Raw genomic sequence first — 57,852 nt, forward strand, 5'->3', positions numbered from 1 at the left:
AAAAAAAATCGATTTGTGCGTATGGGTACTGTTGAATTTTTTTAAAAGATGGGAAAATGTAAAAATAAGTATTCATACTAATCTTTGTCAAAACGATAAAAAAAGATATTAAAAAAACACATTAAAAACAAATCTTTTTTTTTTTAATATTATACATATAATTTTTTTAAATTATTTGTTCAAAATATCTGGCAGAACTATCAAAACCGGACCAGCCCATTTCTGAGTTGAATCGGCCTAAGTTTGCGAACATTGGTTTGTCAAGAAAACCGGATAAGCTGACTTACCTTTTTCTACTGATTTATCCAAAAAAAAATCCTGCTCTTCACACTTGCATTCAACGTTGAGATTTCTCTCCAGAATGTGAAAGACTAAAAACAATCCCCACAGAATGACTTTGTGTTCATGGTGTGCATTGTGTGGCATACGTCACCTTAAAAACTATAAAGATTTTCTCACATAGGTCACCTTAAAAACTATAAAGATTTTCTCACATAGGTCACCTTAAAAACTATAAAGATTTTCTCACATACTTGATCAAAAAAAAAAAAAAAAAGATTTTCTCTCACATAAATAATTAAAGGAAGAGAAATTTTTGGGGATAAAATACCGAGCTTTCCTTGGAAGAAATAAATGAAAGATACAGATATTGGGGATTTTAGTTATAAAAGAAAATTTCTGAATTTTATCACTGACATTTAACCAATCCATGGTACTCAACACGTGGTCCCTCACACTTGCTTTAGTAAATAAACTCAAAACATCACTGAGTAATTGATAAAGGTGTTTAGAGGGTGATTAATGTGACCCGCAACATGAGGGTGATTAATGTGACCCGCAACATGAAATTTGGGGATAACAGATGGCTTAATTAAGGCATCTACTTTAAATTATCAAAGTAAGGTTCACCTCAACATTCTTCCAGAAGTTACAATTTCAGTGGCAGGAACCTATAGATCGGCCTGATAAGTTTAAAAAAATGGTGCAGGCTGAATAGATCTATAAACATTTAAAAATCTTCAAAAAATATTACAAGGTACATTTTATTAGATTTTATTTATTTATTTTTTCATATTCTCGAGGTTAAAATGACGAATAAAAGATTCTAGCATCGAAATAACCTTCTCTTGTGAATTTTTGAGATTCACTTTTACTCGACACTGTGAAGATCAATGCCTTATATAAACCTTTTCCTTTTCCTGTAAGAAATCTTTTAGAGTGCCAAAATTGGAGTAATTATAAGGTAGCTGGACAAGATTATAGACTAATGACATTATTGTCTGGATTATATCATGAAAAATCCTGAAAAATCTCTGAAATCCACTAATTTTAGAGCTTTGTTTTTGTTTTTTTTTGGACAAAAAAAAGTCCCTAGTTTTTAAAAAGAAAAATGCTTATATAAAGTTGCAACCTTATACTATAGACAAAAGATGCACCTCTAAAATCTAGTAAAAGCGGGTGTTCTTAATGTTGAAATCCTTCCAGTTGATCATCTCGACCTTGAGATATGTGGATATAAAAAAAACAAATAAATTTCAAATCCTAAAAATAGTACATCTTGTAGGTTTAAGAAGGGTGATGACCTTAAACTTTCTCTTAACTTGTCCTAAGCCCGATAAAGGAGGTGGATCGTATTAGGTAGGTAGCTAACACTTACTTCATCAAAACTTTTTATAAATTCTGAATCTACGTTATAACTTGATCCCAAATAGTTAGGAAAAGGCTTTGATGATGACGATGAAAAATAGTACATATTGTAACATGTTATTTGATCATATATTTTCATGATATTTAAGTGTTTATAGATCTTCTGGATCTGTACCATTTTTAAAATTTTAATTTTCATAATTAGAGTTGAACATGGATTCTCAAGTCATCGCAGGGTTTCCAAAACTGGAACTTTATAATTCGATAAAATTTAGAGGTGCGCCTTACACGTATAGTATAAGGTGGGTACCTAATGCAAGCCCCACCCTTTTTGAAAAAAAAGAAAAGAAAGAAAAAAAAAAAGGTCTTGTTTGTTTTCTTCCAAACAAAACCACCCCGGTCTTTTGGAAAGATAGAAAGCATGCTCCCATTATTCAGAATAACTGTCTCCTACCATCTCCATGGTTAGGTTTTTTACTTTGAAATGTGAAGCCAACAAACATGGATCTTAGAGCTTTAGTCAGCTTTTCGCACGAGTGAAATGAAAACTTGTTATTTAGTTAATATTCTATGGGTGTGGTTTGTATAGAGCCGAGGTTCTAAACAATTAAATTACATGCCAACTTCAAATAGTATCCAGAATTATGGTTTCAATACTGAAAAGTTTTATGATAAAACTTTAAATTATATTTTCATCTTTAGTCATAAAATTTAAAGCTTCACAAATAATAATGTAGATCGAGCATATCTATGAAATCTTGAAAATCTTAGAAATTAACGGTTCAAAAATGCGTTACAAGATGCACTATTTTCAAAACTCAAAATCTATTTTTTTCTCATGTCTATACATCTTGATGTCGAGATGATCAATTTGATGATATTTGAATCTCAAAACAACACCTTCTAGTAAAAGTTTTGAAGCAGGCTTTATGTAAACTTTTCCAGTATTCTATTAATATATTAAACTGCCAGTGTCACAATTTCAATATAAGCAGAAGTCATTATATGACGTGGCTGATTGCCTAGGTTAGCCCCTTTCATAGGCTTGTCGCGAGGTGTAGGTTACAACCTCCTCATCGACTTGTAACCCGAAATGTAGGTTACGCCCCCCTCATTGGCTTGTCACCCGATATTTCATTTTCAATGCTACTTTTCGGGAAATGTCAAAATGTTATACAGTTGACCAGGCTCCTCACACTGGCAAACTGTTGGGCCTGGGCTCGGGCTGGTTTGAGCCTAGCTTGGAAGATAGAGGTTTCGTAGGGCGTGGCGGGGCCTGGGTTTAAGGGGCCTGGGCCCTGTTATTGGGAGCCGGCCCAATCCTATTGGTTGGATTTGGCCACTAAATACGATAGTTTTTACTGGGGTAGTGCCCACCTTGTATCGTAGAAGCAAGGCATGCCTCTAAATTTTTTAACGAGACATAACTTCTATGTAGTATATTTGATGAAGGCTTCAATATTTATTATTATTTTTAGTAATAAAATTTAAATTTTGAAAAATAATTCAGATCGAATAGATCTATAAACATTTAAAATTATTAAAATTAGATAGTTTAAATAACTTGTTACAAGATATAGTACTTTTAAGACATGGGATTCGCTTTTTCTATGTATCCATATCCCTTTGATGTCGGGTGATCGATTTGGGGGGGGGGGGGGGGGGGGTTTCTAACATCACAACACTATATTCTAGAGGATTTTATGGTGCACCATACTTCAATAGTACATGGTTGACACTTCATATAATTTTCTTATGTTTTAAAAGATCATAAATAAAATACAGAACATGATTAGTCTGGGCCATGCAGGTCAGCTTACACTTGGAGACCGTGCCTAGATTTCTGGACCCAGCCCGAAACTTGAGTTGATATTATTGGCTTCAGCTTAGTCGATGGAGGTTGGGCTGCCTATTGCAGGTTGGGTCTAATTCGAAAAACAAGCTTGGGGTTCATATTTCTCTGCCCCAATCTGTGATGGTTTTAGTGTTACAATTAGTTTTTCATCATTTACCTTATGTGGGTATCTCAATGTGGCAAATAGTTAGAGGGGTTACTCTTTGGGAACTTCGGAAAGAAATAAATTGGCAGACTTTTGAAGGGGAGAGTTTATCTTTTGATAGATTGCTAAGTAAAAAACTTGTCTATTTAGTCTTGGTTCTCGGTTACTAAAGAAGGTTGAGGGATTTCATACTCAGATGTTCTGTTGAATTTGTCAAATTTGTTTTTGATGAGAAGAGTAAAAATGAGACCAAGAAGTATTTGGGTGGCACCACAGAGTGGTGGGTTTAAGTTGAACTTTGATGGGAGCTCTTAGGGTAATCCAGGTTTGGCTGGTATTGGGGGTGTGGTGTGCGATTGTTTTTGAGTCCCAACAATAATGTATCTCGCAACACATTATATAGACCATCCATTTTCAATATTTTCATACGCTTATAGATCTACTTGATTTTAACTATTTTTAGAGTTTAAATTTTATAGTTAGATATGAAAAAAGATTTTCAGATAATCTTAAGAATTTTTTACACCAAAATTAGATGTTACAATAAAATTTAGAAATACGCCTTAATTCGATTGTTTAAAGATACAACCTCATAGAAACCGCACTCTTAAAAAACACCTCCATATTCTTGCATATGTCCATGACTTAGAACGAAGTCCATCTCAAGCCCCAATGTGGTTAACACTCCTTATTGCATCAATTGATAACATGAACACAATCCCCTCCTCTACACAAAGTCCTCTGATCTGCTGTTCCAGTGGGAGCTAAAGTCCTTGTAAGCGAGCATTAAATTCTACCTCATTTGGTGTGGTACATCCACACGGATCATGATAACAAAAAACCCACAATACCACCATAATTTCTAACCCTCATATTTCCCTTGTTCTTGAGTTTTTAAATGAACTTCTATCAAAATTTAATTTTATATATCCAAAAATGGAGAAGCCCACCTCTTTTTTTTGGCTTAAATTAAGAGTTGCATCCACTTTGCCCCCAACCCACAACCGATAACCAGCTCTATAAAATATGTAGTATTTTGTTTTTAATGCTTATGGTCAGTGTTCAATCCTGATGACAATGGATTTACGCAAAAATTGATCAACATGTTTCTCCCTCTACAGCCTGAGTACAGAAAGAGGTAGTGCTTTCTCTCTCTACTTTTATCACTTTCTATCTCTAGCCTGAATTCCAAAGCACGAAACAGGGTGAAAAAACACAATAACGCCTGTTTTTATGTCTTTGTTTTTACTTGTGCACGACTGTGAACATCAAAAAGTAGAGAGAGAGGAATGTGTGTCCAAAAAGTAATGGAACATGGATACAAGCATAATGAATATTCTACCGTTGTGAAGAAATGGTAGGAGTAGAGAGAGAGAGAGAGAGAGAGAGCATTAAAGTTCATTCAAGCATCCTATGCTAATTAACAAGGTTTGTATTCGTGCAAGGACGAGAGTAGCCCAATATTCAAAAGGGAAGAGAGAGAGAGAGAGAAAAAGCTTAGTAAGGAGTGATGCATAAATGCAAAGGAAAAGATGAGAGCATGGACACGTAAGTATCGTTTTCTTACTGTAAATGCAGGAGAGTTGCCTACAAATGGAAGTATAGATGAGAGAGAATACAAGTATCCTCAACTCTTGTTGGGATTGATGGGGAAAGACAGACAGACAGAAGGGTTTTAGAGAGAGGTTCTATGCCAACTGGCGCGTTGTATGCTAATACTTGTAGAGAGAGAGAGAGAGGGGAAGTGAGTTCTAGAGAGAGAAATTAAGTGATTTTTGTGGAATGTAGAGGAAAAGGGAAAGTGATTTTTTAGGGAGAGAAATGTACGCGTGTACCGTCCTTTACATACCAACCATGAAGCTTTCTTTTTCATGCCGTATTTCTCACTCTAAAATCTCGAAACCCAAAACCGAATAGACAAACATGAACTGTCTTTGCATGTTTCTGCCGCAACCCACTTCTTTATTTCATCCATTCAATGACAAATTTGGAAGCGCTATTCTTTTTTTGTCTTTTTGCTCTCTATTATTTCACTTATTTATTTCCTCCTCTCTCTCTCTCTACTCCCACGTCGCTCACCCTCCTGTATTTCACTTTTACATTCTCACCTTTTTTTTTTTTGTTCTTTTCTTTTTTTTTTTCTGGTTAATTTAGCGGGAAAGACAGCCCCAAACCTGGTTTTTGCAGTAGATTAGTAGGTTACATTTTGAATGTGTTAATTTGTTAATGGGGGGTGTCAAGACTAGGAATGGATATCACGAGGTCTCTCTCATGTGTATAACATGCTCTTCGGTGAGCATAATGTACAAAAACTCCTGCGGCATAATAGCCATTTGGGAGGAATTTTTTATCAGAATTTATTTAAGGATCATGAATTCATGATGATTATTTTCGAACCATTAGTTTGGATATTGAATTATTAAACATGGATATCTTTCCTTTTGTAAATTGAGCGGTTCTTGTACACTCTTGGGGCCCTTTTTTAGAAACATAGAGAGTATATTTTATTTTACTAAAATTTGTTATACTTATCTACCCAAATATGTTTTTTGCACATCCCCATCTTCCACCCGTCTCATCTAAATGGATGGTTAGGATGGCTTCAGCCATAATGTCAATCCACTAACCGTTTCATTTTATTTCTAACATCTCATAGTATTTAATTTTTTGAATTTTTTTACAAATCATATGAATATAAAATTGATACACATCATCATTTCAGTAGAGTGCACGATAAAATATTTAAAAAATAAATGATCAAAATATCTTTAAAACTTACAAAGTTATTATGGGCATTTAATGGGCGATCCTTTGAGGTCTTACACACATGGGTATGGGAAGGTTTCGTATGATCATTACTCTTAATTTTGTCACGAATATTTTTTATATTTTTTTCAAGTCTAAAAGAGGAATGGACAATTGGTTGTCAAAATGTTTTGTAAAAAAAAAAATTGAAAATAAAATAATGTATATGTGTGAAAGTGTGATTGGGGCTATCTCAACCTTGGAGATGGGGGATGTAAGAATAAGATATATCCGTGGGGAAGTATAATAAGTTTTACCCTTTAGTTTTCTTTTGGTCATTGGGTTCTATAGATTACAGCTCCAAATTTTTTAATCCAAAAACTTGAGTTTTGCCCGAGAGAGCAAATGGGCAGTACGCCCATGCAAGAACAGAAAATCTCTTTCAGTTCTTTCTACTTTGTCCCTTTAGATTTTATTTTCACATTCTCACCTTTTTACCCTGTTGTTCTAGTTTCCTATTCTCTCTTGTTTTACTTAATTTATTCCCCCTCTCTTTTACCCAATGTTTTGGTAGATTCGTTTGAGAGTTTTTTTTTTGGGTTCGGTGAGAAACATGAAGCAATTAGGTGCTTCAGTCGATTCGGTGGAAGATTTTTGAATTTTTTTTTAATTTAGTATAAATAAATTAGATATTTATATATACAATACATACAAATAATAAAAGAAATTTCAAATCAAAAAAATTTTGAAAATACATTTATAGAGCTATTTCTTTATTGACCGAAACGGCAGTACCAAGCATCGCTTCTCTTCAGTTTATGCTTAAAATCCGGAGGCTTCGACCGAAGCGGTAGCACCAAGGTTCACTTCTCTATCCAAGATAGAATTTAAATACTCTAGGTTTTTGTCATTTAAATTTTGCATTCTCACTTTGTTTCTCCTCTCTCATTTAGCTTATTTGCTCCTTCCCCCCAAATTGTTCTATTTTTTACTTATATATTCTCACTTTCTTTCTTCTCTATCACATTTTGCTTATATATTCCTCTCTTTCATCCCTATTTTTTCACTTTTTACTTTTACTATCTATTTTTTTTTTCTTTTATTTTGCTTATGCTTCTCTTTCATTCCCTCTCTCTCTCTTTTCTCTTTCCCTTACTTTGAGAAAGGTTTTTATATAGCATTGAAGATATATACTTCGCCCATTCAGCTGTCAAATTTAGATCAAGTTCAATTTTTTTCTACAAATTACATGAGTATTAAAGTTGGTACGTGTTCTCAATAGAGAACACCTAAAATAAATATTAAATATAATTTTTTTTATAGAATATAATAACCAAAATACCCCTCGAAACTTTTAGAGGTATTTTGATCAATTTATTTTAATTAAAATATTTTTTATATATTTTTAAAATCACGAGTTTAAGGGAGGAGTGGGCGCTCAAAATTTGATGGAAAAATATTTTTTTAAAAAAATTAAAAATAAAATAGTAGAGAGGCTGACATTGTGATTAGGACCATCTCAATCGTTCATTTTGAATGGATGTGATTAGGGCCATTTCAGCCGTCTATTCTATTATGAATGAATGGATTGTTGGATAGGAAAAGTATATAAGCATGGAAAGTTTGCCCGCTTACTTTTACATTTAAACTATTTTTCTTGTCTCTTATTTTGCTCATTCTTCTCTCTTTTTCATTTTTTTTCCGAAAGGCCACTTCAGACCATAACCGACACCACAAGAACAAATTTATGCAAACTAAAAATGGAGGGATGACATGGGGAAAATAAAGACTAAAATTTCTCTTATAAATTGCAAAAGCTACCAAAAATACATAAGAAAATAACGGAATCCGATTGGAAAAAGTGATTTTCCTATTTTGAATGGAGTTTAAGCCTTAGAGAGACCCGTACGCCTTCTGCTTCGCCTTAACGGGAAGTATCCTTATTCTCTTCGCCACACGAACAAAATCCCTGTAAATTTCATAATAAAATAATAAACGATCTTAAAAAAACGCAATCTTAATTTAACACGTCTCACTAAAACTTTTGCTTAGGGTAAATTAATCTCTTTATACTTTTTATTTTAAGAGTTTAAATAAAAATCTTATTTTATGTATAAAATTTTAAAATAATTCCTAAAATTTCACATTTTAGGCTAAAATCCTACCAATAATGTATTTTAATTTTATTTTTTCTATATAGGGGCTTAAACTAAAAATTGGGACACGCACATTTTGCTGCCCCTGTAAAAAGATTTTAAATTTTATTTTAAAAGAAATACTATAATACCCTAAGGGCAATATGGTTATATTTTATTTATGACTGAACTATTTTTAGGGTTAATTCTTAAAATCGTCTTAAGGTTTAGGTGATTTTTAACAGTGTTTTACCGGTCTAGGTTTTCTATGTTTTTTGACTGCCATGGACATGCTATATGGATAATAGGAGTACGCCATGGACATGCTATATTGGGGTACCGCCTATAGGCAAAAACACTGATAATTCGTGGTGGCTCCCATTTTTAGAGAGATTGTCAGTCTAGAATAATAACGTGGTAAAAATACTGTACATTCTTTCCAATAGACATTTTGCAATTCTCATGTTTTAGAGAAAGATATTAGTTTAGGATAATGATGTTTTTTTTTAAAAAAGACATTATGCAGTAGCTCGTATTTTTAGAGAGAGTTATTAGTTTAGGCTAATAATGTTTTTTTTTTAACGGCAAGGAAAATATATGCCATATGCATTTGAAGAGGGAGAGATCTTACTTCCAGTTGAGATCACCAGCCAATAGAAGATCATCTTCCATATCCTCATAAGCAATAAAATAGCCGGGAATGGCGTTCGACAGATCGCAGTCATTTTCAGGTGACTTTTCCAGCGAATAATCGCCAGAAATATCAAGAAACATCTGACGCAAAGCTTTGGCCAAGCTCTGATAGCTGCCGTGCTTTTGAAGGCTTATCCTTTGGCATATGGCTCGACCTTCCAAAACCACCGTCACAGAAGGCATCATGTTCGCTGAAATTTCCGCGTTCTGCGAAATAGTTGGGGAGTTTCGGGAGCCCGAAATGTCGGGATTTGCTGCCAGAATTCTTGCGTAGAAGGTGGAGTTGGCGTTGCTATTTTCGGGCCATGGCCGAGTGCAGCTTTGCTGGTGGGCGTTGAAGTCCGCCATAAGAGAGAGAGGAGAGAGAAAGTTGGGTTGCTAAGAAATGGAGAGAGAGATGAATGAGAAGATGGGGCGCTTGGAAATGGAGAGAGAGAGAGACAGAGAGATGTGGGATATGGAGTGGTAGTGGTAGGCAATAGAGGGAGAGAGATTTGCAGAGGGTTTAGAGGAAGTGTAGAGAGAGTGGGGAGGGAGAGATGGGGTGCTAGTAAATGTAGAGAGAGAAATCGGTTGCTAAAAAATGTGGAGAGAGAGAGAACTAGACTGTTAGAAAGTGTAGAGAGAGAGATATCCTGCTGGGAATTGTAGAGAGAGAGAGATGGGCTGCTGAGAATTACCAGGAAGAGAGGGATGGGCCAGTAAGAAAATCTAGAGAGAGAAAGATTGTTTCTGTGGAAACCTAGAGAGAGAAATGAATAGGTTGGTCAGAAGTCTACACAGAGAGAGATATGAGCTTCTAAGCCATCAAGATGGAGATGATGGGCTGCAGAGAAATTTCGAGAGAGAGAAAGACAGGGACAAGAGGTAGAGAGAGGGAGAGAGTTTCATGAAGAGGGTGGGTGCAATCCAGGGAAATCCAAAAAGGGAGTTATAAATGCAGAAGCACAAATGTTGGGAAGCGGTCAGAGCTGTGTATGTTGTTTGTTGGCGTCCTCCCTCCCTTCTCTGACATCACATTCACTCATCTCCTTGCTCTTTCTCTCTCTATCTCTACCTCACTACTCTCTCTCTCTCTCATGACTCTTTCTCTCTCTATCTCATTGCAGACTCTATTTCATGGCTCTTTCTCTCTCTATCAGCCTCTCTACCTTGTGGCTCTCTCTCCCTATCTCTATATAGGGCTTTGGCTTGGCTTCGTGTTATCCTTTTCCGCCATTAATGGCGATTAAAGGCAAAGAAGGGACACAGGGCAATCGCTCTTTGTTGTTGAAGGCTGAGGAGTCTTCTCTTTTGGATTCTTCCCAAAACCGTAAGACACGAGGCATGAGGACATGTATATATATATATATATATATACAAAGCCAAAATTACATGCCAGTCCCAACCTTTTTGTTTATGACAAAAGAACTTAGGTCTTTTCTACCATGACACTAAAACCCATCCTTTTTTTTAAATCTACAGTTAACTATTGTAATGACTTTCTTGATTCACCATGATTTCCATTCCATGTTAAATTGCTAAAATTGATGTTTTAAAACCTTGTGAGCTGGATCTGGAAACGACCATTTGGACCGATAATTGATCAGGATTAAAGAAAAGTGTAGGTCCTGGCCTGCTCCCCTTCCTAAAGTTTTCCCCCCTCCCTCTCTCTTTCTCTCCTTAAAAGTTAATGTTCTCTATGTCCTAAATACCCACCTCATAAAACTTATTTTTAAATTTAAATTTTATTTATTTTATTTTTTAATGCTTTCTAAATCATTGATTCGATCCCGACCAATCCATCATTTTGACACAGATCTATGGGATGAACGATCCATCTAATCATTCCAATTTTAAAAAAAGAACTACTCAAACTTTGATGGTTTTAGATAAAAAATTAATTGGTGGATTTTACAAAGTAATGATTAAAAGATTTCTAGTTTGACTTATGGTTAACACAGTCAGATAGGACATCATAAGTTAGGCAAGTTAGGCAATTATCACGGAACCAATTTGGAATCACCCCAACCAGTCAAATGGGGACTACTCTAGTTTCACAGAATTTCCCTGATTCAGTCTTTAGTTTGCTCCAATTTCCAGATTTTTATAACTAATTTCTTTGTTAAATAGAGACTGATTAGGCCATTGGATTAGGGTCGTTGAACCGAAATCGGGTCCTTATGAATCGGGCTCCATTACGATTTTTTCAATCGTTGTTCCAATCCCTTTTGGGTTTCCACGCAAAACCAAAAATTTGTTTTCAATCGTTGTTCCACTATATCCCTTTTGGTTTCCACGCAAAACCAAAAAATGGGCAGATTTTTGTCCACTTTTCAGTTTTTAAAGTCATTGGAGTTTCTCTAACTAGGCTACAAACAAGACAACAAAATAATTGCCTTTAACTATTTTGGGAGAAAATTTAATTTTGAATGTGGGACTATTTTGTCATTTTACTTTTAAATTTCTCTTGATAAAATGGTTAAGAAATAAGAAAAATTTTATGTAAGGGTAAGGCCCTAAACAATCAAGTTTAGTCACACCTCAAAAATTCATTAGATAAGGATATTTCAATACTAAAAAACCCTCGATTCGATTATCTCAACCTCAACACACATGGACAAGAGAAGAAATAGATTTCAAATCTTGAAAATAGTGCATCTTGTAATGTATTATCTAGACCGTCAATTTTCAAATATTTATAGATATGCTCGATCTACATTATTTTTAACTTTAATTTTATAATTAGAGATGCAAATAAAATTTCAGGCCATTATAAAAATTTCTGATATTAAAACAACATATTTCGACACCATTTGAAGATACGTCCCACTTTGACTGTTTAGGGCCTCAGCCTTATACAAAAGACACCCTAAAAAATAAGATACTCAATGGGATTTCAAAATTTTAGATGGGAAGACTTTGTCTTTTATTCATTTATTCATACTTTTCTTAACAAATGAGAAAAGTAGAAAACTAATTTTCCGGATTTTCAAATTTTAGCTCTATTAAGAAAGCCAGCGTGGCCTTCTAATTGATTTTCCACATAAGGGCAAAGTTAGTTAACTAAAAATATTTTTCAAAGATTTTGAAAACGAACTGCGACAAAAATGTCATTCTAAAAATGTATTGGTTAGGAGAGGAAAAGGTCTCCAGGTGATTTGTTATAAATTTATAATTTCCTCCCTGCTATTTTTCAGTTAGTCAATTGATGAGATATTTGAATTAAATAAAGAATCACATAAAATAGAATTATATAAAATGTTAAATAGTTCATGTTTTTGGTACATTTGATAACTTAATTTTTTTTTTAGATACTTGTAATCGGAGAATGTAGACAGACAGATGTTTCTTTCTTTTATAATACGTGGGGGAGAAAGAGAAATGTGTGTTGATATATTAATCATGAATGTTTGATTTTGTTTTCATGGAATTCATGAGAGAAGGAGCAAAAAGAAAAGAAGAAAAAAAAAGAACAAAGAAAAAAAGATAAAGTTCGCCAATTAGGGTTTTCTATTAGGTGAGGTTGGGCTCAGGTCACTTCAGACTCGTATAAAGTCAGGTTATTGGAGCCATAAGTGACCTATCTCTGGGTCTAGATAAAAGGAAAATCATTTTTATTATAAATATTTTATAATATATAAATATTCACAACTTTAATCTAGAACTAAACCTACTCTCATATTCAATTATTAGGTCTTGATCAAGACATCACCTCTGATCTAAACTCGAACCTAACCCAGATCCCATTATTAGGTTTAGACTGACACACTACCTTTGACCTTGACCTGAACCTAACCCAGATCCAATTTTTTAGGTCTAGACTGAAAAACTACTTTTGAGCCAAGCCTGAACCTAACCCAGATCCAATTATTTAGGTCTAGATTGAGATGAGATCGCGCAATTGGGTCGATGGACCCAGTTGTCATCCCTATGGTGAAGGGAGATTGAGTTGCGACCCCTATGATCAAGGGAGATATTTGGGGAGAGGTTTTGAGATAATGTTTGTTGGGGTTATATTGAGGAGAGAGAAAATGTGTTATGGGGGGTGGTTTGGAGAGAAATGCTCAATTTACTTGGAGACGGTTGTTTCATGGTGGAGTGTGAGAGAGATGCTTGTTTTGTGTTACAGCGTTGGGGTGAGAAAGAAAGAGCGTTGGGGTGAGAGAAAGATGTTTGCTTATGTTTAGGGGTAGAGAGAGAGAGAGAGAGACGACGAGAAAAGTGGGAGAGAGAAAGAGTGTGAATAAAGGGAGAGGGCAAGTGATTGCGTCTTGTAATCCGTGAGGAGCAGAGAGAGGGGGTGGTGTTTTGTGGGCGCTGCGGGCGCCGAACGGCTCGGCGCTTTTGTTTGACCCACACCACCATGGTCGGCGCCCTACGTCTCAATTTACAGCGTTGTTTACTCCCTAATCTTTTTTTTTGTTTTTTAAGAAAATTACGAGCAGCACCATTTCCTCTTGTCGAATTTTTTTTTTCTTAAGTCGTCAAACACTGGGGCTATTCTTTTTTAGTTTTTTGTTGCCCTATTTTCAAAATACTAAACACCTGCTAGAACTCCGGACATCTATCTCCTATCCCCAAAACCTGGGAGCTATCTTGATGTGGCTTGTTCTTTTCTAGTTCTTTGTTGTTCCATGTTCAAAATACTAAACAACTATTCAAAATTTTGAACTCCGGACAGCTATCTACTATCTCCAAAACCGGCAAGCTCTCTTTGAATGTAGCATGCTCATCCACGGGGCCTCCCCAATAATTCCTCTCTCTCAACCAAAACCAAACCGAACCAAACGCAAATATCTCTCTAAGCTTTGTACAATATTCCTCTGTTTCAGTATTTTCATTTAATACGTCAGAATCGGTAGTATTTAACTTTCTATTTGTTTCACCTCAATTTCTCTATTATTTTGTATTCAAGTCTTTTTCCCTGCATATTATTACTACTCGAGTTTTTCTGTTAAATCTGAACTTTTTCAATGGCGAGGGGTGGATTATTTGATTTAGTGTTCTATGGGGCTTATCACAGTAACCCAATTAATATTAGGAAAATTGTTTGATTCAGGCTGGATCGTATGACAACATATGCCGTACAAAAAGTCTCCTACTTTTATATGTGCATAAATAAATGGGTGAGGTTTGCAAAATCTCATTAAAAGATGGGTGAGGTTTGCAAAATCTCATTAAAAGATGTATTTTTGGTGCCAAAACTCTTATCATAGCCTAAAAGTTTATTTTTACCCTCATAATGACATTGAAAGCTCAAAATGGTACAAATTTAGCGCATATGTAAGCACTAAAAAATCTTGAAAATGAACCGTCTAGATAATATGTTTAAGATGTATTATTTTTAAGATTTGAAATTCATTTATTCTTTCATGTCCATATATATCGAGGTCAAGATGATCAATTGGAGAATTTTATAGTGACGGAACAACCTTTTTTAATGGTTATTTGAGGTGTTTCTTACCTCTACAGTATAAGGTCAACACCTTATATAAACTTTTTCCTAAATTAGATTTTGATTAGGCGTTCAAAGCAAAAAGTGTGGATATGACCATGGAAAAGTATCCAAACCATTTAGTTTTCACAATTATGCTTTGGTAGAATGTATCGATTTATATATGAGGAATCGAACGGTTAAGGATGTGTTATTGACAAAGCTGAAGGTCCAATAATCGTTTTCTTCAACTTTGTGAGACAACCATAGCATCTTGATTCGAAATTTGACATCTAAGAATAATTGTGACTTTCTTGTATGATAAGTAACAATCCCCAAGATATTCAACTTTGTGACACAAACATAGTATCTTGATTTGAAATTTGACATCTAGGAATAATTGTGATTTTTTTGTATGATAAGTACAATCCCCAAGTTATTCGGAGCTGAAAATAAGTAGTTTAATTTTAAAGAAATTTATGAAAATGCCCAACTATTTAACACTTCATCTCTTTTTCTCCATTTAATTTAAGACAATCACTTTAAAATATACAATAATCATAATTGGAATAGTTGAAAATGGGTGAAATGTCAAATAATTGATCGATTATCGTATTTAAATAAAATCCCATTTTGGAATAAGATTTTAGAAGAACTAGTGTTTCAAAACCGACTGATCTTGTTGGGAATAGGCAGGCACCCTCATTAACCCTTATTTTATTTTTTATTCTTTAATATTTTTTGGGCGCAGATTTGGACTTTACCAAACTGATCCTAAGATCCAGTTATTTGACATGCCTCTGTTCTACCCGATTCAGGTTTTGAGAAGAACTATTTTCTCGGTGATGGTTTATAAATATTTCCAATTTAAAAAAGGATTCTAATTAACAAGTGCTCGAAAAACATGGCTTCCCCCAAAAGATCCAAAAATGATTTCTGCTGGTAGAGTCCTCTTTCTTTCAAACCGTTCGGACACAAAAGTGATACAAGTGAAAGTTCAATTCGAAGTTTGATGCAAAAGTCATGGTGCATGTTATCTCCATAAGAGAAAGCTCTAACTTCAATACCCCCTTCGTGAAAACTCAGAAGTCATCATTAAATAGAGAGAAAATAGTTGCACCCACCTATGCAACTACATGAATAATACAAGGTTGCGGTTTGTATCAAGTGCCTATTTTAAGAAATCTCTATGATGACTCTAAAATAAATTTCCATTACAATCAATTAATATAGCTAATTTTTTTTTTTTTTTTTTTTACAGATCTTATGGATAGGTGAACACTTGAAAGTAGACTGGTGTAGGTAGTGTGTTATAATTAAGTAATGTGTTATAATTTTAAAATCTTTATTCTTGGTCAAGATCGAAAAGATTGATTTGAAAGTTACCGTAATGTTTTGAGATGAGGGTTGGTGCCCTCCCAAAACATTTACCATACCTTTCTACCCACTACCAAAGACATAAAAAACCAATATTTGCTGTGGGAATTGGGAAATAGTTACCCATTTGCCAAGGCTTATTACTTGGTTGGTGCAACGAGGGTGTTTTTCAATAACAGTTTGAAAAGGCAGAGAGACAGAGAGAGAAGTTTTTTGTTCCATAAATTATTGTTGTTGGCATTTGCGTTATGTGGCCGCTGTTTGGCAACACATTTCGGTAAAATTCAGAGAGGGAGAGAGAAGATAGAGACCAGTGCATGAAAGAGCATTTCGGTCCTCCTTTTTTTAGGGTAGTTTGCAAGAGGAAGCTCATTCCTAGTTGGGTTTTATTTTTAACTGTTTTTTATTTGAAGCAACAAAACAGAACAAGTGTGATGCCACATTCAAAGAGTGTTAATGCAATGACTTAGGCCGGCAAAAACATGGCAAAAGCCCTGCTTTTCTGGCTATTGTCCGCATTCAACACCATCCATATAAACTTTCAAAGGAAGTACTCACAAACAATGCATCATTCAGAAGAAAAAAAAAAAAAGAGACTCAATAAACAATTTAATGAAAAGGAGACAGCACAACATTGGAATGAGAGCAATTTCATGGGATTGGTGTGTATTGGCAATGGCAAGTAAGCATGCTTGTCATATACGCGAGAAATTTCAAAATGTTCAACCCTAAAATACTCAAGAGCAAATTTTCAAAACCTGGATCGGCATAGCAGATTGTTGATCAACAAATCTGTGTTTGATCGCTGGATTGGTTTGAATCGATGTTCTAAAAAATATTGAAAATAAAAAAAATTGAAATGGGGGTTTAAGAGGCTGAGAATTAAGGTGTTTAATAAAATATTAAATAAACTTAAAAAACAAGAAAAAAATATATAAGAGGGGTTTGATGGAGGCGTCGATTCAAAAACATACCATCTCAGAACCGGTTCGGTCTTAAACAATTCCCTTCCAAATTGACGATTCAAATAAGAAATTGCTAGGTTCTAAAAATACTGCTCGAGGATATAGTTTCTACACCTAAATAAAATTTCCGAACAATTCAATGGGTCGGACGGTGATAAAGGAGGGATCGGGACCTCCAAGGCATAACATGGCTTCAATAATGGTCCTACGCATTATATAAATCACAATAGACTCATTGATTGGATGATGATGATTGTGATGACCACATACGTTCCCTTAGGAGCATAGTTTATTTCTACTCCCTTCATCACAAGATCTACTTGAGAGGATTTTTTCGACCTAAATTTTGGTAACCACTTAAGATTTTTTATATTATTATTTTGACTAAGAAAAAATTGAAATTTGAGTTTTTTAACATTTAAATCTAACTATTTACAAAAAGTATACTCTATTCAATCTTGAGACATTAATTTTTAAGTTCATATAAGGTATAATTAGAAAATATTTTTTAATGAGCCATTAATTCATATAAGGTATAATTAGAAAATATTTTTTAACGAGACATTAATTTTTTAAGTTCATATAAGGTATAATTAAAAAATATTTTTTAATGAGGTTAATCTTTGGGATGAAGAGGTCACATCCCCAAAATTAGGATCCTATAACTAATTCTAGTTAGGATTTTTCTCGAGGGAGAAAATACAGAGTGTACGCGGCAGTAGAATACTTATCGCATCAATAAAAGGACCCCTATTATCTAACCACCTCAAAACATTAAAAAACATCATTGTGGTGTTTTTGGGTAGTTATTATTGTGGTGGTTAAATCAAAAAATTTACCAGCAAAATTATTATTTTACGAGTTAACTCTTGACTAGAACAAGCAAAGATTAGTTCCAGGTTTGGAACCGCATTTAAAAAGAAAAAAAAAAAAAAAAAAAATCTCTCATTTCTTCACCAAAATTCATGACTCTTATGTCAAAATCCTCACTTTTAGGGCCTCGTTCATCTCTATGTAACTATTTGTTCGATTAAACACCGAAATTGAAGAGATTCGAGAGTGGAAAGTTCTGACAAATATTGAAAATATGAGCACAAATAATTGGATTTATCAGTTTAATCCGCAATGTCCATAGGGATTTCTCTTCAAAACGTGATAGCTTCAATCTATAATTGGTATTTCATGATTTTTTGTGAAAGACCCTCGAATTGTTTAAATTAATTCCATATTTTGTGCATGTTATGCAAGATTCAGTTGGGCTTCTGGGTTTGAAGAGTGTTAGACATAATTTCAAATACTTTTTATTACTTGTTGATTTCTATAGGTTTCAATTTTCCACGTTATTTTTATATCTTTTACACGTTTTTTTTTTTCAAATTTCTAGTAAAATCCTAATCTGGTTGTATATATAGAATTTTAATGCTAGATTTAATTGTTATATGATGATCTTGAATTGGAATGGGTACAAAAGGGTAGAATGTTAAATAGTTTATCCCTTATAAGTATTTTGATAAATTTCTCTTCTTCTTTTTTTTCTTTGATTCATGAATTTGTGGTTACATTACCAGCATGTTAAATTTTAAAATTCAATCTCGAAGATGTATTTTGGAAGGAGATTGTAGTTGAATAGAGTGCATCGATTAACACACCAAACCCCATCCGTATAGAAAACAGTTCAAGAAGACTTCGGATAGAAACTGGGAGAGACTAGACCTGTTCCCAATGGAAGAGGCAAGTTTCATAGTGTGAGTACTTTGGTCAGTATTTGGGGAGAGATGACTTTCAGCGTATTTATCTAGTGGTTTGCCGAAGGTTGCAATATTAAATAACACGCACTTCCAAACTTAGTCATGAGATGTAATTTTGATATTGGAAACTCTTCCGATGACTTGAGAATCTAGGGTCCAAATCAAGCAGATCTATAAACATATGAAAACCTTGAAAATGGATGGCCCTGATAATATGTTGCAAGATTTTTTTTTTTTTTTTGGGACTTGAAATCTTTTTTTTCCGCATTTTGTACATCTCGATGTAAGGATGATCAAGTAGATATTTTTCCAACATCAAAACAACTTTTTTGGAGGGATTTTTGAGGCGCACCTCTATTCTGCATTTTAAAGTGTCAACTTTACCATAACTTTTTCCATGTCTAATTCGCAGCTCTTGATGTGTGAATTACAATGACCTTCCATGAGATAATCCGCCTTTTAAGTTGTTATCTCAGATGGCATTACTTTAGGAGGAAATATACAATAAGATTATACAGGTTGGGTACAATGTTACCTACAAGTCATCATTATCATCATCATAGCTTTTTTCCAACTACTTTGAGTTGGTTTCACGAATCGTCGTCTGCCATTAACCACTAGGGTAAGGTTCGTACTCTCATTATGTTCATAAGTCCTCTAATCTATTCTTACTACTTCATACAAGGTCACAACTACCATTTGAAATTTTTCTTCGCCCTTGGCTGAGCGAGTTATTAGGCCGAGCCTAGCACCAGCCCTTTGAGCCCTAAAGACATTAAAAAAAAAAAAAAAAAAAAAATTCTTATAGTCAAAGTAAATTGAAACCTAAAACTGATTTTAAAATTTTCAAACATGCTTCAAAATGTGGAGAGAAAATAGATTTTAAAAAACAATTAAAAGTTTAGGATATTTTAAAAAGGGAAAAGTTTATATAGAGCCTAGACTCTAAACAATCAAATTAGAGCCTACTTCAAACATATCATTAGAAGAGGTTGTTTTGATGCCCAAATATCATCAAATTGATCATCTCGACATCCCGATAGATGGGCATGAGAAAAAAATGGATTTCAAGTTTTGAAAATAGTGCATATTGTAATGCATTTTTTGACCGTCAATTTTCAAGATTTTCAAGTTTTCATAGACATGCTCGATCTACACTAGTTTTTAATCTTTAAATTTTATAATAGAGATAAAAATATATTTCAAGGCTATTACAAAAATGTCTAGCATTAAAACCATATTTTTCGATACTATTTGAAGGTGAGCTCTAATTTAATTGTTTAAAGCATCAGCTCTATACAAACCACACCCTTTTAAAAATCCAAAAAAAGAAAAAAGTATGGAAATAGTGATTATAGCAAAAGACACTATCAATCTTTGCCAAAGACATTGAAATCACATACTAAAAGATTATAAAATAATTTTAAAAAAAATTAAAAAAATATATAATACTCTTTGCCAAATACATCAAAATCATATACTAAAAGATTATAAAACAATTTTAAAAAAAAATTAAAAAATATATAACCCTGAGTTATGTACCCACCTTGGGGGCGAGGTTGAGTTACTTCTCTGCCAAGTCTGAGTGGACTCAAGTGAGTCACGACACACTAAACAAATTAGTTACATCTGGCACCTAATGATGTTTGTGACTTTTTTTCTTCCAAATATAGTCAGTCTTATAGTATACAATCCCTACCTTGTTGCTGCCATCGGATATCTCTCATCCCAAATCCAAAAACCCGTCTCTATTTTTAAATGAGTAATGATCCTATAGGACCCTCCCCTAATATGTGTATAGGATTCCAAAGGATCACCATTAAAGTTGGTACGGATCTCTAGAAAAGTTATCACATGTCATGTGTGGAATTTGACTTTTCTATAGATCCGTGGTAAATTTAATGGTGATTCTTTGAGGTCCTGCACACATGGGTGGAGACGGGTCCTATAAGATCATTTCTCTTTTTAAATTAGTCTACAAAAAGAAAGAAACCCTCTCACCAAAAGGTATTTGTTCGGCACTTGGAAAAGTATTGATTTGAGTTTATTTTGGATCAAGATAAGATGGCCAAATAAAAAGAAAATAAGACAAAGAGCAGTGGCTTACTTAATGCCAATGGCTTACTTAATGCTTATGGTATACTTTTACCCTTTGATTCCTTCCCTTCTCTTCTTCTTTTCTATTTTTTATTTTTTATTTTTTTATTTTTTGGTAATTCAATGGGAAAGGCAGGCCTCTACCCGTTTTTCTAAGTAGATTAGAAGTTAGTTTTTTTAAAGTATTAGTGTAGATTAGAAGTTAGCTTTTTGAAGCTATTAGTGAAGTAGTGTTAGTCGTGGGAATGGAAACTATAATGTGACAATTATGATGTGGGTAATTCAGTGGCTATTCTCTCTTTTTTGTTTTTTATTTTTTATTTTTTGTTTTTTGTTTTATGTTTTTTGTTTTTGTGTTTTTTGTTTTTTTTTGGGGAATTCAGTGGGAAAGACGAGCACTTACCCGTTTTTTAAGTAGATTAAGGAATTACATTTTAAAAGTGTTAATTGAGGGAATCAACCACGATGTGGTAACTAGCTGCGAGGATCATTGTTTGCAAAATCGCCCGATCTAACCACTAACCGCCCGGTTAGATTGGAACCGGCCAGTGGCCTGTTCCAGTTTTGGGTAGTTAGGGTGATCAACCGGTATTTAAAAAAATAAAAAATAAAAAAATGTATATAAATTCTCAAAAATAAGGAATTTGATTTGTAATGTAATTTTAAATATTCTTTATATTATGGAAAAGATTAAAAAAAAAAATTGGTCATCAATACTCACTTTATATTTTTCCCATCTTTTTTAGAAAAATAGTCCTTGTAAAATGTAAAATGGGTTAAAATCCATTTTTTTCTTTAATTTTCAACTTCATTTGAATGTTTTTTATTTTAATCATTCTTTATAGGGAAAGACTTCTATAGTTCCCCTACAGTATAGAAGATCTACGCTTCCCTTACCATCCAGCCGTCCAATTTTGATCAAAAGAGACTTATCGTTTGATCTTAGTCCGACATCTTAAAATATTTTATTTTCAATTTTTTTTATACAAAGTCTATGAATATGACATTTGGAAGTTTTAAAGGTATAAAAAATATTAAAAATAATTTTTCTATAAAATATAATGATCAAAATACCCCTTGAAAGTTTCAAGAATGTTTTGGTCATTTTACTTATTGAAAATATTTTTTATATTTTTCACTTGTGCGAGTTTAATAGAAGATTGGACATCCAAAATTTGATGTCAAAATAATTTATATAAAAAAAAAATTAAAATTAAAATAATATAGAGACGTGACATTGTGATTGAGACAATCTTAACCATCCATTCAGAATGAACGATTGGATAAAAAGAAGTATATAAATTTTATGTTGTAGAGGAAGCATAGGAAGCTTGCCCTCTTATATATCCTTTTCATATTTTAGTACTTTTTTTTTTTTTTTTTCGACGCTTCTTTGATAACCCGAAACTTACCCGGTTAGAGCGGTTGAATCGGCCGATTTGCCGATTAGACCAGTTAAACCGCTTCCAAGCCCATGTCCGATTATCCGTTCCGATTCGATTTTGTGAACACTAGATGGAATTCTACCACCACGACCCCAGCCTCCTCTTTTTTGTTGACATCTGTATATTGGACAATGATCCGTAAACGTCTATTTGAATATAATTAGCGTAAGCTCCGTTTCGGTTATTTTTGGGATCAAGGCAGCACAACACCAGGTTTTCCTCCATTTTTCTTCTGGTTGGGTAAATTTGCATATCAATGACCATGGTTAATAATGCATTTTTGGGGTCTCCTGCTTTCTCATGGCGTTTGTAATTGCATATTGCTGACTGTTTCTTAATATTTTTTTTTGGGACCTCTCCTGTCCTTGATCAAGGCTCTTTCTCTGTTCTTAACGTCGAAGTTTGAATCCCACGAGCCCGCTAAAAGCTGAAAGCCAAGGCATATTTTTTTCATTACTTAGTGGTCCAGCAACAGCAACACATGTCACTCTCCTTTTATATAGTTCAAATCAAAATGTCAACCTAAATCCCCAACTGAAGTTATGGGCACCTGCCCAATCAGAAACTGCAGAAAAAATCTGCAGCTTCAAAGACGCAACAATGGAGATCTCTTTCTCTAATGTCAACCTTAAGGCCGATTTGAAGTTTTGGGCACGGGCACCTGCCCAATCAGAAACTGCTGAAAGGAATAAGCAACTCCAAAGACACAGCCATGGATAGATCTGCAAACTCAACCAACCTATCTTCTTTCAACTCACCATATAAAACAAGCCTAGTAACCAAAAACCTAATGCAGGAAACTGAAAAATAAATAAATAAATAAAATAAATAAATAAATAAGAAGAAAAAATGAATCCAAATAAGCCCCAAAGAGGAAAACACCCAATTTGGGTGAAAATGAGATTTTAGGCCTTGAAAGCTTCAGGAAACTAATGAAAAAATAACCAAGAAAATTAGAAATATAGAATCCATGTGCATTTTGTTTACAATCCTACAAAGTCTTTTTGGTGGGCATTCCCACCTTGCAAAACCAGTCAATGACTCGTATGTATACTTTCATCTTCCATCCAAGTAGAGAGTTTTATTTCCTAGCTAACTGTATCCCTAATATATAAATATACCATATATAATTACAATAAAACAAAAATCCCACCATTAAATGAACAAACAATCACGCATCAGACCTTAAACGAGAGGCAATCTTCTGTGCATCAGTGAACAAGGGGCTCGCTTAAACCCCATTAAACCTTCTCTTTTCCAGAGGATTTATGAGATGATGGCCTGTTTAATTTCAAGGCAACAGAAAATGGCAATAATTTAGTAAAGCACTTCCCAATGAATAAAAAATCACCATACGTCACGGAGATATCTCCCTTCGGTTTGCAGATTCTTCACCATGGCCTCTGCCGGGGAGCTCTCCATAGAACCCTGCAACGAAAATCCATACATTACATGTCAAATGTTAGGTTCACAGACTTGCTGACAACTTGTTTATTTTGCTTGGTCTTTGATAGTAATGTGAATTCATTTGTATAATATGATAATACAAACAGGCAATAAATTCATTTGTATCATACGATAATACATACACTTGAGAATGAATTTGTATGCTTTTACATGTAATGTTGCCACCTTATATAAACTTTTTCCTTGTATATATGTACACCAAATACTATTTGTTTTCTGTTAACCCTATTTTAACAGAATGTTTCTGAAAATTTGGACAAAATTTAAAAGAAATTTGTTAAAAAAATAATTCAAAAGCAAACTATTCCATAAAAAAAGGGAAATAGAAAAATAGAGCATATGAAAAGAAAAATTCACAAACGAACATCAATAACATCAAAAAAATACATAAAAATATTTATACATCAATTTAGTAAGCAAGTATAATTTTTATGATTTTTTTATATATTTTATATGCCTGAGTTTGTACTCAGGACTTGGCCCAGCAAGGCCCTAAGGCAGAGTCGACTCGAGGAGTTTTAAAACATTGCATGAAAGGTTACTTATAGTCACAACAATTTTACTTTTTTTTTAGATAGATCAAAGAAATCAGAAAGGGAATTTCCATACCTGCTCTTGAACAATGGTGTGCAGTGTCCTGTGGACATCTCTGGCCATGCCTTTGGCATCTCCACAAACATAAAGATAACCACCTCGAGAAATTATTTCCCAAAGGCTTGATGCCTGTGTAGTATAATTAGGTTAGCTCGGATATGATGTTTTAGCTTTCTATGTTATATGAGAAGTTTTTGGGATATAAAACCAGAGATGTAACATATTCTGCTGACAGTTTAAGCGACAAACCTTGTCTATCATCTTGTGTTGAACGTATTCCTTGGTAGGGCCCTCACGAGAGAAGGCAATAATGAGCTCCGAAAGGACCCCTTGTTCCACAAAATTGTTTAGCTCATCCTCATAAATGAAGTCCTACACAAAGAACATCATATCAGTTGTTTCCAAGATATTAGGAAATTTAAGCAAGGTTTCAAAAAATGCTAGGCGGCCCCTATGCGGCCTGTCTGACACCCAGCGCCTAGCCGGGCGCCCAAGGTGGTCCCCATGCGGCCTACCTGACGCCCAGCACCTATGCGGACCTGCCTGACGCCCAGAGCACCTAGGCGGGCACCCAGAGCCTTGTAAACCCCATAACTTGGGGTCAAAATGACCCATTGCCCTTTTGGGCGAATTTAAAAATTGAAAAATGCCGTACGGTCTTGGGCGCCCGCCTATCCCGCGTGGGCACCCGCCCATGTAGGGCCGCCTGGGTCAAGACATGCGGTTTTTTTGTTCAGGGCACCTAGGTGCCGGGCAAACTGTTTTTTGAAACCTTGAATTTAAGAATGCACATCAATGTGTCTGTGTCGAGAGACAGAGAGAGAGAGAGAGAGTTCCCAACTTTAGAACGCCTTTCGCAAACATGACAAAATACATATCTGCAGGCATGTGAAATTGAACATTGTTTGATTCCAAAAGGCCAGAGACTAATATATTGATAAAAGTTACCCCATGAGAGACGCTCAAACACAGTTGGTAAAACATAATAGAGATATACTTACCATTCTGTGATTTCTGCATCCAAAGAAGAGGATAGCAGGCCCAAGCTCCACCCCAGCTTCTTTGAGTGCCAACCTTTCCTGAGAAACAAAATATCAAAGCATTATCCTAAAGAAGAGAAGAAACAAAATAGCACAGAACATTTTCGGCAATGGAAGCTCTTTCATGGCAGAGAGGAAACAGAGAGTACACAAAGAGAAGTCAATTACAAACCAGATTCTTTCATGGCATAGAGAATACATAAAAACAGCTGAAACAGAAATCAGTTAACCAACCTGTAAGAAACCCCTAAAAGGTGCCAACCCAGTTCCAGGTCCAACCATGATGATGGGAATAGAAGAATCTGCTGGAAGTTTGAAGTTTGAAGTCCTCACAAAAATGGGAGCAGCACTACAGTCACGGCTCTCCTCCGACGGCACAGAATTCTGAGAAAACAACTCCAGTTGCTTCAATATCAAAACAAAATACACAAACAAATAAATAAAATAAATAAATAACTACTAAACACATAATTTGATCCCAGATTTAAGTAATATTAGCAACAACCAAAAAAAACAGAACATAGCAACCACTGTCAGAATAATTCATTATAAAAACTCATTATGCAAGAAATTTGTCAGTGTCAAGTAGTTGAGCAAACCTTCATCCAAGAAGAACAGACACCTCTATGAATCCTTCCAGTGGGGGTTGGTCCTTCCACCAATGCGCAGGTAACATGAATTCTCGTAGGAGCCATCCTGTAAAAAGGAAACAAAAATCATTATCTTTTCATCATCAAAATAAACTTCTTAAAATTATGGATCAACTATTTTCAGGGTGAACCGGAGAAGTCAGAAAGGGGTATTCACCTAGGCGAGGATGAGATGGAATAATATCGTGGTTGCAGTCGAGGAGCAATGGCAGCAAAGAAAACACCAAGAGGTGGTTTGGCTGATGGAAACTCAGCCATTACTTCTAATAAGCTTCTCTGGTTTGCGACAACCCACTGTGAATATTCATCCTGCAAAATGAGTAACCAATTTTGGATTAGAATACCTAAATATTTCATCAACAAATTTAACTTGATTTTAGTTTCCAAAAGGTGAGAATTCTTATTTTTTCTATCATGAAGAAGAAACAAATATCAACAAGCAGACTGCCTTATAACATACCTTCCCAATAGGAGATGCCAAAAATCTGAGTCTTTCAGCTTCGCTAGGATCAAATGCATGAGCAGCCAAAGCGACCAGAGCAGCCTGGAAAAAAAATTTGTGTGCACTAGATTCTGTCAATTGAAATTTCCTACAATAGATTTTGAGGATAGACCAACAAAAATAAAGAGATTTTGCTGATAAATAAGGCTCGGTTTCCAAAGGGTGATGCCCCATAGTTACACTTCCCAATAGTTCAAGCCTATCAATGTGCGCTGTATAATAAGGAAAAAGGGTCTCCCAACCCTTTTTGGAAACAATGCAAAATGCCGTTATAAAGCATGTTTACAGGATCGGCAAACCGATCTTTCACTGCCAGCATAAAATAAGGTAAAACGCCCAATATTCCATTGCAAAACCCTCACCCAAACAATGCATATATACCCGAGAATAACAATGAAATATTTAAGATGGAAAATCACCTTTCTGGGAGGATTCAAAAGGTCAGCATAATGAGAAAGTGCCTTTCTTAAGGTTATTGGAGATGGGAAAGGAGGCGGTAAAGAGCTTCCAGAAAGGGGCGTCCCATCTTCTTTGTCAGTATGGATTGAGAAGAAAGTTTCTGGTGAGTAGCCTAACAACTTCTCTGCTTCCTCGGCAATCTCAGTGCCGTTATCCGCAAATACACCAACATGATCACCTGTTTCATACCTGCATCAAGGAGCACAAGACAAGAGAGTAATTCACATGTAAAATTGGCTTAAAAGAATAAAAATAACTATAATTCATGTATGAAGGGAGAGGGGAAGAAAATAGTTTGTTACGGCAGTCCCAACTCCTGATAATGGTTCAGTTATAAAGAAAATAATGAAGCCCATCATTTCTGGTGCACAATCAACAAGAAATAGTTACAGTGGTATCAAAGCGGATGATTCAGCTGACTAATAGAAAATGGAATGGAAGCAATTAGAAACTTTGAAATCGAAACCAAAAGCCTGCTGGTATAACATGGAGAATTCTCTTGTTTTTTGGTTGGGGGGGGAGGGGGTGGGGCGGGGGGAAGGTGGGGGGACATAAGGAGACATCCTCACAATGGGGATTCCCCAAGAGAACACATGCTCAAGGTAATGAAAACAAATATAAACAAGCTCACAAATTCAAATTTTTCCTATACTGAGAACATAAAACTTCATCATGTGGGAAACTTCACTTTAGCACTCTGATCTTAGGAATAACCAGCACGTTAAATACTTACATGAGACCTGTGCCTGAAATGTCTAATTCCAAATGTATGCAAGAACGATCAGATGCAGGCGTGTGAAGCTCCCTTCGAATAGCGACATTGGCTCTGCATTCAGAAAACAAGTTGCCCATCAATTTACTGAAATACAGATGCACACATACACCAGTCTTTCATCTATATTAACTTCTAAAAATTGAATGATCGAGTTTGGTAGAAGATGGTGATAAGATTGTTTGGAGAACAGTTAAGGTAAAAAATAATAGAAGTAGGACATCTGAAACCCGCATAATCCTCACTTCTACCTGTAAGTTTTCCAATTTATTAGCTCTCTCAGATTTTTGTTTTTTCCTTTATCAATGGCGACATGCTTAATCCCCCACTTCCCCACCCCCCATCTGTCCCCACCCCGAAAAAAAAAAAAGCAGGAAGAAGAGGAAATCTTGAATGAGTGAGGAAAAAGGAAAAAAGCAAAATTGGAAATAAAGTATTTTTATGTTAAATTCAAGAAAGAAATTATCACTCTCTCTGTTTCCAATAAACGGGGGCCACATGCCTAATCTCCCACTCTGCACTAAATAAATGGAACTTTGAAGTGAGCCAGAAAAGCACTAAAATAAGGAATTACAAGATTTTCAAATAAATTTAAGAAAAAGTAAAACAAATAAATATCACTCTTTGCTATGCACCAGCAGAGAACTAGTGTATGAGTTTAAAATATTTGTCTGCGTGCACGTGCGCATGTGTGGCAAGAGAGAGAGAGAGTACACACTTGCCTAACTAAAAAATCCAACAAACACCTCTATGTACCAACCTGCATGGGTGCTGAATGTCATGAACAGCGTGACCATTGGCCATAGTTGAATATTTATCCTCGTGCACTGCATCAGCAGAGTCGAGGAATATTACTCTGTATTCAGGTACTGCAGCAGTGTAAGGGGTAGAAACAGCAGGAGCATCATCGTCCCCTCGAAGCAACTTATCCAACTCAGGCCACAAAATCTCTCGCCTAAAAAGTGACATTGGAAGTTATGTGAACATTTTTGTAAAAGTAAAGAAAATTCACATTTATCCTCTAAAAAAGAAAAGGAACAAACGTTAGTGCCCAAGCAAAGTGGAAAAATCACTCAAGCACATAAGAAAATAGCACAGCCACTTGGCCCAGAAATACGAAAAAAATAGGCAATGCTCGTCATCTCACCATGCAGTAAAGTCATCCTCAATGCATTGATCATCATCTCCTAGACCCACAGGAACAAGGCGGTTTGCACCTATAGCAACACATTAAATGGGTAAACTCGCAAACCCGATGGAAATGGAGAGACGAAAGAAGATGAATGCATGTAATGCATTAAGAAAAGAGGGTACCACCCTGCAAAATGACTTTTTGTTCGGTTCAGTGGGCACACAGCCCCAATGAGAGCCCGGGTCAGAAGCAGGGATCAAAGGGGCCAGCACCGCAACCCAGGACAAAGACACCACATTATGAAAAGGAGGTTCCAACCTCGCTCCTTCATTTCAATGTTTGCAACATTTTATAAATAATGTTCGCAACATTTTGCACAGCACTCCAACAAGATCTACTTACCCAAAAAAAAACTACAACATCTTTCAGTATGAGCATCATGGGAAGGATCAAAACTAAAAATGGAAGTATGTATATGTAATCACAACAGTGATGCGAGTACATAGACATTGTGAACGGACCAATATTCTACTATGATTCTCACTTATAACTCACATTGCTAAGTGCTTGTGATTAAGTGAAGTAAGATAGCATTGCTCAGCAAGCAAACATTCAAAAAATTAACCATAGAAAAAAAAAGTCAAAAACATAATTAAATTGAAAAGATGATAAACTCAACACTACTACTCTAAGGAGCTTTAAATCTCAGAAAACAGGCATGTGATTAAGAGTCAAAGACTCAACGCAAACAAGTTTACACTGGAAAGTGTGGAGCTTGAAATAGCTCCAAATCATTGATAAACCATTTTGAGAAATTCCAATCCCCCAATATCTATATCTACTCAATGAAGTTTCTAGTTTCCTACTAAATGTTCTCAATCAAGTACATATAGAACTTCCAACTGCCTGATAAAATATACATTATTCCTTCATAAATTCTGCAGCTTTTATCTCAGTTTTTTATCCCCCCCACCCAGAAGTTACCAGTAATCAATTCAACATAAATACCGCAGGTTTCTAAACTGAAAGAAAGTGTACATAGAAAGTAGCAATCAGCAGCTGAGATACTCAACCGATGTCAAATAGAATAATTAAAGAACACAGAATTCTATTTTTCTCATGAAAACAACCATTAGCATCGTTACAAGAAGATTCTTCAGTAAATGCATACCTTGTTCAAAGAGCTTCTCATCAACCTGCTTTGCTACCTGTTTTTATAGAAGGAATCATGAGTACCAAACTTGAGTAAATATCCTGTAGTAAGTAAAATGCATGTGCAATGAGAGTAACAAATTAACAACAAACTAACCTTGTTGAAATGCTCATACTGCCTGTTACCTAGACCAAAGACACCATATTTAACATTTTGAAGCCATATTCCCCTGTCGTTTCCCTAATTAACCAAATAAAACACCCATGTCAATCAGTCAATACCAAATAATTGATAGATTCTCTTCAGATGGTTTTCCCTATTTTACCTCAATAAACCACTTATAAAATCTTGCAGCATTATCAGTGGGCTCACCATCACCATACCTAAAACAATCAGTTAATAACCAAAATCTGAAAACCTTATGCTAGGATATACAAATTAAGTCCACAAAAATATCAAACGGGTAACATTATCCATTTAACTCACGTTGCAAGCATAAAAAATGCAATTTTTTCTTTCCGGAGTTTCTCTTCATACTCATCATCATCAGCTGCATAATCATCCTAAATGATAGCACAAAAAGTGTAACCTTTTAGAAAATGAAAAAGAAAAGGCACTAGAGATGGACACCAAAGCTCCTAAAATTATATTGTAACAGTAGCTTCTTTCAAGAGGATAATTTGAAGTTGCGTACCAGATCAACTACTTTAAAGATGGCCTTGTCATAGCGAGCTTTTGCCTCTTCAGCAAGAGCCTTCAGAGAAACAATGGATAAACTCAAAATCCATCCATTTTAACAATAAACTAAATACACAAAGAAAGTCAACGTAGCGAACGAAATCATCAAAACAACGGGAGAAAGATAGATAGAGAGAGAGGGGAAATAAAATTGTGCAACCAGGAGATGTAGAGAGAGCAGAGAGGAAATTATTTATCAGACTAAGAGTAAGAATTAGAGATACTGTCAAACTATCAAGCTACGACAAAGAAAGAATGATAGAGAGGTAAATTCATATCAAACTATAATAGAGAAATAGAGGAGAAAGATAGAGGGAACGGCAGAGAGAGATTAAGAGCCATAGTTTTTCCTATGAAACACAGAGAGAAAGAGAATGATGAAAAGATAAAATCAAGCCAGCAACTACGAGAGAGAGAATGATAAAGAGTTAAATTCAAGCCATCAAACTAAGAGAGAGAGGGATGAAGTTAAATGGATCAAATCAACCAATCAAACTGAGAGAGAGAGAGAGAGCTCGAAGAACAAAATCATACCTTTGCGAAACCCTCAGCAGTTCCTGTTTGAGTCCCAAAAAAGATCGTGACTTTCTCCTTTCCAGGATCCACCTCTGCTTCCTGCTCCGGCTTCACAACAACAAGCTTATTCACCTCAACCACCTTACCACTCTTTTGCCCTAACGATCTTCTCCAAACAAAGAAAAACACACAGCCGATCAACACCGCAACTGAGGTCGTCAAAATAACCAGAAGCTGAGGATTTTCCCGGCCATTTTCCGGTAATATCGCCGGAATTTCCTTCCCATTGATCAGAGCCGACATCAGGTCCAAGGGCGAGATTTCCAAAAGACTCTTGGCAAGCTTAACGGAATCAGACTGCATTATCGCCGGGAAATCGCCTGATTATGTCCGTACGCAGTGAAATCGGATCTAAGCGGGGATTCCGGAATGGATTGGCCGGAAAATCACACCGGAATCTTGCCGGAATCTCACCCGCTTAGGCTGATAAAAAGGGGAGCGCGAAAGCGAGTGGTTTTTTCTAAGTTGTGGCTTTTAGAAAGAGAGAGACTGCGGGCGGGTGTCTCAGCTCTTTATTTTGTGACATAGGGGTCAGACCAACGCCTACCAAACCCGACTAGTCATGACCACCTAACCCGTTAACCAAGGTTAGCCACGTGGCGAGTTGTGAGAGCGAGATTATTTGTGGTCGAGTTAAGGGCACGTGGGAAATTGTCATGCTCAATGCTTGCCATTTTCTTAAGGGGAAAGTAAATATGAACATTTGCTATATGATCTAAAAAATAATTGGTTTATTCAAATCTTGTTTGTAAGTATTTTTTTTTTGGAAAATTACAAAAAAAAACGAAAAACTGTTAAGACGAGACTTTCTATGCAACCTACTCCAACCAAATAAAAAATAAAAAAAATACCTAAACTACCGTCTATTACTTTTATCTTACCTTATCTCTCTTCTATCCCACTAAAATAGACCAAAATAGGGGCTTCGGTATTGTGTAAATGCTATCTGGGCGTAGAGCTCTGCACTGTGTAAAGTGTTGTCCAGCACTAGGGCTCCGACACTCTATACAGTGCGGTCCGGCAGTAAATATTACTAGATTCCAAAGCTTCGATACTATGTAAAAGGCGGTCCGGTAGTGGTCTTAGAGTGCTCCAGCACTTGTGTGCTACAGCAATGTGATGGTGCGTTCCGGCAATATGCTGTTGGGTCCAAAAGTCAACCTCAAATGTGACCAAAATGATTTTTGTGTACATTAAAGGCATTTCCCGTATAGAAAATGAACTTTTTCTCTTAGGGGTATTTACATAAATTACATGTTTCATAAGTGGAAGTTTCTGGAAGTGGGAGTTAAATGTCCCACTTCTATGTTTGATATTACTGTATGAAAGTTGCAAAGTGGAAGGACAACCTTCCATGTAGCTTTTTTTAAATGTTAAAATGGGTTTATTTTGATAAGACCTCTCCTGCATCAAAAAGGATGGAAGGGCGTCTTCCATAATTTGTGGGAGAGTCCCTTCCACTCCCAAAAACTATGTTTTGGATAAAAAAGAATAAGAAAAAAAGTTTGGTTGAAGGCAAGTTGTATAGAAAGTGTGGTATTGGGGTTCTTTGTAATTTTTCTTCTTTTTTTTTTTTTCTCTAAGGCTTAGGCTTTATGAAAACAAAGTAAACCCCTACATCCAATCCTCGTCCAAAAAGCAATTTTGTTAATAAAAATTTTCATGATGGTTCTAAAATCAATTTCCAACATTGACTATGAAATTTGAAACTCGAAAAAAAATACTAATCTTGCGGATCCATAAACACTTATTTTTAGGGGTGAAATGGATGGTCTAGATAATATATTATATGTAAACTCTTTTAGAACTCAAAAACCTAATTCTTTTTCACAACCATAATTGTCAACGCCAAGATGATCAAATTCAAGGTTTCTCGACACCATTACTACTTGAGTTTTTAGGTGGGCCTTTACTTATTTTGATAAAGCTACATTCTATCAAATTATTTTCATTTTTTTATTATTTTGTGTATCCTATATTACGAAAATATTTACCACTATTACAAGGACGTCCCGATTACTCATAGCTTAGGGTGTGTTACGAAGTTTGAGAAAAAAAAATTGAACTTCAAACATAATCAGTGACACACTTTTAACTACCCAATTTTAAAATATGACATACAAGATGGACTATGACTTCCTTGTATTAAAAATAAATGGTCTCTTTTTATTTTTTATTTTTTTTCTTTTCGGTTCTGTTTTGTGTCATTTTGAATGAAAAATGCATAGGGACTTGGATTGAGAATCAATGGGCACGTTGTCTGATCTAAAATTTGTGGGGACCAACCTAGATTCATTCCCATTTTGATGGATTCGTTCAATACTGTTAGAGAATTAAGCAAGTTTGACATATATTGTGTGATTCAGATCGTTGGATTGCCTGATTCTCGTTGATTTATAATTATATTTTCATTTTATTTTTTCATGTTTAAAATATTATTGAAAAGTTTTTCCCAACTCATTTCCACACATGATAAATAGTCCAACTCAGCCCAAATTGGCGACGATCTAGATTAGTCGAACTACACATGATCCATCTAAGCATACACCTGATTTGGTAAACCACGTTTCTTGTACGAATAAGTGATTTCATGCAATGGTTGTATTATAGTTTAATGCAACGACACTTCTAGAAAACCATATTTGTGGTATTGTAACGATCCAAAATTTTACACACACGCTCTCTTCATCTTAATAATCAATCCCAGAAAAGAAAGAAAAAGAGTTTAATTTAAACCCTAGATATGGTCAAAATGAGTCCCCTCCAAAAACGAATCTAAACTATTCATTTGGTGCATTTCATGATCTTAGTTTTTATAAACTCAAAATCATTTTTTTTTTTCTTTTTAACATTGTTCATCTAATGATAATAAAGCCATCCAAAAAAATTGGAAATGAAAAAATCCTTCTAAAATCTAGATCTAAGCATCTCACCAAAATGAACGTCATATATTAATTGGGCTAAAAAAATACTTTATAGGCTGTGTTTTCCAATTTTTATTTTTTGTGACTATTCATTAGAATGAAAAGAGTATATATTTCAAAATTTTGATCAAACAAATAGCTATAACATGGTTTTTGAAGGTTTTTATATCATATTACTAAACAATCGTTGCATGAAATCATTGCCCGATACAAATATATTACAATCACCCCTAGTGATTATTAAATATGAAATTTTGTAATTTGAGATGTATCGTTAGTTCAGAATAAATATATAAAAAGAAAATAAAATTACAACTTTGAACGCAATCAACATTTCTGTAAGAGTTATGTTTAAAACAATGTAAGAACATTTCTGTAAGAGTTATGTTTAAAACAATGTAAGAAAGAGTAACTCAGGTTGACTAATCGGTCATGGCCCGAGACAATTGTTTGGGCCAAGTTTGAATAACTCGGCCCGATTAGTGCTGAGTTAAGTCATGTGTAAAAACCCAAAAAATATAAGAAAATTGTCAAAATATTAAATTTTTATATTTATTGTTTTTTATATTGTTAGATAAAATAAATGAAACGAAAAAATATTATAAGCATAATTGGGTTCTCCAATGGCTTAATTTGTTTTAAAAAATATTGGTGGTAGGGAGAGAGATTTAGGGGAAGGATGTGTATGGAGAGAGAGGGGGTTTGGGGAGAATCATGGGGGAGAGAGAGAGAAGGGGATTTTGAAATGCATAATTTTTTAACATTTGGGCTAAAAAGATAGAGTCAAAGTGAGTAAAGTTGGTCCAAGGGTTAAAAGATCTAATACATAGGATATTTACGTTTCTAGATATGTTTGGAAAGCTTGAGTCTATTGAGAAATGAAACATAAAAATACGGTCTACAAAGATATTTTCCTTAAAAATTTTAGGCACTTAAGACAACAATTTTCCAGTGAACAAATAATATAAATAAATTATATATTTACATATTAGTAAAAAAAATTGCTCAAAAATTTAAAAATTGATGATGGAGTTCGGGATTTTTTTGAGTTTCGCTATCAATATTGATTAGGGCAAAAATTGTTATGAAGCTCGATGGAGTCTCGAAGGTAGCAACAACGCCTCCTTGCCAAGTAAGAATACTACCATGAGAAATTCCTAAGTCATAATTACCTAGATTTTGAAAGTTTCACTTTGAAATTCCTAGGGTATAGTCAATGCAAGAAAGAGAGAGTCAATGTAAGAGAGAGAGAGTATGTATGTGTGTGACTCACTGCGCTAGAGAGGGAGTCAGAGAGAGCTGGCCTACTGGAAGAGAGAGAGAAAGATGGGGTGTGTTTCTCGGCACAGAGGGTGGGAGTCTTAATGACCCCTTATGGCACAAAATTATCCATCTAAATGATATAGATTCTCTTTCCAACATTGGTTAGAGAAAGCTTCAATAGTGGAGTTGGAACCACTTGAAAAAAGGGCAAGCTTTCTATGCTTTCCCTTCGGCATAAAACTTATATACTTCCCCTTATCCAACAATCCATTTTGAATAGAGAGCTAAGATCACCTCAATCATAATGTTACATCTCTACACTATTTTATTTTTAATTTTTTTGTATAAACTATTTTGACACTAAATTTTATACATCCAGTCCTTTATTAAACTCGCACTATCGAAAAATATAAAAAAAATATTTCCAATAAAATAAAATGACCAAAATATCTCTGAAAATTTCAAGGGGTATTTTGATCATTATATTTTATTAAAAATTTATTTTTAATATTTTCTATAGGTGCGCCCCAATGAGAAGATGACACATACCAAATTTCCTATTCATACAATTTGTATAAAAAATACTTTGAGACATCGGATCTAAGATCAAACGGTGAGGAGCTCTCTTGATCAAAATTGGACGATTGGATGGTAGGGGAAGTATAGATCTTCTATGCTATAGGGAAAGTATAGAAATATTTCCCTTGAAAAAAAGCTTGTGGATGACTACAAAATCCATTATTGGTCATGTAAAATGCTTTTATTCGGCTTTTCTAAAAACAAGGCAAAAATCACCAATGTTTTTGAGTAAATTATCGATTAGTTCACAAATAAGCACATTAGTGTATAAATTGGCTGAGTTGTATAGTAACTCCGGCCGATTAGTGCATCGTAGGGGTAGTGTATAAATTGGCTGAGTTGTATAGTAACTCCGGCCGATTAGTGCATCGTAGGGGTGCCTCCTACATAGAGGCAAATGAAATCAAGAACATTGGCATATAGGTAATTAATTTATTATATACTGTTCCACAAATAAAATATAGAATTGTATACTATGAGACTATTTATCTTTCGCAAAGGATGTCACAATTCCTCTTAGCCATCAAATGTCAAATTGGATGGCTTAGGATGTGGCATAAACTTTGATAAAGTTTTTTTTTTTTTTTTTGAAGTTTTAATCTAGTTAATGACAAACTCACAACTACCCCATTTGAAATTCAAAGAATAAAAGTGATTGTGACAGTCTTGTGGAGGACTAAAAATATATTTTATATCTAATTATAAAATTTTAAACTAAAAAATGATTAAAATCAAGTAGATATATAAACATATGAAAATCTTGAAAATAGACGGTCTAGATAGTGTGTTGCAAGATGCACTATTTCTTGAACTCAAAATCTTTTTTTTTGTCGTTTTCATATTCATACATCTCGATGTTGTGATGATCAATTAGAGGGTTTGTCAACATTAAAATAACTTTTTATGATGGGTTTTTTAGGGGGGAAAGTTTATATAGAGCCGATGCTCTAAACAAACAAATTTGAGCCTACCTCAAAAATTTCACTACAAGATATTGTTTTGATGCCCATATATCCTCAAATTCATCATCTTGACATCAAGATGCATGGACATGAGAAAAAAATCGATTTCAAGTTTTGAAAATAGTATATTTTGGACCATCAATTTACAAGATTTTTCAAGTTTTCATAGATCCCTCGATCCACACTATTTTTGAAGGTTTAAACTTTATAAATAAATATGAAAATATATTTTAAGGCGATCAAAAAGATTTCCAATTTTGAAAACATATTTCTTGACACTATTTGAAAGTAGGCTCTAATTTGATTGTTCAGAGCCTGGGCTCCATACAAACCGCACCCTTTTTTAGGTGCATCTTGATTCTACATTTTCGGGTTGCAACCTATATATAAATATTTTCCTTTATTGTAATATTTAGTCGAATAAACACGCCCCCCATTTATTGGGTTAAAAGAAATTTCTTTCAATTATACAAGATTACCCTCCTCCTATCAGTCAAATAACGCCTCTTCGTCTCGAGTATCTGAAATTCTGAATAATCTCGCTCTGTGTCTCGAAGTTGGGGAATTTCCAACGTTAAGAAGCTTGTTTAAGGGTATTTGAGGTATATTTCCTAATGACAACGGCAATGTAGTGACACTATCGGGATCTCCGATATCTGTTTTGTCCGTTCAAGTCCTCCCTTCCTTCTAGAAAAGTTGCAAAGTGACCCCTCAAGAAAATGACTATTATACCCTCCTCTGATTTAGTCATAAGTGTCTTCCTGTCGACACGAGGTGAGCGTATGGGTCGGATCGGGCCTTAGCCGTTGGACCGAACCAGGCCCAGGGGTACGGTCCAAATCTATATAGAATTATATTATATATTTTATACTATATGGTTGGCATTATTTATATGTATTTATGCTTCGGATTCAGTTGGCCCCAACGCTCGACTTAGATCTTGGGGGTAGGAAAATTGTCTGGGTTTAATTGGTTACATACTAGGGTCAATTCCTACAAAAGGTAAAGGTAAAGGTAAAGGTAAGGTCCCTCTTAAGTTCAATTCCTATACAGGGTAAAGGTCCCCTCCACATTGACTCACCAAAATATTCTAGGGGTGGCAATGGCCCTATGTCTTGGCTCAGCCTGATTAGCCCGAGTCTAAAAATCTAGGGCATGGACCACTAAATGTGGTTCGAGAGATGGGACAGGGCCATGACTTAACCACCACTGCCGGCCCAAACCACCTTTTTTTTTTTTTTTTTTTTTTAATTTATTTGTCTATTTATCTATTCCACCTGGCCATGATAGGGCGAGTGCCATGCTTGGGCGAGGGCCTCTTTGGCCTGGACAGGGACAGGCCGGGCTTTGGCTAAACTTATGGGGACTAGGGCTAGGCTACGGGCGAGGCTGTCCCGTTGGCCAATTTCCGGCCCTATTCGGTTCCGACCGAGGGGCGATGGTTAGGTACACCTGGACTCTGACCCAGTCGTCGGTTCCAGAAGTTGACCGATCCATTCCTCTCAAGCAACGTCAACCTGCTGACCCTTCTCCCTAACTGGGAAACAGGTCATAGGAAGGATAAATGACGATAATAACCCTATTAAAAAACCTGTTAAGCTTGAGCCACGTGGCATGGAGCGGGGACTCAAGAAGCGAGCTATTTTGGTCGTCTCGTAAATGTGCTAGGGTTGGGTGCACCTACCCAAACTCTCCACCCACGCGCTTTGAGCCACCGGCCGTTGCCGGTAACGGAGGCCTACTTGAGCGGTACAAAATGTCAGCCCCGTTAGGTTCACAACACTTTTACCGCACCTGCCTTTCACAGTCGCATATACGGAATCCCGCATTTTGTCCTTTTTAATGTCTTTTTCTCTTCAGTTTTCCCGCCACGTGTGCAAACTCCATGTGTTTTTGGAAAGAAATCCGACAATTTTTAATCTATAATGCATTCATAAGTCCTTGATTGGGTTGGAAAGGGCACGGCGGTGAGTCTAGGATGGGCTACTAAATTTTACATGAAAACTAGGTTTTACATTAAAATATAGAGAAAATAATGTAGTAGAAGTGGTCAGTATTCTTTACATGAAATTTGATATTATATGAAATTTGATATGTGTCATAAAGTTTGAAAATTTTTTTTAAAAAAAATTTGAACTTGATCAATAGAATAATTGTAGCCATCCAATGGTTACAACTAATACAGACCACCTTGTATCAAAAGTAAATGTTCTCATTCTATATTTTCCCTATATAATTTATGTAAGGATGCGAAAGTGTATTGTATGATATAAAGGTGTAGTTTCTATAAGCTTGAGGTCTTAAATGATCAAAGTAAGATGCAACCTTCAAATAATATGGAAAGATGTTGTTTCAGTATAAAAAATCTTTGTGATGGCTTGAAAATTTATTTTAATATCAAATTATAAAATATAAAGCTTCAGATATATGAACGCTTGAAAATTGATGGTTTAGATAATGTATTACATGATGCACTATTTCAAATATTTGAAGTTCATTTTTTTAAGGTGCATGTATATGAAGGTCGAGATGATCGGATTTGAGGGTTTTATGGCATCAAAACAATATTTTCTAGTGAATTTGTGAGGTGCGCCTTAGTTTGATTGTTTATAGCCTCAACCTTATATTAACTTCTTCTAATTATACAATAACTCATATTTTCCATGAATTTACCTTGAGAGATTTTTGTGTCCAAGCTAGTGATTTTAAAAGAGACAGGTCGGCAAGGAATTGCCCAATCTGACGCAAGAATCGGTCACCACATTCTGGTTATGTGTATATATAGGAAAACGGCCAAGTCCAAAAGGGAATTGGCAGTTCGACATAGCAAACAACAATTGGGACCGCCGATTCACCGATCCAGACCGATTTTTTGTTGGCTCATTGTTTTTTCACGTGTTTTTTTACCAATTCACTGTTTTTTCTGCACAATAAAATGGCAATTCGGACCGCCGGGCCACCAATCTAGACCAATTTTGTTGGGTGTCTCATCCAAGTCACCGATCTGTTTTTCAAATCACCAGTCCAAATAATGACACATCCTCAACGAACTGATTTCAATTCAATGGTCAATGATAATTGTGAGCTCCTTATGTCAAAAGTAAATGGTCTTCTTGTATACATTTCAAAAAAAAAAAAAACTCTACCAATAACAGGAAAAACTAAAAAGTTGTGCGGGAAAGAGACCTCAGTGTAAATTCGTAGATAATCTGGATCTTTACATAATACCAAAAATATTTCCCAGTTCATACATAATTTCCTCTAAATTTTGGGGTTGGTATCCTATTGAACTGGCTTGGACCACGGAGCCCTAACTGGCCTCCACTAATTTGCTTTTTTTTTTTTTTTTTTTAACTTTATGTGTTTAAGGAAATTGAAAAACTTAATATCTACCCGACTCACTAATAGGGCATGGTCTGGCCACTAAACCTAGAGTAGACTCAAGCCCAGGCCTTAGTCCCTTTAGATCGGTCTAGGTCGGCAACCGGAGGGCTAGCATAGGCCAGTCTCATGACTAAGGGAAGATTACAAAAACCTCCCAAAGGAGATTCTCTAGACAACCTACCCTCAACCAAGTTTTTTTTGGCAACTTTTACCCCTAATTGAACTGTCTTATCAAATACCCCTGCAAGTAAAAAAAGTCATACTTTTTTTAATGAAAATGTCCATAGTTCCGGACTATCCTCATTTTGTGTTGGAACGCATGCCCAGAGTGGGCATGATTGCCCCTATTTTGAGTCCGACCACATGCTTTTTCAGAAGCCCAAAGTACTAGACTGCCCCCATTTTGTGTTGAACCTCATGTCCAAAGTGCTAGATCGCCCATATTTTTTGTCGGACAACATGCTTTTCAGAAACAAAGCGTTGGACCGTCTCCATTTTGTACTGGACCGCATGCTTTCTAGAGAGTGTTTTGATATTCATTTTACTTTCTTTTTTTTTGCCTTGGGGGTATTTGTTAAGAACGCTAAATTTGAGGTAAAAGTTGTTAAAAAATCTTGGTTGGGGGGAACTTGTCTAGAAATTATAATCTTAAGGGGGTTTTGTAATTTTCCCAATGATTAATACATTCACATAAATGAAAAGAGGGGTGGATGGATGAGCAAGTGGGTTTCCATCGGGGCCGTCGATGGAAACATGGCTCAAAGTTGAAGAGAAGATGAACCTCATTTGGAGCATTATTCGAAGGGCTCGGTTTTTATTTCGATTTCTTGATCAGCTGCTGCTATCATTTTTGGTATTTTTAATTGTTGGCTTTTTTTTCTATTTAAATAACAATTGCTATTTATTATGGTTTGGTCGGTGGGTTTGGTGGCCGTCCGAGATCTATCCAGCATTTCCCTCTCTACGAGAATTTAGTGCGCTTAGAGCATACTCCCACATACTGTGCACTAACTCTTTCAACCACACGAAGCAAGTAACTTTGCGGATAAATATTTTAGATTTTTAGTGTCTAAACATTAACATCTCACCATGTAAAACTTGGACCGTCAAAAGTCGATCTTAACATGTTTAGGGGTGGTAATGGGTAGAGTGGCCTATCCCGGCCCTGGATAACTAGGGCCTATGCCCCTGCCCAAGGGTAGGGCCAGACCGGGCTTGGGCCTAGGGGCAGCCCAGTTTGCCCCAGTCAAGGTCTATTTTTTTTTGTTTATTTATTTTATTTTTTATTTAGCTTAGCCGGGTTCAACATGGCCAAGGCTGGGCTTGGGCAAAGGTTGGGTCTGGAGCAATGCCTTTTTGCCTTGGTCCAGGCCAAGCTAGGCTAGGCAGGCCCTAGGGTGACTAGGGCTAGGGCTAGCCCAGCCTGTCGCCAGGACTAAATGTTGTCCACATATAAAATGCATATATATATATATATTTTTAATATTTATGTCGAGTGGATCGTTCACCTAGATATCCATAACGGATCGTTGGATCAGTGATCCAAATCGGATTTGGATCAATCCAAATAGCTGATCTAGAAAATATTAAAAAATAAATAAAATAAAATTTTTAAATATGAGTTTATGTGGTAGGTATTTAGAGGGGATTTGAAAAAACATTAAATAAGCTCAAGAAAAAAAAAATATAAGTATCATCCTAGAATCAGTTCGGTCTCAACTAATTCATTTTCAAATCGAAGATTGGAATTGGAAATTGTCAGATTTTAAAGTACTCATAAAAGGATTTTATCCCAAAATTTAGGATCCGAAAAAGATTCATAGATAGGTCTTTACCCATGGAAGTAAATGAGCCATATGTTGGGCGTGACATTATGCCTACGCACTTCGCTTGCGGGTGCACATAATCTATTGCCAGAAATTGCATAATAATAGTTGGGTGCGGTTTGTATAAAGCTTAGGCTTTAAACAATCAAATTAGAGCTTGTCTTCAAATAGTATAAAAAAATGTAATTTCAATATGGGAAATATTTCTGATAGACTTAAAATATTTTTTTATATCTATTTATAAAGTTTAAAGCTTCAAAAATAGTGTAAATCGACAGATCTATGAAAATCTTGAAAATTGACGGTCCAAAAATACATTACAAAATACACTATTTTCAAAACTTGAAATCCATTTTTTCATGTGCATACATCTTGATGTCGAGATGATCAATTTGAAGATATTTGAGCATCAAAACAACCTCTTCTAGTGAAATTTTTGTGGTAGGCTCAAATTTGATTGTTTAGAGCCTCGGCTGTATGTAAAACTTTTCCCATTATAGTTTCCTTTATAAACTAGGAAAACTCCTTTTAACTTGTAAAACATAGGAGTTTGACATTTTCATTCATTTTCTTTAATGTATCAATAAGGCATTTTGAGTGAGAATTTGTGGTCTCTTTGATTTTCAATTGGAAGTATCTGTCCTTGTTATGGTAAGTTGGTTATATGTATATCTCTTTCACATATTGCTGTTGCACATCCTAGTTATTCTTAAAATTGCAAAGTGATCCTTCATCATTTTCCTAACCAAATAGAAGATTTATTATCATGTAGAGGACTGTTTCTAATTTGGATTCTTGGCTAAGACCGACATATTGGAATTGCAAATTTGCCAAAAAAGTTTTTTCGATAAAACTTTGTTTTATTTTTTATTTTTTAGGGGAAATTTATCAAATTGTACTGATGGTTTGAACTATTTGAAATCTTATCTATGTTTTTTGAACTAATTTCAAATAGTCCATCATTCTTTTGAACAAAATTCAAATAGCGCGTAAAATGACACATCACTTCTGAAATTTATCAAATTGCAGCGACAATAAAATGTTAAATAGTTCAACTTCTAAGTGCATTTCAATAAATTACTCTTTTCTTGTTTTAATGAAATTTTTATCAAGAAATACCAATGAGATGAACTATTTAACAACTCACCATTTCTTTTAAGTTTATTTAAAAAATTCTGTAAGAAAGAGTTATAATCATGACTTAACAGAGTAGATATTTTAAGTTTAGTTGAGAACTTTCCTTTTTGTTCTTTGTGTTTGTATGCGGTGCATTGAGAGAGAGAGATGCGTGTGCTTCAACTAGAGAGAGAGATATCGTTTTGAGTGTAGTTGGTGGCCCTGAGTAAGAAGTTTGTCTTGGAGGCAAGGTGCAAGAAAAGGGAAAGTTGCAGAGAGAGATAGGGAACAGAGGGCAGAGAGGTGGCTCAGGTTCACAGAGAGGGGCGCGATGAGAGAGAGAGAGGCGTGTGCTTCAACTAAAGAGAGAGACCATTTTGAGCTTAGTTGGTGGCCCTGAGTATGAAGCTTGTCTTGGGGCAAGCTGCAGAAGATTCTCTCGAGGAGAGAGAAGCTTTTTGATGTGGACCGTCCATTTGAGGGGCGCGATCAAAACCGTTGGCGTAAACAAGCCGCCTACGCGACATCGAGTATCCAATCGTTTCCCTATATATATATATATATATAGGGTGTGGTTTGTATAGAGCCTAGGCTCTAAACAATCAAATTAGAGCATACCTTCAAATAGTATCGAGAAATGTAGTTTTAATATAAAAAATCTTTGTGATAGACTTAAAATATATTTTCATATTTAATTATAAAGTTTAAAGCTTCAAAGTTCGTATAAATCGACATATCTATGAAAACTTGAAAATATTGAAAATTGACCATAAAAAAATGTATTATAAAATACACTATTTCCAAAACTTCCAATCCATTTTTTTCTCATGCCATGCATCTTGATGTCGAGATGATCAATTTGAAGATATTTGGAAATCAAAACAACATCTTCTAATAAAATTTTTGAGGCAAACTTAAATTTGATTGTTTAGAGCATCGGCTTTATATAAACTATACCCATTTATATATATATATATATATATATATATATATATATATAAAAGGTTAGAAATCCTAAGAAACTTCCCATAGATGTTCCATATATATATATATATATATATATATATATATATATATATATATATATATATAGTTAGAAATCTTTACTAAATAAGAAATTTCCCATAGATGTTCTATATATATCAAAAACCAAAAAATATGAAATTTCTTTATGTGAGTAATTTTAGATAGCACCAAATCCAATACATATATGCCCAATAGTGCACCAATAATCTCTCTCTGTGTGGCAAGGAGGTAACATAGTTTATTGAAAGTAAATAATAAGTACAAACATGCCATACACACAATCTTGCAACAAGCATAAACAAAGAGGTAAGATAGTTTATTGATTGTAAATAGTAAGTACAAACAAACATGCCATACACACGATCTTGCAAGAAGCATAAATAACTATAGTGATCGTAACCGCACTTTAAGTTCATATTGATCCCCACTATTAATCCGAAAGAACTACACCTTCCTTTGCCAAGTTGTCTGCCATTAAATTCTTTTCTCTGTACACATGCCCAAACTTCACTTCTACCTGCCACATCCGCGACCTCCTCCCATGACATCTCCAAAGACCAAAGCACCTTCATCTCTTTCTTACACCACCTAATTACATTTAAAGAATCACCTTCATATGAATTTTCTATCTACATTTTTTTTGTCAATATAAGCCAATCTCAAATAGTTAGGTAAAGGCTTTGATTGCCTGTATAATTCCTTGCAATAAATATCTGAACTACGCTTTTTTTGTTGTTGTATTCGTTGTAAGTACATTGTATTTTTTCAATACAACCCCATTATGGTTTGGCACTATTCCCCCAATGCCCATTCTTTCAGGATTCACATACAAATTCCCATCAATATTTAATTGGGATTGTTTACAAAGAGGCTATTACTTTTTTTTATATAAAAGTCACAATCATTCACACTCATTAGATGTCAAATTGGATGGTTTGGGGTGAGTCACAAAATCCAATAACTTTTTTTTTAGAAAATATCAAATTATCAATATCTTTGGTGTATTTTGATAAATTTCCCATTATTTAATCAAATACCTTTTGAACCATGAATATATGAATATATGCTAACGTAGCTTTATTACATAACAACATGCTAAGATGACCTTAGCGGTTCATTGTTAGCGACTGAATGCAGATGAACCAGTCCTAGACCAAGTATTAACTGAATCGAGCACATACTGTCTTTTGACAACAAAAAGTTAAGATTATATTAAAAAAAAAATATTTGTATGCTACATGTATTATGTCTACGTTTTCCATATGTACCATAATACTATTGGATTTGGTGATATCCACAATCACCGCATAAAAAATTTCGTATCATGTGGGATTGAGATTGATGTTTATAAGTTTCTTAAAGGAAATAGAAATCCAATTTGGATATCCTATTTTTTAGATAGAGGTGGGTTGGGGTTTTTGGTATGGTGGTAAAAGTTTCGAATGTAAGGTTCGAAGTGGAGAAACTAATGGCAAACACTATTTTTTAGCAAAAAAGATGATCAAATTTGTTTGGCAAAAGATGAATTTATAAAGCTATCCAATGGATGTTGACATGGTGAACAGGTGATTTTGATATCAAGGTGGAGATTGTTGTATTTTGTGCTATCTAAAATCACCCACATATAGAAATCCTATATTATATGGGATTGGGATTGATATTTGATAAGTTTCCTAAAAAAAATAAAAATCCGAAAAGAGTAGGACTCTTGGATTTTGAGATATATGTAACATCTATAGGAAGTTTCTTATTTAATGTAGATTTCTAATCTTATATGTATGAGATGAAAGTACATAGAATTTGTGTGGCCTACTTGAGTCACCATATGGGAAATGTGACTTTCTGAAGAGAGAGGGGCATGGCCTCCTGTGCATAAGATTCAAAGTTTTCTTTTAGAGAGAAGAGAGCTTCTCCAAAAACATTGTACTATGCCTTCTGTAAATTCTCAAAGATTGAGAAGCTTGTTTCTTATAAATAAGTGGTTCCCATTGAGATTTTGAGATGTTTGTTTTCCACTTTTAGTTAGAGAAAAAGTCAGTTTTTCATTGCTCTCACGTCTCTATCTGTTGTTGCTGGTAATGCGTGCCAGAAGTAAAGATAAGGAAGAGAGGGTGGTTTAAAAGGGTTTGCTCGATTAGGTTTGGTCGATATTATATAAGCAACTCTATGTTTCAAAATCTTTGATGTAACTTTCATAAGCATAGTAGATTTCAATTTGTCGTGCCAGTGGATGTAGCCCTTATGGGGTGAACCATAAATCTTTGTATTTTTGTGGTTTGCGTTTCATGTTTTGTTTCTCATAGTTTATTTGCTACAAATAAACCCATCGCGTTTAGAGCTTCCGCACATAAGAACTACGCATTCCTTGAGCAAAATATAGATTGTTTATTGTACAACTATTAACCTTTGGTATAAAAGAGGTGGCAATTACCCACTTACCCAAAATAAAAAAAAAGAGGTGGCAGTTACCTTGGCTGTACGTGAAATCTTACAGCTAGTGGTGTGTCACAAAGTTCGAAAATCTTTTTAATACTTTAAGCTGAGTCAAGTCACACTTATAAATGTTCGATTTCACATCCAATGGTCAAAACAATCCATCTTATACCCTTACCAAGTATGGAATATTTCCCTTTGGAAAATGTAGTCCAATTTTCTTAACATATTTCAAAAGTTATAGTATTTCAACAATTTTATTGAAAATAGCCTTGCCAAAGGGAAAGTAATAGTGAACATTGGTCATACATAGATATGGCAAGCCATTGTGAATCCGGCCGTTCATTCTTAATGACAGACGATTAAGATTAACTATACCAAAAAAAATGTCCTATCATCGAGGAGCATACAATGGATGCCACCATATTGTACCACATACCACACATCATTGGTTTGTGATACTACGATGTAATAATTGGTGTGGGGATGCTACCACCACAACCCCAACCCCAACCCAATTCCTAAACTTTGTAAACCTAATAAAGCAGTTAAGGACAAAAAACAAAGTAAGCCAATTATTCAAAGCTTCCATTTTTTAAAAACGAAGCAAGTTTTTGGTATTGGACATGCGAGGACATTGGAGCTTCTTAGAATTGAGAATGGGTCGGATTGGGTCCGGATCCATTAAGATCTGTATCTGGATCTGAAAAGAATACATGGGATCCGAATCTGGATTTGGATCTTGCTTTAGATCTGAAAAGTATAAATTGGATCTGGATCCGAACCCGATCAGATCCAAAATATTATTTTTGTTCTCTATAAAATAATACATAAAAATACTATTTAACATATATATAATTATATAAATTAATATAATATATTAATGACTAGTTCAGATCTGGATCAGATCCCCCTATAATCAGCTATGATTTAAACTACTGTTTAGATCCAAATTTTGAATCCAAATCCGACCTATGGAATCGAAATACTGAATCCAAACTTGGATCCGGATAGGATCCAAAATTCTAGTTTCGGATCCAAATCGGACAAATTCTGAGCCCTAGGGCTTATCAACTAAGGCTTCCAGTAGATGAGCTAAGGGCATAGTCGTTGATCGTGAAATTTATTTCATGAAACCTATTTGATCTAAGTGGATTTTTGTTTTCTTTTTTTTAATCGTTAAGAGTATATTTCATTAGATAAAAGAGCAGAGCTCCAAAGGTTTGAATAACGGGTATGAAAAACATTTCCAATAAAACACTTGTCCTTTGTGCAATAGAGCTTCCTAGTGGATAAACATGGAAAGCGACTAGTTTGATAGAAACCCGTTTGAGAAAGAGTTTTTTCACAAAAGAAATGTGAATGTCATATCACATTAAAAAAAGTAGTCCTCATTACCTATATGATTTATAGAATCAACTAAGGAAAAAGTTCATACGATTTCTAGAATCAACTAAGAAAAAAGTTTATACGAGGGTGACACCTTAAAATGTAGAACATAAGGTGCACCTCTTAAATCTTTCGAAAAGGATTGTTTTGATGTTGGAAAAACTTCTAATTGATCATCTCGATATCGAGATGTATAGATATGGAGAAAAAAAAGAGATTTCAAATCTTAAAAATAGTTCATCATGCAACACATTATCTAGACTATCCATTTTTAAGATTTTCATGCGTTTATAGATCTGTTAACTAAAGGTTCATTTTTCATATTTTTTTCCTTTTTGTTATAGTCATTTTGTAAAAACGCATAACAAGAAAAAGTAAAATTTAACATAATCCATATTGTCACAGTAACAGTTTTTAACACAGTTTATAACCATCCAATTGGGATGGGCCAGGATTCTCTAGAAAAAAACAAGGGCATATAACTCATTAATTACATTTTATAGCCCATAATTGGGCAGTTAACTGTTGGCTTTAGGATCTTTTAGAGCCCTAAAAAACGGAATTACAAAGTTAATCTTCTACACACAACCTTAACCATGGCGATCATTGCCTGGAATCCCTTGATCACAGTGAACATTCGGCCCACGACGAGCTTCTTTGTCACTGTTAACCGTGGCCAACAGTGCCTTTCAGCCTCAAGGCTTCAGATACTCATCTAAAGTGCTGCTGATCCGATGTTCAGTGAAGTATACTGTGTGTTCACAATTCATAGTTGAGTTATATCCATTCAACATAGTTAAAACTATAGTTACCAGGAGCGCCACCTCCTACTCTGGAATCTCTCTCCGATGTTCTGAAGTCGGGATCTTGATCCGATTCACAATGGAGCTCACTTCCGATACTTCAGGGATCTCGTTTCCTCTACTTCAGGGATCTCGCTCCCGCTAAAGCACGGATCTCGATCCCATACACAACAGATTTCGCTCCCTCTACTTTACGGATCTCACTCGCATTGTCTCACGGAATGCGTTTCGTAACATTGTAGATGTCGTTCCTGAACAAATTAGATCCCCGCTCCCAGAATTTTAAATTGCACGTTGAGTTGTCGGGCATGCCCGCGCCCATGATCCATCAGGGTCTACCCTAACATACCAAACTTGAAATTTATTATTTTCAATTTCATATATCCTTGGGTGTGGTTTCTATAAGGTTGCAACATTAAACAATCCAATTAAGACGCACCACCAAATTTTATCATGCCATGTAATTTTGGTGTAGAAAATTCTTAGGATTATCTAAAAATCTATTTTCATATCTAATTAAATACTTTTAAACTTCAAAAATAGTTAAAATCATGTAGATCTATAAACATATTAAAATTTTTAAAGTGGACGGTGTAGATAATATGTTGCAAGATGCACAATTTCTGGCACTCAATTTTTTTTTATTTTTTTCATACACTCGTACATTTTGATGTCGCGATGATCAATTAGAGACTTTTTCAATATTAAAACAACCTTTTCCAATGGATTTTTTGGGTGCATCTTAGTTCTACATTGTATGGTTGCAACCTTATATAAACCTTTTCCTATATCTTTGATTTTATAAAATACTATATAATTCTCAAATGAGTTCCCAAATTTTGATATATATATATATATATATATATATATATATATATATATATATATATATAAATTTAAAATTACCTTTATTTCTATGACAATATTTTTTTTGAAAATTTGAATAAATTTATTTTTACCATTTTATAACTTTCTAAAAGAAACTTCTTAAATAAAAATAACATTTAAATATAAAATTAATATTTTAGGTAAAATTTTCATATAGTTATTTCTACCAAAAAATAATGGTGATGCATTTCCCGAATTTAAGTCTAAGAGTAACCATATATGCTTAGGTTGCATCCAAATGGTACCCAAATCCTAGACGATATATTTCCATGTATATAAATGCTAACGTAAAGCTCATTTTCGTATCATGTATGCAAATTTGAACAATACTAACATTATCCGTTCATAGCATTAGAAGACTTTATTTCATACTAGATTAATAGCATTTGATTAATCCATGGACATCTAGGTTTGGTTGTGCATGGATCTAGCCGCACGGGCCATTGATAGATAGAACAATGGTTTCTAAATTTAACGAAATTGAGATCGCATTTGTATGGGAATGGGCTACCATGCTTAGTTGGTGCACGAATCTATTTGTAATGGAATTGGGTTCTTCATACAAGTGGAGTTTTACGATGGGGGCACGAACCACCATTATGTGGAACGCGATCGTATAATGAATGGAGCTCGATCCTAGCTAAATAGGATCGTGGTATTGTTTAGATGGGGGCGAGACTCAACATTAAATGGGATCTCGTTTTTGTTATCGACAGGAGCGTGATCCTAATAGACATGGGAGTGCAATCCCATTATACATGTAACACGTTCGTGTCAAATAGGATCTCGATCCCAATGCATCAAGATCTCGCTCCCTATTCAAACGGGATCTCGCTCCCTAATCAAATGGGATCTCGTTCCTTAAATACATGGAACACGTTCCCGTTAAATAGGGATCTCGATCCCAATGTATTGGAACCTCGGTCCCTGTTAAACGGGATCTCGATCCGTAATTTCTACCCTCATCGGAACTCGCTCTCTGAGATCCGGAGCTTTGGGCAGCCATCGATCCGACGCTCCGCTCCCACTCTTGCTCCCAGTAACTATGGCTAAAACAGAGTTATTTAGCCCTAAAGTGGTATGTCTTTAGCTGAAATGGAGAGGTTGTCGAATGAGGGTCACTGAGAGACAAATATCTTTGCAAATGGTCAAGAATTCACTAGGGCATTGTTAGGATTTAAGAACCCGAAAACTGTTAGCGTAAGGATATCTACATTGATATACATCATTATAAATACATATCAGTATGAATATGTATTTATATGGATATATATCTCTTGATAAGGTTAGGTGTCAATAAATATCTCAAGATCAGTTGGTAATTATCAATAACTATTGGTATGTATCCAGATTTTTTACTAGCCGTATATTTATACGGGTTTGTATATTCTTTATTATTTAATAAAAAATAGAAAGTTCTCTGCAGTATTCTAAGCACGCACCTCAGATCTGAACTCAGCTTCAGATTCGTTCTGAGTCTCTATCAAACAGTTGCACCCTTTCTCTTTCTAAATTAGGTTTTTTTCTCTTCGTGTTTCTTCCTTGTGGTGGGAGGTGAGAGATCTGTAAAAGGTCCTAAGAGAATTAGGGCAGGAATCAATGGCTCCCCTCGTGTTTTTGTGCGCAAAATAAGATTCCTTATTCGTTTTTCCTATTATTAATGTGGGCTTCACGCTGCATCACATCTTTTGATCCTTTTACAACCCATCAATCCTCTCTCTCTAAATTACTTGGCTTCGATTTCCTGTGAATTTCCTTACCTTTGCATCCATGGTGCGCGAATCAAATTCAATCCAATCCAATTGAGGGCATCATCTCTTTTTTCGATCTCTTCCCCCTTTTGCATAAAAACTTCAGCTATCCTCTCCGTCCAAAAACTTCAGCTCTCTTCTTCGTCCATGGTTGCATCAATCAATACTCTCAGTTTAGTGAGAAAAACTCATAGACATGGGATGCACTGCCAAAGGTCTCCGAGTCGTGTTTCGATTCTCTGCCAAGTCGTGTTTCGACTCTCTGTCGAGTCGTGTTTAGACTCTCTGTAAAACTAACTTTGTCTATATTATGGCCTGTGTTCTAGACTGCGAGTTGCTGAATCTGTCTCAGACTGCAAGTTGCTGAATTTGTCTCGGACTGCGAATTGTTAAATCTGTTTAGGATCCACACCGAGTTTTGTTGGCTCTTCCAAGTGTCATTCTTCCAAGTGCCACTCTGTGCACGTTGTTCAAGCAATTTGAGCATAAAGACCATTGTTTCATTGGTCAAGACTTAAAGATTTAACTCGTTTGTTTACGTAACTTATTGTTCAAACTCCAGCTGCTTTTGTGTAAAAACATATTGAGTTTGAGGGGGAGTGTTAGCGTATGGATATCTATATTGATATACATCATTATGAATACATATCAGTATGAATATGTATTTATATGGGTATATATCTCTTGAGAAGCTTAAGTGTCAATGACTATCTTAAGATCAGTTAGTAATTATCAATAACTTTTGCTATCTATCCAGAACTGTTACTAGCCATATATTTATATGGGTCTTGTATATTCTTTATTATTTAACAAAGAAATAAAGGGTTCTCCACAGTATTCTGAGCTCAGCTTAAGATTCGTTCTGACTCTTTATCAAACAATTGCACCCTTTCTCTCTCTAAATTAGGTTTTTCTCTCTCTTTGTTTCTTCCTTGTGGTGGGAGGTGAGAGATCTGTGAAAGGTCCAAAGAGAAATTAGGGCAGGAATCAGTGGCTCCTCTCGTGTTTTTGTGCGCAAAATAAGATTCTTTATTCACTTTACCTGTTATTGATATGGGCTTCACGGTGCATCACATCTTTTGATCCCTTTACAACCCATCAATCAACTCTCTCTCTAAATTACTAGGCTTAGATTTCTTGTGAATTTCCTTACCTTTGCAATCATGGTGCGCGGTTCAAATTCAATCCAATCCAATTGAGGGTCTCGTCTCCTTTTTCGATCTCTTCCCCCTTTTGCACAAAAACTTCAGCTCTTCTCTTCGTCCAAAAACTCCAGCTCTCCTCTTCGTCTATGGTTGAATCGATCAACACTCTCAGCTTAGTGAGAAAAACTCCTATACCTAGGAAACAATGCCAAAGGCCTCCGAGTCGTGTTTCGACACTCTGCCCAGTCATGTTTCAATTCTCTGTAAAACTAATTTTGCCTATGTTCTTGCATGTGTTCTGGATTGCGAGTTGCTGAATCTGTCTCGGACTGCAAGTTGCTGAATTTGTCTCATACTGCGAGTTGCTGAATCTATTTCGGATCCGCGCCGAGTTGCTGAATCTATTTGAGGGAGACTGTTAGCATATGGATATCTATATTGATATGCATAATTATGAATACATATTAGCATGTATATGTATTTATATGGGTATATATCTCTTGATAAGGTTAGGTGTTAATAACTATCTCAAGATCAGCTAGTAATTATCAATAACTATTGGTATCTATCCAGAATTGTTACTAGTCGTATATTTATACGGGTATTCTATATTCTTAATTAATTTAATAAAGAAATAGAGAGTTCTCTGCAGTATTCTGAGTTTCTAACAGAAACTATTGTTAGAAACACTTGGCGATCTAATCGCTAACCGCCCAGTTAGATCGGAACCGGCCAGTCGGTTTTATTAGGATTTAAGAACCCTCTTAAATGCAGAAACCACTGTTAGAAAACTGGGCGACAGTTAGATTGGAACCGGCTAGTCGGTTTTAGGCAGTTTTGGTGATTGACCGGTATTTGAAAAAAAAAAAAAGTATATAAATTCCTAAAAATAAAGAATTTGGTTTGTAATGCATGTTTTAATATTCTTTACATTATGGTGAAGATTAAAAGTTGTATTTGTCATTAATACTCACTTTAATTAAAAAATCGATTCGTTAAAATTTATTTTTCAACTTCATTTTATTGTGTTTTGTTTTAATCATTCTTTATATGTTTTTCATATTTTAGTAGATTTTCTTTTCTGTATATTTTTTATTTTTTTGACACTTTTTTTTACCGTCCGAGACTTGCCCGGCTAGAACTGTTGAATGGGTCGATTTACCGGTTAGGCTGGTTAAACCGCTTCCGGGCCCATGTATGGTTAATCATTCCAATTCGATTTTGCGAACACGGCCAGAAATAAGAATCCCAAAAGTTAGATCCAACCAAGATCGTATATTTATCCAGCTAGAAACAAAATAAGAACGAGCATGAGCCATAATACAAGAAAATACAAGAAATAAAGCATGAAATACATACACCACAAAAACACAAAGATTTACTTGGTTCACCCAAGAGGGCTACATCTACGGGTATGGCAAACTGAAATCTACTATACCAATGAAAGTTACATTCAAAATACTAATGAAAGTTACATTACAAATTTTGAGACAGAGAGTTACCTGTCTAACACTCGACAAAACCCAGTCGAATAAACTATTTTAGACCCAATCTCCCGATCGGCACCATTGTCGACCTTTCATCTCTATTACACAGCTAAAACACTGTCCATGAAGAGGTCATCTCCATTCTATAGCTAAACTACTATACACGAGAAGAACATTGAGAGCAACCGAAACTTTCTTCTCTAAAAGGGTAAACCACCTATTCCACAGTTAAACCGCTGTACAGGAGGAGAACTTTGAGAGCAATCAAAACTTTCTCTCTCTAAAAGGTTAAACCACTCAAAATATTTATGGGAACTGCTTCTCTGCAAGAAACCAGTCTTTCAATTTACAGGAGGCACATCCATGATGTTTCTCTCCGTAGGAAGCTCTCTTCTTTCTAAAGAAAGCCTTGCTGATGCTGAGGAAGCCTGCCTCTCTCTTTAGAGGAAGCCATTATTCCCATAAGGTGACCCAAATAAGGCACACCAATTTTGTGCACTTTCATATCATATAGATAAGGATAGGAGTCCACACCAAATAGGAAACTTCGAATGTGTTACATATATATCAAGAACCAGGATATATACAGAGTTTTAATCTTTTTGGAATTCAATTTCCTTTAGGAAACTTATCAATATCAATCTCAATCCTGCATAATATGAGATTTCTTTATGTGAGTGATTTTAGATAATCACCATATCCAACAGACAATTCAGTTTTTCTGCTAGCCATGACAAATACTCGCCGGAGAAGAGATTTTCTTTTTTTTTAGAAAAACTTTTAATAAAAAAGTGAGGTTTTTCTAGACTTTAAATTTGTTTTTCGACACTAGCTACGACTGAGCAGGAGAGGTTCACGAAGATGATTTGTGTCACATTATGAACGAAACCAAAAGCACTAGTATGTTGGGTAACATATTTGCTGGCAATTCTAGATATCTCCAATTCTAATCGTAACGAACGACCAACTATAGGTGTGGTTCTTGCAGTATTGACTACATTTTTTGGTGAAAATAATTATTCCTTACCCTGTGACCAAATTGGTTATTGGGCAGTCAAAAGTGTGATGGGCCAACCTTCGTAAAGTTGCGAGGTGGAAGTGGTAGTGCATACCAATCTACCTTGACCCATTTTTATAGTTTACACGCTTTTGTATTACCTCTTTTTATTGTGGTAATTATGTTAACGCATTTTCCATTGATATGTAACAAAGGTATTTTAGGTCCTTTATAGAGAATTGGGTAATTTGGTTGTTCGAATTTTAGGAAGAATTTTGAATTTGAATATTTGAGAATTGGCCTAAATCACCGATGAGAAACAAGTTTGATCCAAGTAATCATCATGTTGATTTGACATACGATAATTAAAGCAGCTTCACAATTACTGACAAAACAACCCAAACACAGATTAAGACACCAAACAAACAAGTATTAGATCGATTTAAAATGACAATAACTTCTATGGAAATAAATGACGATAACTTCTAGGTCACGGAGTTTCCATGTGCATATGGGTCATATCACATAGGCCCATAGCCATCCCGTTGAATAGTTAAGAAGCCTATCATTCCCAAATGGGTGGACAAAAAGATAGTGTTATTCCCAAAATCCAGTACATACAAACTGGTTTTCCCTTGATTGTGGGGAAATTAGGTGAAGCATTTACATTCTTATAACTATCATTGCCTTGTTGGTTAGAGACGAATTTGTCAAGCCTTCCATAAAGACAATATTCTATTATTGGTTCATTAGTGACTTATAGCTACTCCCATATGCCTAGGATAGGCATTTGTCCATTTGTTTGAGTGGTTGGTGGCTTTGACCTTAATGGTGAGCCCAGCCATGGACGATAGAAGCTAAACTGTGGCCTTCTCTACCTGGAAAAATTTAAATAAGATGTTAAACTTATAATGCCAGAAAATTTAACTGAAAAGGCTGTTTTTTCAATAAAAAACCGATCATTTTGACCTCGAGATGTACGGCTATGAAAAATCAATTTATGCCATTTTGGAGTTTTAAATTTCACGATTAAAGATAGAAATAGATTCTTAAGCCGTCATAAGGGTTTCTAGCATCAGAACCGCGTCTTTTAACGAGATCTAGACACACACCTTACTTTGATTGTTTGAAGTCGATACCTTATGCAAACTGCACCAAACGTAATATAAAAGAAACCAAATTGCGACTCCATCGCCTAAATGTAGGACCCCATGATTGTTTAATGCCAAAAGATTGTAAGCTCTCGAGGCAGCTTATCGTACCTTCTCTCTTGGGTAAAACTTTATTTAAGGGTCCCAAATTTCTAAAACTTTGGGTAGGCTCCTTAATCTGGAAACCAACCTCCAAAGAAAAAAAGAAAAAAAAAAAAATCACATACACTACATAGGTTAGTGTCGTTAGCTAAGAAAAAGTATCAAAGAAAAGAAAGTTGTTTCATATGGGCTGGACCGCATTTCTACATATGCGATTCAGAAAGTATAAAGCATCCATCTTAAAGATGGATGCAAGTAGGTGTTCCATCTAAAAATAATAGAAACTAACTGTCCAAATATTTTTTTGCTAGAATTGTTATTTTTAATTTTTAAAATTTATATATTTATTTATATTCATGATCTCTACGTTACAGTCTTGAAATCCATCTCAAAAATAGATTTATATTAACAGGCTTGCATTTCTACATATGCAAGCTTGGCCACATAGAAACCTGGTCTTAAGAGAAAATCTTCAAAAAAAAAAAAAGAACAAGAATAAAAGAAATGATATTGCCCGTTTTTTAATGGTTAGATCTATGTTCGTAGGGCTCAAAATTAAATTTTTCTTTTTTGAAAACAGTCATGTGATGATTTTAAAGTGGATCCCAAAATTTGAGATCGAGAAAATTGTCTTAAATAAGTCTTTAGGGAAAATGTATAGGGCACTTTCGCAGAGATATTTGTGCTCCTGTCTGATTGCCCTAGAACATGGGATGCCACCCACATGAACCTAGTTTCTATATTCACTTGCCTATAGTCATTTACCCTTTTATAAGCAGTTATTTATGTCGTTTATACACATTCATAATGCTAAATTGCAAACCCATAAATTTGTTGAATTGGAAACTAGATTTGGGTCAAAGGCTACAAATTGATTTTATTTTTAATATTTTATTTTTTTACTTACAAATTAGATTTACATGAAATTGGGGCATCCATGCATATAACAAACTCACCCAATAAAAGGCAATGATTTCATGCAACGGTTGTATCATACGATAATGCAACAACACTGCTAAAAAACCATGGTTATGGTATTTGAATGACCCAAAGTTTTGCATACACATTCTTTTCACCACAATAATCAATCCCTCCAAAAAAAAAAAAAAGTTCAATTTGAACCCTAGATATGGTCAAAATGAGTCCCCTTCAAAAACGAATCAAAACCATTCATTTGGTAAATTTCAAGATCTTAGCTTTTATTAACTCAAAATCATTGTTTTTATTTTTTCACATTGTTCATCTAATGGTAATAAAGCCATCCAAAAAAATTAG

General features: G+C 35.0%; 2 protein-coding genes across 2 annotated transcripts; both read right to left on the minus strand.

Moving 5' to 3' along the window:
• Nucleotides 1-8,166: 8,166 nt before the first annotated feature.
• IAA33 (indole-3-acetic acid inducible 33) lies at nt 8,167-10,533 on the minus strand. The gene is made up of 2 exons (XM_006845576.4): nt 9,159-10,533; nt 8,167-8,361 (listed from the first exon to the last, which is right to left on the minus strand). The coding sequence occupies exons 1-2, from the start codon at nt 9,566-9,568 to the stop codon at nt 8,286-8,288; spliced, it is 486 nt and encodes a 161-aa protein (XP_006845639.1). The 5' UTR covers nt 9,569-10,533; the 3' UTR covers nt 8,167-8,285.
• Nucleotides 10,534-23,201: 12,668 nt separating this feature from the next.
• Nucleotides 23,202-31,842, minus strand: LOC18435533 (NADPH--cytochrome P450 reductase). The gene is made up of 18 exons (XM_011625535.3): nt 31,310-31,842; nt 30,732-30,791; nt 30,524-30,600; nt 30,363-30,420; nt 30,194-30,277; nt 30,056-30,092; nt 28,900-28,969; nt 28,513-28,707; nt 27,714-27,806; nt 26,941-27,169; nt 26,480-26,563; nt 26,177-26,328; nt 25,969-26,065; nt 25,604-25,753; nt 25,331-25,408; nt 24,579-24,701; nt 24,345-24,458; nt 23,202-23,696 (listed from the first exon to the last, which is right to left on the minus strand). The coding sequence occupies exons 1-18, from the start codon at nt 31,652-31,654 to the stop codon at nt 23,616-23,618; spliced, it is 2,127 nt and encodes a 708-aa protein (XP_011623837.1). The 5' UTR covers nt 31,655-31,842; the 3' UTR covers nt 23,202-23,615.
• Nucleotides 31,843-57,852: the final 26,010 nt, after the last annotated feature.

This window comes from Amborella trichopoda, chromosome 12, assembly GCF_054954075.1.
Source record: "Amborella trichopoda isolate Santa Cruz 75 chromosome 12, AtrichopodaSantaCruz75HAP2 v2.0, whole genome shotgun sequence".
NCBI classification, from domain to species: Eukaryota; Viridiplantae; Streptophyta; class Magnoliopsida; order Amborellales; family Amborellaceae; genus Amborella; species Amborella trichopoda.

Bases quoted from the DNA above. Each gene is read 5' to 3' on its own strand.
- IAA33 (XM_006845576.4), bottom strand. From the start codon at position 9,568: ATGGCGGACTTCAACGCCCACCAGCAAAGCTGCACTCGGCCATGGCCC. The intron at 8,362-9,158 runs GTAAGATCTCTC...TGAAATTTACAG, and splicing joins GCTGGTGATCTCAACTGGAA to GGATTTTGTTCGTGTGGCGA.
- LOC18435533 (XM_011625535.3), bottom strand. From the start codon at position 31,654: ATGCAGTCTGATTCCGTTAAGCTTGCCAAGAGTCTTTTGGAAATCTCG. The intron at 30,601-30,731 runs GTACGCAACTTC...GCTATCATTTAG, and splicing joins TCTTTAAAGTAGTTGATCTG to GATGATTATGCAGCTGATGA. The intron at 30,421-30,523 runs GTGAGTTAAATG...TGATTGTTTTAG, and splicing joins GCATTTTTTATGCTTGCAAC to GTATGGTGATGGTGAGCCCA.